The 58,204-nt window shown below is 36.8% G+C and overlaps 1 protein-coding gene across 1 annotated transcript; it reads left to right on the forward strand.

Moving 5' to 3' along the window:
* Positions 1-1,542: 1,542 nt before the first annotated feature.
* Positions 1,543-57,693, forward strand: sez6a (seizure related 6 homolog a). Its single transcript, XM_067399136.1, has 16 exons — positions 1,543-1,851; positions 30,896-31,492; positions 33,891-34,018; positions 39,620-39,812; positions 45,470-45,655; positions 45,900-46,068; positions 46,876-47,042; positions 47,520-47,714; positions 48,197-48,335; positions 52,109-52,305; positions 52,608-52,802; positions 53,810-54,001; positions 54,166-54,360; positions 55,479-55,514; positions 55,620-55,728; positions 55,812-57,693. The coding sequence occupies exons 1-16, from the start codon at positions 1,764-1,766 to the stop codon at positions 55,972-55,974; spliced, it is 2,949 nt and encodes a 982-aa protein (XP_067255237.1). The 5' UTR covers positions 1,543-1,763; the 3' UTR covers positions 55,975-57,693.
* The last annotated feature ends 511 nt before the right edge of the window (positions 57,694-58,204 follow it).

A 58,204-nucleotide genomic window follows, 5' to 3' on the forward strand; every position in this document is an offset into this window, starting at 1 on the left:
AATAATTAAAAATAAAATAATATGTAATTTTTTTTTTTTTTTTTTTTTTAAATATACGTATATGCAGTTTGATGATGGCCAGGCCGGATACTGTCATTGATAAGGACAAAGTAAATTTTTCACCTGATATGGGAGGCTATAGATTAACTTCTCAGTAATAATATCTAAACGGCTGTTTAGTCAGCAACCCATCCGAAATGAATTTAGTGCCCGTGAAGATGATGATGATCGCTTCATTACCTCAACACATTGGTCAGTCTATTTCACGGCCGTGATTTTCATTAGCTAAGCAGACAGAAGTGCTGCGCAGCTGAAATCTCTGACTGAGGGTGTAAGCAATGAGACACAAGCATAAAAAACAACAACTATCAGGCCAAATATACAGCACAGAATGTAAAAAAGAGCCTGGGGCCGGTTGCATAAACTGCCAAGACTAGTCTTACAAGTTAGTCATCAGTTTTTTTCTTTAAGTTTTTTTTTTTTTTTTTTTAAAGTCAGTTACATAAAAACGTAGATTGCTCTAATTTGATACTGAAAAGTAAGACTGATTGATTACCCCTAACTAACAGCTAGCTGGACATGGTCTTAACATAATGGCTATGTTTATGCAGCTGGCCCCTAATGTTTCTGCTACAGCTGCTACTTCTGTTTTTATTCCTGTTTTTGTTTGAGATGTACAGTAGCTTCAGGACATTTATTATTTGGACATTTAACCCCGACTTAATCGATCGATTTTTCTTTTAAGCCAAAAATCATTAGGATATTAAGTGAAGATCATGTTCCATGAAGATATTTTGTAAATATATTTTGTAAATATTTTGTAAATATATAAAAAATGTATCTTTGTGAGTGGATATGCATTGCTAAGGACTTCATCTAGACAACTTTAAAGGTGATTTTCTCAATATTTTGATTTTTTTTTTGCACCATCAGATTCCAGATTTTCAAATATCTCAGCCAAATATTGTCCTATCCAAACCATACATCAACGGAAAGCTTATTTATTCAGCTTTCAGATGATGCATAAATTTGACCCTTATGATTGGTTTTGTGGTCCAGGGTCACAAATATAATTAATTTGAAGTATATCTGGTTGTTTTATTTCATTTGCACTCTAGTCTGTATGAAACATTTGTTTATTTTATAATTTTTTGCATATTTTATAGTATTAAAATGTTCAGAGTTGTAAGAAAAACAAGTTATTAAAGCTGTTAAATGTTAAGTTTTGTAACTTAATTCTTTGATCAAATCTTCAGGAATTATTGCGATAGACCGTCACAATCCTGTTATGTTTTATCTGATCTGAAATGTAAAACCTTTAATATTGCTATTATTTTACCCACTGAAGCCCATTCACTCACTGTCCTTCCCCTCAACCTTTCAAATGTCTGTATTCCCCAGGGTTAAGTTTATATTAGAACTTGTTCTCATTACATTAGGACGATATGCATCTGATGTAATTCTCCTCTTCCTCTCCACACACAAAAGCTGCTGCTCTAAATAAGCCCAGTGCTACTGGATGAACGCCAGGCTGCTGTCCAAAGTGTCCAGGCGCACTGAGGTTGATTGGAGCTGTCCGCGGTCCTGAACATCCACCGCGCAATCCGCTTATAACAACAACAGCCCGTGAGTCGAGCTCTCTCTCTGCGCGAGTCACCGGGAAGTAGACCGTTTACGGACATTTTATTTGACATTCGAGTAATTCTCGCTGGATTGTTTAACACAAGGACAAATTATAGTGTGTTCTGAGGAGTCGTTTCAGCATGTGCGTAAGGATCGAGTTCCGAACGAACTGGCTCTTCTTTCTGCTGCTCATTCTGAGTCTTTCAGTGATTCACACGCGTTGTCAAGGTTAGTGTTTATTTTTAAGTACTACTAATGCTGCTGTATGTAATTAATAGAGTTAGATATTCATCTTGGGCACGGGATTAATTGAGCTTGTACCTGCTATATGGGGCTTTACTAGCAAATGATTTCTTAGTAAGCGCCACACCAATGCTAATTACAAATTACGCATAAATATTGAGACAATTTAGGAGGTTCGTTGATCACGTGATGTACTACTTCAACAGAAATCTGCACGAAACTGTCATAAATAACTTCATCTGTAGTGTTGAAAGAAAGTCAGGAGCTGTTCACGTTGATGTGATGTTGCGTTCAAAATAAGTAAATAAAAACAGGCGCAAAATTGGGTTCGAGATGACTAACTTTAAGTTACTTCTTGAAAGGGCGCGATATGCGACACAACGCCTAGAGAGTCCGTCTGCAAATAACATGAACCCCCTAAAGTAAGGCAAAACAAAATGTTGAGGTGGTCCTGTAAGTATAAGGGGGAATATTATTGTATTTTATAAACATTATAAGTTTAAACAATCACAAAAGTTACATTACACGTTGGTTTTTTACACACAAATATACATAAGTGCGAGTTCGTCTGTGGCAGTAACCATAGAAACAGTACGCTGCTCGAGCACGTCGATCGACGCGACTGTAGTATCGGACTGAATGTTAGCAAAACATGACGAGTACTCTCATTATCACATCATTAAAATATTGTTTTTGTTTTAAAAATTATTTTAAAAAAGTAGCCTATTTTAGACTATTGTCGCTCGTTGCCATAACATTTTTCGCATCGAAAATGAGATATATCGAATCTGTAGCCTCAATTTGCACCATTTCACAAGTCAAATATCGGTGCAGTGTTACAACGGGACAGAGTGATTGTGCTGTGGGTCCCTGCAGCAGAAGATAATAACACTAATCCTGAAGATTAGATTGCCACCGTCCTGAACAAACCTGTTTATGAAACCAGCAGAGTTGTGTTGTTTTTACGAGACTCTATCTCAGCTTATTCAGGTCATTTTAACAGTTATGGATAGACTGCAGATGGCACAGAGGTTTTTTAGAATAAAACTGCTTCATAAGTCAGTGTATTGTTGCTGTTTATATTTCATTTAGAGACAGCATGTTTAGCAGCCATATGTTGTGCTGTGATAATGAGATATATACCGCCTGTACTATACTGTGGGCTCATGCTTGCTTTATAAGTACAAATTCTGCAATGAGATTTTAATGAGACAATTGGAATTGCACAAATGGACTTAAACATGAATAAAATATGCACTCTTTTAAATTATACATTATAATTTATGCAAGCTTTTTAAACTCATTGAATTAAAGCAGATGACAGTGATAGTATTTCAACATAAACAAAAAAACTGAGGTGGTTGATAGTCTAATTACAAAAATAAATAAATGGAAATATAATGTCATTGACTTTTTATTACTGCTTTGCTTTTGTTTGTAAAGGCTAGAAACTTCTACATCCTCTACCATTAAATTCACTGAGACATTTTTAAAGAAACTGACGTTTCTGTTTACAAATGTAGCATTAAATGAATCTTCCGGTGACTTGCAGGCATGCACGTTACATAATGTAATTTTCTGCTTGGTCTTATATGTGGGTTTTTCCCTCATTATAGTACATTTTTGTGTTTTTTTTTTTTTTAATCATGGTGAATTTTGTTGCACATTTTGAAATTAATTCGCTATAAGACAGTGAGCTGTTACTAAACTGCATGTTTTTATGCTTTGCATATCATATTCCTCCATCAGCGTGCTTTTTAATGTTATGATTGCAAATTATAAATTGAGTTATGGTTTCATGATTTGAAAATACATTTTAGGTGCTAAATAGTTAATGTCATTGTGACTCTTTGAGCCGTGAATGGAAGTTTCATAAGTATTTGAGAGTGAATGAGTCATTTAGGCAGCTGGAGGGAAATGTATTTCTATGCAGGCAGAAGTATGTGAAGTCATTTTGAAGTGTGCACTGGGTCTTTTCAAAGGTCTATTTCTGAATTCATTTTGCTGCAGCTTTCTTATCAGATCCTTTCATAATTCCTTGCGAGACTCATCATCGCGTATTCTGGCTATTCAAAAACAGAAGCATGGAAACAGTCTGAGGGTTTCAATTTCTGCCTTTCATACCCCTGATTTCAGGGGAGGGTTTGAAATTGTTCAACACCTGTTTTTTGGATTGCTGGTGATTAGCTTGATCAAGGGCTATTCAGAAGCTGCTAGTTGACATAATTAGTCTGGTGCTTTGTCAGTTTATGGGTTGTAAATGAGAGTCATTATGGCAGAATGCTCTCTGAGGCCATGTTCAGACTGCCAGCAAAAATCAGAATTTTTGCATATCAAGATTTTATCCAGATGGGTTTTTGAAAGTATGGACAAAAAGTAAAAAAAATAAAAAACACATGAAATCAGATTTTTTTTTCAAATCTGATTCAAACCACATATGGAGGCGATTCCAATCAGATTTTCACAGTGTGTCTCTGGACGCTTTGGCTGCTCAACCGCATTTCAAACTTTTGCGTCTTTTGCATCACTCTTCAATTCAATTCAATTCACATTTATTTGTATAGTGCTTTTCACGATACATATCATTTCAAAGCAGCTTTACAGAGAATGCATGTTAACATTACAATTTAAAGAATGCAGTTAGCAATTAATGTAATAATTTAGGCAATTAATTTACAATCACTGTTAGCAGTTTAACTGATGGTAAAAACAATGAGCTCCTGGAAAAATGAATTACATTAACAATAATTAGGATATAAATTGGGCAATGTGCATGTTGATCCAGATGATTGCGTCTTCTGAAGTCCTCACAGGAGTTGGCGCCGTGTCTTCATAGGTGTTGGTAATCTCTTAACACGACACACGCCGATAATGTCAAAACTGGTGACGGAAATTTTCAAATGTCCAAAGATTTCGTCATTTTCCTGTATGACAGAGGAGTTCTGCAGGCACCATTTCTCCTGAATCCATTTTGAAAGCCTTGTCACATGGGTACACCTATGTCGTTATCAAAGCAACCCATGCAGATAGGTTGGCAGTGCTGGGTAGTAACTGATTACATGAAATCTGGATTATGTTACTTGTAACATAAAGTACTTGTAAATAGATTATATTAAATTTGTAAAATGCTTGTAATTAGACTACAGTTACCTTTTTTTATTGATTACATGATTACATATTGGTCTCACAATAGCAGTAAATTATTAATAATTCATTAATTCTCCCTACTACTGTTTTATCCTTTAAAATTTACTTTTTAAAAAAGCCTACTGCTTATACAGTACAGTCCAAAAGTTTGGAACCACTAAGATTTTTAATGTTTTTAAAAGAAGTTTCGTCTGCTCACCAAGGCTACATTTATTTAATTAAAAATACAGTAAAAAACAGTAATATTGTGAAATATTATTACAATTTAAAATAACTGTGTACTATTTAAATATATTTGACAAAGTAATTTATTCCTGTGATGCAATGCTGAATTTTCAGCATCATTACTCCAGTCTTCAGTGTCACATGATCCTTCAGAAATCATTCTAATATGCTGATCTGCTGCTCAATTAACATTTATGATTTATATTTTCAATGTTGAAAACAGTTGTGTACTTTTTTTTCAGGATTCCTTGATGAATAGAAAGTTCAAAAGAACAGCATGTATCTGAAATACAAAGCTTCTGTAGCATTATACACTACCGTTCAAAAGTTTGGGGTCTGTAAGAATTTTTATTTTAATTTTTTTTAAAGAAATTAAAGGAATGAATACTTTTATTCAGCAAGGATGCATTAAATCAATCAAAAGTGGCAGTAAAGTCATTTATAATGTTACAAAAGATTAGATTTCAGATAAACACTGTTCTTTTGAACTTTCTATTCATCAAATAATCCTGAAAAAAAATATTGTACACAAATATTTTGTACAATTGTACACATTAAATGTTTCTTGAGCAGCAGATCAGCATATTAGAATGATTTCTGAAGGATCATGTGACACTGGAAACTGGAGTAATGATGCTGAAAATTCAGCTTTGCCATCACAGGAATAAATTACTTTGTGAAATATATTCAAATAGAAAACAGTTATTTTAGATTGTAATAATATTTCACAATATTACTGTTTTTACTGTATTTTTAATTAAATAAATGTAGCCTTGGTGAGCAGACGAAACTTCTTTTAAAAACATTAAAAATCTTAGTGGTTCCAAACTTTTGGACTGTACTGTATATTCAGAAGGTCTTCCAGGTTTGTGGAATTCGCCCTTCACCATGAGTTTGATTGACAGCTGATCTAACCAATCATAACACTGAGTCCGCCATTTTGTACAACAAACAAACCAGACAGGAGAGTTAGTAGATTAACATCAGTCGACTTCAACTTGAAAAATGGTGTGTATTGATGTCTTTCCGCGGTTGAAACAACATACTTTCTGATGTTCATTCAGGTTTTTGTCATGCTGTAACTAGTAGGAAGAGATGAACTGCTTGAACTGAGGCACTACAGTGATATGTCATGCCACATTAAAGATGGTATTTAAATTTCAGACTTTGTTTCATATCAAAAGTAACCTGCTCTGTCTTGTCTGTCGGCATGTCAGTGTAGATTATCCTATTCAAATCAATGCGATAAACGAGTTACTGTAGGTAAAGTAATCTAAAAGTAGTCAGATTATATTACCTAAAATGTATAATGTAACAGATTACGTTACTAACTACAGTTTTTGTCTTGTAATTTGGAATCAGTAACTGATTACAATTTGTAAATAATCTACCCAGCACTGTAGGTTGGTTATGTCTGGACACACAAATCATATTTGATCACATATTTGATTAATAGTGTGAACAGTCTTCCTGAAAAGATGTTATTTGAAGAAAAAAAAATAGTATTTGCCTGCAGTTTGAACATAACCTAATATCCTCATGCTGTCTGAACTCTGCAGGTGGTGCTAACCGTCCCTTTGCTGTCTCTCACAGAAACGGAAAGATCTTAGTCTTTTGGGCTCTTCTGAGAGAACTTTGTTCTCTGTTGATGGTTTATGTACTTCACGTGTTCCTAATTTACACAGAAGAAGAGCAGAAATCTAGTAGTAGGGGCTAACACAGCCATCCTAACCAAAATCGTGGCTGATATTACTTGCGATTCATCCATCAAATAGAAATGGGAGGTTAGGTTGGATGAATTGCTTTGTGGTATACAGCTTTGAACCAAAAGCAATGGCAGGCCGTTCTGCGATGGCCTTTTATCATAAAGAAATGCAGCAGATTATAGAGGACAGAAAGTATAATGTGTCTGGAACCATTTATTGTAGCGTTTTATCTGTGTGACCGTGCAAAACTCTTAAAGTATGCCACACACATTTCCTTTTGTGTCAAAAAGGCATTTAAAACCCTTTATTCAATCAGCATGCTGTGATGGTTCTTGTATTGATTTCAAGTGTTTTTATTTCAGCCTAAAGGGCGGCGACATCGACTTCCTGGGCATCAATACTCGCTGATCCTCTTGAAAGCGCAAAGCTGATGCTCTTAACATGCCAGGCACCTGCAGCCACACAACCATAAAATTGGTATATTTAAGAGGAAGATTACAAGTTGACATTTTGACTTTTAAAATGCCACAAGTCCGTTGGCCTCCTAATCCCCCTCTTGTTATGTGTGACATTTCATTATTTAGTATCCTGATGGCTTCCTCTGCCTCCGATTCAGAATGCAGAACAGGGTACATCTTAAAATACACTAAGGATATTTTTTACGAAGGCTATAATGGTCTATTCTTGCCTTCTTCATTAAAAGGAAGAAGTACTGCATTTTGAAGCATTCTTAGTTTTAGTTTAAAATAAGTATACTAATAGCACACTTGAATAAACTTATTTTTTTTGTAAGGGGTTTCAGCAGTTCAGAACCGATTCTTTCATTTAGGAGACAATAACTTTATTTGTTATTATTTCACTTTGACCTTTAAAACTTTGCAGACCTTTTAAATTCAACTACATTACACACTGCATGAAAGGTGATTTTCGAAAAAGCATGATAGGGGCACCTTAAGTGATTTGAAATTGGGGGTCAAGTGTCTCGAGTTTGTGTTTTTTTAAAGGTGCCGTAGAACATGTTTTCACAAGATGTAATATAAGTCTAAGGTGTCCCCTGAATGTGTCTGTGAAGTTTCAGCTCAAAATACCCCATCGATTTTTTTTAATGCATTTTTTAACTGCCTATTTTGGGGCATCATTAAATATGCGCCGATATAGGCTGCGGCCCCTTTAAATTCTCGTGCTCCACGCCCCCGAGCTCGCGCTTGCCTTAAACAGCATAAACAAAGTTCACACAGCTAATATAACCCTCAAAATGGATCTTTACAAAGTGTTCGTCATGCAGCATGTCTAATCGTGTAAGTATGGAATTTATTTGGATGTTTACATTTGATTCTGAATGAGTTTGAGGCTGTGCTCCGTGGCTAAAGCTAACATTACACACTGTTGGAGAGATTTATAAAGAATGAAGTTGTGTTTATGAATTATACAGACTGCAAGTCTTTAAAAAATGAAAATAACGACAGTCTTGTCTCCATGAATACAGTAAGAAACAATGGTAACTTTAACCACATTTAACAGTACATTAGCAACATGCTAACGAAACATTTAGAAAGACAATTTACAAATATCACTAAAAATATCATGATATCATGGATCATGTCAGTTATTATCGCTCCATCTGCCATTTTTCGCTGTTGTCCTTGCTTGCTTACCTAGTCTGATGATTCAGCTGTGCACATCCAGACGTTCTGCCCTTGTCTAATGCTTTGAACATGGGCTGGCATATGCAAATATTGGGGGCGTACACCCCAACTGTTACGTAACAGTCGGTGTTATGTTGAAATTGGCCTGTTCGTCGGAGGTCTTTTAAACAAATGACATTTTAAGACTCACTGTATGTCATTTCCATGTACTGAACTCTTGTTATTTAACTATGCCAAGGTAAATTCAATTTTTAATTCTAGGGCACCTTTAAAAATGTAATTGCATTTATTCTGATATCTCCTTTTAATATGAACATTTTGTGATATTACTGAGTGTTTGTTAATATTCTAAGCAGATATCTATGCTGTAATATGCTGTATATGAAATATTTTTGCCTTTTTGTTCATTCTTAGAGATGTTGACAACTGCCCAGTGTCTTTACATAAAGTGACAGGGAAAGGTGTCTGAAGATCCCTTGAGCTCATTTGTCAAATAAGAGGCTCTGTGTTTTGGCAGGATCAGAGCAGAGGACACTGGTCTCTCAAAGTCTCCAGGACAAATGGAGGTTTTGTGGCGTCTTTTTGTTGCAGCGTTCAGATGTCACTTGAAACGGCTGCTGCGATCGATGCCCAGAGCATCTGAATTCTGTCATGCTGTAATAAATGCACTGTTGATGTTCTTCAATTTGAGACTTTTCTCCCTGCATTCCTCCTTCATAGGCAGAAACAAAGATAGCTGATTGCATTTTTTTCTTGTTATCAGTTTAAGTGCCTCATACTTGAATTACTTTCAGATCTGAGGAATATGTAAGCCAGTTGGACTGGTAAAAACCAATAGATCCTGACTCTTGGAGACTGCTTAAGCCAGCCAATCAGGGCAGAGCTTGCATTTTTGTGTGCAATATGTGTCAGATAATCAGTAAATGGACTGTTGGTTGTACTATGTAGATATCTAGATAAAGCTGTGTGAGTTTAAGCCTTCAAATCACTTTTTGATCATGCTATACTGACTTTTTCTGGCCTCATCTCTCAGGTTTGACACCCTTCCTTTGGCTCTGAAGGTTCTGACACTGAATACAATAAAAAAGGACTTACCAGTCAAAATCTCAAGGGGCGTTTAAGATGTTAGGAGATATCTGTGCTGAAAGTAATTACGCCCATTTAATTGCAGCAATTAGTGCAGTTAATGAGGAACTCTGCTAAAGTTATGTGTATTTCAGCTGTAGCTGCAGTTTGTGAAGTTGTTTAGGTGTTGTGCTGTTTACCTTTGCGGTGATTTGACAAGGTGACAAAGCCACGGTTGGAATTTGAAGCTCTTCTGTTGCTATGGGAGACGTATCTCTGGATCTGGCATGCCGACAGAACTGTTTGCACCATCCCGTCCTCTCTCATCCGAAACAGAGAAGAAAGATCTGTGTTTTTAGAGGAGAATAGCTCAGTACAGACATATACACACTATTGAAACAGACAGTCCCACAAACAAACATTCATTTGCAACACAGGCCCTCCATACATTAAACATGAAAGACGAAATCTCTTCCATGGTGAGTTTTGGACATCATTTTTAAAGGTAATATAGAGGATTTTTTCGTTGACTGAGAAACCAAAGACTGTTACTGAGTTTTTGAAATGAGCGCATGCATAAGAACAGCCCCCCTCCATTTCAAAGGTGAATGCGTAAACGATTGGCTGATGTTTTTAAGGCCCTATCTTGTGCACAGATGATGTATATTAATATTATTCCTTTCCGTGCACCTTATAGTCTTTTATCAGTTAGTAAAGACAATTTCAAGTAATATTGCAAAAATGTATAAAACAAAACATCCTCTTTAGCACCTTCAGAGCAGAATTTTTGGAAATAGTTTTTTCCCCATGTTATTAAAGTGTTTGAAGCATATGAAGTTAATGATAATTTTTTTAATTTAATTTGTCTAAATTAATGCTTTTCAGCGGTTTGAAATCTCAACTTACACTAAACATACATGAAAATGTCTGAATGCTAACAGAGAGCTTTCGTGTATTATAAATCTATGTGTGCTGGAATTCTGAAAGATGCATGACACCGATATATGGTTTCACCCTTTTTGTGAAAAGCTTTTGTTTTTCTATTCACTGTGCAGTTTCATTTAGCTCTTGGTGTGAGCAAACCTTAAAGGTGCCGTAGAACGTGTTTTCAAAAGATGTAATATAAGTCTAAGGTGTCCCCTGAATGTGTCTGTGAAGTTTCAGCTCAAAATAACCCATCGATTTTTTTTTAATTCATTTTTTTAATTGCCTATTTTGGGGGATCATTAAATATGAGCAGATTCAGGCTGCGGCCCCTTTAAATTCTCGTGCTGTCGTATAAAGAATGAAGCTGTGTTTATGAATTATACAGACTGCAAGTGTTTAAAGGTGCCCTCGATTGAAAAATTGAATTTATCTTGGCATAGTTTCATTAGCAACATGCTAACGAAACATTTAGAAAGACAATTTACAAATATCACTAAAAATATCATGATATCATGGATCATGTCAGTTATTATTGCTCCATCTGCCATTTTTCGCTGTTGTTCTTGCTTGCTTACCTAGTCTGATGATTCACCTGTGCACATCCAGACGTTACTGGCTGCCCTTGTCAAATGCCTTTCATAATGTTGGGAACATGGGCTGGCATATGCAATTATTGGGGGCGTACACCCCGACTGTTACGTAACGTTATGTTGAGATTCGCCTGTTCTACGGAGGTCTTTTAAACAAATGAGATTTATATAAGAAGGAGGAAACAATGGAGTTTGAGACTCACTGTATGTCATTTCCATGTACTGAACTCTTGTTATTTGACTATGCCAAGATAAATTCAATTTTTAATTCTAGGGCATCTCTAAATTCCGTAAACTCGCAAGAAACATGGATGACAAATTGATTGACAGTTTAGAGTTCACACAGTTCATTCATCTTGCATAACCACTAACACAAATGAGATCAAATAGCTAAAGTGGCTCCTGGTCTGCTCTGTCAGAGGGTGAATTGGTCATTAGAGGTGTAAGGTTAATGCATCAGGACTCCAACAGGGGACTGCGGTCGTGGGTCTGCTCACACTTCTCCTAGGTCTGACTGATTATACACACAAGAGAAGCTGATTAGAGAACGGAGCCACAGTTAGTGCTGCCAATCACAGCTGGGGTTCCTCACACTGCGACACCAGGAAAAAGACTCGGAGAGAGACAGACAGGAAGACATACAGTAGATCTATTCAAAACCTAGTGAGTTGTCTTGCTGTAATAAAGACTATTGGAACACATAGGCTAAAAGTCTTAAAAGAGACTTACAGCTGATTTCATTCGTTTCTGTTAGCATTTGCCGTTTGCTATAAGGTGATACTCTAATAGCATACACAAATTATTATCATTTTTAATTAGACTGGATTTTTAAGAGCTCATATTATTGAGTGAAATATGTATATTTCTATTCAACATTTATCCACCATTTTAAAGGGGCTATATGTAGAATTCAGAAACCCTTGTTTGTAGCGACACCGGTATAAAATACCTATGCAGTGATTAACAAACATCCAGACCAACGCTGCTGAGAGCAACATTTTAAGGTGCCATCGAACGTTTTTTTACAAGATGTAATATAAGTCTAAGGTGTCCCTTGAATGTGTCTGTGAAGTTTCAACTCAAAATACCCCATAGATTTTTTTTAAAAAAAATTTTAACTGCCTATTTGGGGGCATCATTAGAAATGCGCCGATTCAGGCTGCTGCCCCTTTAATTGCTCGCACTCTCTGCCCCCAGAGCTCTCGACTCTATCATTGCATAAACAAAGTTCACACAGCTAATATAACCCTCAAAATGGATCTTTACAAAGTGTTCGTCATGCAGCATGTCTAATTGCTGAAGTATAGTATTTATTTGGATGTTTACATTTGATTCTGAATGAGTTTGATAGTGCTCTGTGGCTAAAGCTAACATTACACACTGTTGGAGAGATTTATAAAGAATGAAGTTGTGTTTATGTATTATACAGACTGCAAGTGTTTAAAAATGAAAATAACGACGGCTCTTGTCTCCGTGAATACAGTAAGAAACGATGGTAACTTTAAGCACATTTAACAGTACATTAGCAACATGCTAAGGAAACATTTAGAAAGACAATTTACAAATATCACTAAAAATATAATGTTATCATGGATCATGTCAGTTATTATTGCTCCATCTGCCATTTTTCGCTATTGTTCTTGCTTGCTTACCAAGTCTGATGATTCGGCTGTGCACATCCAGACTTTAATACTGGCTGCCCTTGTCTAATGCCTTTCATAATGTTGGGAACATGGGCTGGCATATGCAAATATTGGGGGCGTACACCCCGACTGTTACGTAACAGTCGGTGTTATGTTGAGATTCACCTGTTCTTCGGAGGTCTTTTAAACAAATCAAATTTACACAAGGAGGAGGAAACAATGGAGTTTGAGACTCACTGTTTGTCATTTTCATGTACTGAACTCTTGTTATTTAACTATGCCGAGGTAAATTCAATTTTCAATTCGATGGCACCTTTAATATAAATATGTAAATATGTGCTCCGTGCAGTGGTGAGAAAGCAGCAGTTAAGAAAGCTTCTGATCATAGCGATATGGATATGTTTGCACCCGCTCTGCAATTCACCGTCATCATGTCAACAGATGAGGTCATTAAAATTACTGATAGTTTTATTATAAAGTATTTGAGACATCGTGAGACTATGATTGAATTAATCCCTTTTCTTTGCATGACACATTGACATTACACTACAGAATAGTTATTTCTGCATTATCCTGAACATTGTATAAGTATTCGTTTCATGTGTCAAAGAATGGAAGAATGGAAGAAAGGCTCTCGGGAGCGTGCGTAAATGTCACATCCCTTTGATTTTCCTGACATGCTTTCATAAACTGTCCCAATTCAGAGGCTGCATCCTTCGAAGGACTCAGACTTACTTCAAAGGCCGCAAAGGTCGGACCGAGCATTGTTAAATGGAACGGTCTAACCTAAGGAGGAATGTTTTCTCGCCTAGACACTGTGATAGCTGACGCAATCTGCCTTTGAAGGATGTAGCCTCTGAAGACACGTCACTCATATTGTTTTGAATGGGAGAAAGTACAACGCGCAATATGGCGGAATAAGTCCCTCCTTCTAAATAAGAGCCAATCTTCGATTGGTAAAGTCATGGCATCACTGCAGGGTCATTAGAAGCTCCGGGTCGTATAGATAGAAACAGTCAGACGCGCGCCCCCGAAATGAGACACAAGAGACGCCCATTTAGGATTGCGAATGTGCACTAGCTTGATCCATCATGAAAAATACAGTTTTTTGTCATGATTCGAGCATTTAGAAACAAAACTTATGAGACAGTTGTTGTTAGATTGTTAGATCAAATATGAAATTTAATCAAAAGCTTGGCAAACAGCTTTGGAGATTTTGATGTTTCCCCATTCAAAGTAATAGGAGCTGCACTTGAGGCGTTTCAAAGATGGCCGCCGAGTGAAATGACTTGTCCTAAAGGGAATTTGGTTATACAGTAGTCAACCTAGGAAATCGGAGAAAGTCTCGTTACTTAAGTTTAGGGCTGCACGATTAATCGCATGCTATTCTCACGCGCATTTCGTCAGTAAAGCCGGTTCCCTGATTACTGCTAAACCGCCATCACCTGCTTTCAAATGAAGCGGCATTTAATAGACAGAGCCGTAGATCACTGAAAAGCCACGCAATATCGCGTTCATATCGCAGATGAATCGCCTGCGATAATGAACGCGATATTGCGTGGCTTGTCTGTGAACTACGGCTCTGTCTAATAAAAGGCGCTCAGTTTAAAAACAGGTGATGGCGATTTAGCGGTAATCAGGGAACCGGCTTTACTGACGAAATGCGCGTGAGAATAGCATGTGATTAATCGTGCAGCCCTACTTAAGTTTCATTAAATCCTGTTCACACACTGGCAATAAAAAAGCGATTAATAAATTAAAATTCTTACATATAGCCCCTTTAAATAAATGCTTTCAATTAACTTGTTGCAGACAAACTTAATTTCTCAAGGTAGTTATTGAGTTATCTTGAAATGTTTGTGCTATTATACCAGATGTGTTATTGTTCAGGTTAGTTGCTGTAAGCATATTGACTTTAACTAATTTGTGGAGCAAGATTGTCTTCATAGTAATAGTAGTCATAGTAACTACACTAAAAGAGAAAAATGACTACAGAGGAAGACATTTTCAATGTCAGTTGTAGTGCATTTAGTTATTATGAAATGCATTTTTTGAAAAGTATTTGAATTGTGTTTTGCCAAGTTTATTTATATAAATGATATGCATTCTATATAATTATATATTACAAAAAAAACTGTGATTTTGTGTTTGCATATGTATTTTATGACAGTACCGGTATTTAGCAGAAAGTTAGATCATGTTTTTGTGTGCAAATAGCTTGCTTGTGCATCTGTTTTTCAGAGGAAAGTGCAAGTTCAAGCCTTGAATATCTTACACAACAAGGCCAAATCAACTTGCTTGCTTCTGTTTTTCATTCTCATGAGCTGAACAAGTGTTTTTCATGAAAGGATATTTACTTCACTCGAGTCCATCTGACCTTGAAAGAAACAAAGTTTTCTCGATTTTCCAAGTTCAGGGATTGTTGTGAAATGTACATTCTGAAAGCTACACTCACGTCAATTCCAGACATTCTGAGAGATCTTTAGAGGTCTGTGGTTGCTTGTGAAACAATCCATGGTGTTAAGAAGTCAGTTTCATACAGTGCACGTCTTGCTGCTCTGTTGCCCTGTGTCTGTGTTTTTCCAGTCAGAGGCCTGCAATATCTATCACCCTGTTACATATTCATACACTTAAAAAATCCTCTGTGTTGACCTAGACAGACAGCCTGGGAAAAACCTGTATATTCATTACTCATCATTCATTGCATAAATTGAAAATATCCAGTGGGACGTATCTAAAAGTTGTTTCCATGGTAATTTTCTGGAGAAGTAGCACCCAGTGGGAGCTTCGAAATAAACCGTGCAAAACTTGAGAAGTTAACAAGACACAAGGGGAATACAGTCTACACCATTAGCATCACGCCTTTCTCGCTCTTCCTTTCTTTCTGTCAATCCATGACTTGCTCTCTCAGATGTTTCACATAAAACTCCTTAGGATAAATAAAATGAATTTGTTTGCATAGAGAATGTAAAATTAATATGGATCACTTACATAATTTGGTTTAAAAGTTTATACTGCATTTTCAGATTTCTGATTGCAGCACATTTTAAAAAAAATTTTTGATTTCTTCTGTAACTCATATGAGGTTTTATGGTCTTTTTTTCGGGAAGGAAACCTGAGAAAAATGCCATTTGATACATTAAAGAGGGGGTGTAATGCTATTTCATGCATTCTGAATTATTTACACTGTTAAATTCTAACGCTAAACATGGCCAAAGTTTTAAAACACAAGTTGGACGTATGACGAATATTTCTGTGCCAAATATACAACTTCCGGTTGTGGACATGTTTTGCCAAAAATTTTTTCGAGTATGGCTCTTTATCTCGTAACAAAGGGTGGAATTCCTTGTATAGGCACTTCTCCCTGATAAGCGTGCGCACACATCACCCAGAGCAAGAGCACGCCCATCAACGCGCTTTGTTCGTGATACGGAAGCTGAGAGATTTTTCAACAATGGCTGTGTCCCAATTCAGGGGCTGCACCCTTCGAAGGCTGCATACATCATTGGTCTCATTTAAGAAAAATAACCGTTAGATTGCAAAGTATTTTACGCCTCACAATGAATATCAGTTAATTTTGTTACGGTTACTTTTCCTAAATATGACATCCTTTATGACGTATGCAGCCTTCAAATGCGACCTCCGGAGGACACAGCCTCCGAAATGAGATGCAGTGTTTTTGGTTGTGAGGGAAAGATTACCTTTTTCAGCTTCCCAAACAACCCAGCGTTAAGGGAACAGTGGATGAAGTTTTTCCGGGGCAGCAACAGAGTTCTGCACGTATGTTTGTTTGTTCCTGAAATTTCGGTAATGAATGCTTTGTATTTGATTTCCATCAGATGTCTGTGTTTTGTTGGCAATCGACACGCAAGTGCATATAATGTAAACAACATAAACGTTTTTGTTCCCTTTTTATTTATAATGATGTCACAATGCGCAGACAATCTCTACGCAAAAGCTGCATGTGCTCGTGACACTTTAGCTCCGCCCACGGCAGGCACGTCTCCAGGAGCTTGGCTTTTTTCGGAAAGACTCGGTACAGAGTATCTTTTATAAATATGATAAAACTAAAGACTTTTCGGATATATATAGGATACAATACTACTCTATTGGTACTCAAGATTAACATGAGATAAGCAGAATCTGTGTGTGATACACCCCCTTTAAGGAGATATAACATTTTTCTTTCATATACCCCTAACCCTAATGTACTCTAAAATTATGGTGCATGGGGACTCCATTTACTTCTATTGTTTTTATACTAATCTAATAATATTTTATATTCCCTATTCCAACCCTAATCCTTACAGAAACCATATTGCATTTTGACATTTTCATTATTATTACAAATTATTATTATTTTTTTTTATTTCAATTATTATTTTTTTTATTAAGCTATTTTTCAAAGCAAAACCTGACCCAGAATGTGCAGAACAGAGAGATAAACAAAACTATATATATATAGATATATATAAAAGTATGCATAAAATATAATTATGTACCTAATGTAGGCTTGTATGTATAAGGATATTAACTTCAGACATTTCCTTTCTTGATGTTATGCTCTGGGTTGATGGGAGATGGGCAGATATTGAGCAAAGGCTTCTGGGAGACTACTGAGCTCATCACAGAGCATCTAATCAGTCCCCCTTTCTCTAAGTTTTTAGCAACCTTGACCTTTTGTTTGCAATAAAATCTGCCTGTCAATCACAGGTGTCTATCAGGACTGTTGTCTCAGAAGAGAGAGGCAGACAGAAAGAAAGAGAGCAGAATACCAGGATTTACCTCAGACTTTTATTCTAACATTGCATTTCATATCTCCAGATGTAAATCCCAGCTGATCAGGAGTTTGCTTTTTGACTGACTGATAGAAAGTTCACAGATGCATTCATGTATGAATTACTTTTACATTAACCTCTATATGATTGTAAAACTAATTCAACTAATATGCATTTATTTATATACATATTTATTTATTTCACAATTTGTTTTGTTGCGACCTTATACTAATCGGCTTTAAATTGCTTTTTCACATCAATCTACACTGTTCACCCCATAATGCAAAGCAAAAAGTTTTGCACATATGCATTTGGGGATTTTCTGTCATTGTTCTCTGCAGATCCTCTGACGCTCTTGTCAGGTTGGATGGGGACTGTCGGTGGACAGCCATTTTCAGGATTCTCCAGAGATGTTCTATTGGGCGCTTGCTGATTCAGAGAGTTGTCTTGCACTGCCTTAGCTGTAGGGTCATTGTCCTTTTGGAAGGTGGACCTTCATGCCCAGTCTAAGGTTCTGAATGCTCTGGACCAGGTTTTCATTAAGGATATCTCTATAATTTGCTTCTACCCAGCCGAGTGCCCCAGTCCCTGCCGCTGAAAACCCCCCCACTGCATGATGCTGCCACCACCACGCTTTACTGTTGGGATGGTATTATGCAGGTGATGAGCAGTGCCTGCTTTCCTCCATACATGATGCTTGGAACCGAGGTTAATCGGATCAGGGAAATCTTGTTTCTTACATTCTGAGTCTAAGAGTCCTTCAGGCAATTTTTGCCAATTCCAAGTGGGTTTTCATGTGTCTTCACTGAGGAGAGGCTTGAGTCTGGCCACTCAGCCATAAAGCCCAGATCAGTGGAGTGTTGCTGTGAGGTTTGTCCTTCTAAGTCTCTCCCATCTCCATATATGATCATGGAGCTCAAGCCATTAGCTTCTTGATCACCACTATAACCAAGGCCCTTCTCCATTGATTGCTTGGTTTGTCCAGAACTTCTTCCATTATGGATTATGGAGGCTACATGCTTCAGTGAACCTTCAAAGCAGAAGAATTTTTTTGTTGTCTTCCCCAGATCTGTCTCAATCGTGTCTCTGAGCTCTAGGCAGTTCCTTTGACCTCATGGCTTGGGTTTTACTCTGATATGCATTTTCAGCTGTTAGACCTTATATTAAGAGGTGTGTACCTTTCCGAATCATGTCCATTCAATTAAATTTGCCACTGCTTATCTCCAATCGAAGTGTAGAAACATCTCAAAGATGATCTAGATGATCCTGAGCTAAATTTCAAGTGTCCCAGTAAATTTTATGCAATGTAATCCTATATATGATAGAAAACACTGTTCATAATCACTGTACACATCCATCTCTCCTTACTGACAGCCCACAGACTGCATGTTAATTTACTCCAAGAAATGTAAGAAATAAAAAAGGCATATGCGAGCGCACAGATAAACCAAAGTCTGTTTACTTTACCTCTGTTTGTTTGCTTTTATGCCTTGTGTTGTTGTCTCTTCTCTTCCGTGGCTTTATTTTTCTCTGACAAGCTGTCATTTCCTCGCAGGCCTTTGTTCTTTCAAATAGCATGAATTATGCTTTCTCTTTTTCTCTCTCTCTCTCTCCTGTCACTCTGATCAAGTGTTTTCTGAAGAGTATGGTGCAGAATGAAAGCGTCTTAGTGAGGCTGCCTGTGAGATTTCATTTCACAATTCATCTGAGTATTCACACATACGTCTCTGTGTTAGAAATATAAATAAAGAAATCTGTGTATAACTTTTCTTTCCTCCTGTACTGAAAAAACTATTGATCACAAGAAACCTAGATTTTTAAAAAAAAAATTAAGATATATGAGAGCTGTTATGGATAAATGAGTAGTTATTTATTCAGATACTGTGTTTGTATAAAGAGAGTCCCTTTAAAGGCGTGGTCACACTAGACTTTGAGCATGTACAATTCAAAGCAATGGACAACATATGTCCTTTATTAAAAACATAAATTTAACTTTTAACGAATAATAATAAATCCAAAATCCAAAGATACAGAAGTTACTGAGATGTATTGATCTTCTATTGGTCATGAATATATATATTTTTTTTTGTACTGCAGAAAATTTGGCATGAATTTGCATTTCCGGGCTCCCACATTTGCATGAGTATGAATGGATAATGCTGTAAAATAACATATTTAAAATCAGTAAAAATATTTCTTCTTTAGCTCAAATCACCCTTAAAGCTATAATTTAATATATTAATGTACATTTTAGACATTTTTTTAATATTGTTAAATAGTGTATATATGTATGTATATATATATATATATATATATATATATATATATATATATATATATATATATATATATATATATATATATATAATTTAATTTAATTTAATATGGTTTCATAATATTTATAATATATAATCTTTGCAGAATGTCAGTGGTGATTATTTTTTAGTTTTATTACCCACAATGCTTTGCTGTTCAATCTAACTGCAATAAAAGTGGGAAAATTATGGTTTTCATCATAAGAGGAGAAAAAGAGAGAAAGGTAAATGGGGAGAGAGATACAGAAAGGGAGAGGTGAATAACAAATCAAACCATTATTTATAGAGTGTTGTGCAGACTATTTCTGATCTTATAACAATGTTCCTCTGGATTTACAACATTCCTCAGGAGGCGGATGGCCAAAAAAGATCATTAGTATTTCCTTGGGCATGTTCTCTCCCTCCTTCTGTGCAAACTGTCATGGGATAGCCTCCTGAAAAATCAGCCTCACTAAACCTACAGGAGACTGGTGCAGTTTGAAGACACAGAGCTTTTCATCTTAGTGAGTTTTCTTTTGATAACGAACATGCAGTGATGCTGCATTAATCATAGAACTGGATTTGAAAGGATGCAACGCTTAATTCAAACTCTGCTTAGATGAAATCCAGAGAGAGCAGAGATGCCTCAGAAGACAGGAAAGGGTTTTGTTGTTTATCTCTTTGATGAAATAAGTTATTTGTCATCAATAAGCCCTATAAGTTTGTTTTCTGTAGGTCTGTGTTCCAGTCCTCAGTGTCCCTCTGCAGTGTTCACTGTTCCCTACACACTTAGCAAGGGATATTTGTAGAAGTTCACTTCACTTGACAGAATGTGTTCATTTGGAATGGCCTGTAATGTCTTCATGACATAATATACCAACATAAACAATAATATCATTATATATACACCAGTGGCGTGCAGCGGTGTTCTGAAATGAGGCACATTTTTTATTTATTTATGAATCAATGTAAATTCATGTATTACTCTTAACGTTGACGCATCTTTCTTGTTAAATGAACATTACTTTGCATTACATCAAAAAAGAAAAAAAGAAACCAAATACAATTCTATTTTGTAATTTTACATTAAAGGTGCCCTTGATTCAAAAATGTAATTTACCTTGGCATAGTTGAATAACAAGAGTTCAGTACATGGAAAAGACATACAGTGAGTATCAAACACCATTCTGTCTTATATAAATCTCATTTGTTTAAAAGACCTCCAAAGAACAGGCGAAGCTCAACATAACACCGACTGTTACGTAACAGTCGAGGTCTACGCCCCAATATTTGCATATGCCAGCCCATGATGTTCCAAACATTATAAAAGGCATTACACAAGGGCAGCCAGTTAACGTTTGGAGCTGCACACAGCTGAATCATCAGACTAGGTAAGCAAGAACAACAGTGAAAAATGGCAGATGGAGCGATAATAACTGACATAATCCATGATAACATGATATTTTACTGATATTTGTAAATTGTCTTTCTAAAAGTTTCGTTAGCATGTTGCTAATGTACTGTTAAATGTGGTTAAAGTTACCATCGTTTATTACTGTATTCACAGAGACAAGAGCTGTTGCTGTTTTCATTTTTTAAACACTTGCAGTCTGTATAATTCATAAACACAACTTCATTCTTTGTAAATCTCTCCAACAGTGTAGCATTAGCCGTTAGCCACGGAGGACAGCCTCAAATTCACTCAGAATAAAACTTTAACATCCAAATAAATACTTTACTCACATAATTCGAAGCATGCATGCAGCATGCATGACGAACATCTTGTAAAGATCCATTTGAGGGTTATATTAGCTGTGTGAACTTTGTAAATGCGCTGTAATATAGTCAACAGCTGGTGTGGCAGGGAGCGCGCGATTTAAGGGGGCGGCGCAGAGTGTAAATCAGTGCATTGTTAATGATGCCCCAAAATAGGCAGTTAAAAAATTAATTTAAAAAAATCTATGGGGTATTTTGAGCTGAAACTTCACAGACACATTCACGAGACACTTTAGACTTATATTACATCTTGTGAAAGAACGTTCTTGGGCACCTTTAACAATGTATTGTTCTATTTAGCAAAACCAAGCCAATCTCATCAAGCTAGTGTTTTAAGCATTTCTACATTCATTCCAAAATAATAACTAAAGGCCATAATAATTTAAACAATATATTTTATTTGTGTATTGATGTTTTTCTTTTTGATTGTCATCTTAGGATATTTTGGATCATCAGTCATGCTCCGTAAACACCGTCTGTCACAGACACGAATTGTATTTTTAATTTCACCAAGCTGATTGCCCAAAAAAAAAAAAAAAAAAAAACGCTGTCATCATGCTTTCAGTCCATTTCAAGTTTGATTTTGACATGACATAAAGCAGTGATATCTAACTGGGTGATCTGTTTACTTACTTTTCAATAAGTTTTCCCATTGACGGCATCATTTGTTCATTCAAACGGACACGCGGAAGGCGCACGTAAACAGGAGGCGGGATTTATCGCACAAACCAATCATATCCAATCATAACCAATTACATCCAATCATAGCATGATGGAGACATTGCCTCCTCTCACGTGACTTTCCCCCATTCATTCTCAATTACCCCCCACAAAACCCACCGCACGCCGGAGTTCTCATGATTTTCTATGGTTTCTTATGAGAGCAAAGGGAGGCATGACTCCTGCTGAAACTTTACCTGCGGGAGTCGCTGTTTGGCAGTGTTCCTTTAGAAATACACGTGACTTGTGCTCTTTTTAATGTCATAATTTGCAATATTTGTGTTGTTTTATATGTAATATGGTTTATTTTCTCATCCTATTTTTTTGAGGAGGCACTGCCTCCCTTGCCTCCTCGGAGGAAATGCCCATGATATATTCACGCACACACACACAACACACACACATATATATATATATAATCTTTAAACGCCCGGATATAGTGATAAATGTCTGTTGCTATATAATGTTTCATGTGAAAAGAAACGTGATTTGGTTAATGTGCAGTAAGAGCATACCATGTGTATCTTATTTCACTTTCCTTTGACAGGTATCATTCACTCTATGAAATAATACAGGCAGCAGAATCAGTAAGACAATATTATTAACAAGCATTATATACCAGCCTTCATTTTCATGTCCAGAAAACAGCCCATTTTTAACAGGTTTCAGCAAGACAGAATTGCAGTGACCTCTTCTCCATGTGGGTGGAAAGCTGTCTGCACGTCCACGCTTTAAAATATTCCACAAGCTGCCAACAATTAAATCATGAGCTTTCAGGTATAACGACACTTTTTTCCGCCCAGCTAAGCTATGTGTCAGAGAAGAGCTGCTAATGTATGAGCTCGGTAAATGATACATGCTGTTCACTAACACCTACACAAGTACGCTTTACTTTGTTTGTTGCTGAGCATAAGTCAACTTTTACTGATTTATTATAGAATTTAAACTTAAAAAGTTCTCCACCTAGTACTATTTACTTTAATGAAGTTAGTGATCTTATTTAACAGTGATAAAAAGGACTGTTTTGCTATCAAAGTGAGGACATTCCATAGGCGTAATGGTTTTCATACTGTACAAACTGTACATTCTGTCTCCCTACACTACCCCCACCCCTAAACCTACCCATCACAGAAAACATTCTGCATTTTTACATTTTTAATAAAACATTGTTTAGTATGTTTTTAAAGCTATTTTAAATATTTCATGTTTCCGTCATAATACCAGTGTAATACCCATGTCATTATACAAATTTGTGTCCTCATAAATCACAAAAATGTGCGCACACACACACACATATATATATATATATATATATATATATATATATATATATATATAGTATACTGCCTATAATTGTTTTAAATAGTATGTGAGATGGTATGCATTAAGCAGCAATGAATGTTTTAAACAGATTATGCTAAACTGCACCTCTCATTAAATTGCATACTTAATTCAGCAGGTGAAATAAATCTTTAGTTCATTTTAATTTATAAAAGTAATATATAAATATAAAAAATAATAGTTAATAAATAGAATCCTTAATGATTAAGTTGTCAAAGACTCATTTTAGCTTTACTTCATTTTAAATTATTAGTATAAAAATGTCAACATTTTTGACAAATAATTTTGATAAGTCTTCCATAAGTTAAAAAGCGCACTTGATATTATTCCCAATTGGAAATGGAAGGTCAAGTTGGGTGTGGTGAGCTTGTGCGATTGATTCGATATTGTTGGCTCAGTAGTTTGTTTTCTGTCCACTAAAGAAATACTTACACAGATTTACACAGATACTTACAGATTTCTAATTCACGGCATGCTTTGTGTCAGACTGTATAAGGAAAATAAATGTTGAATTTAAGTGTTATTTTGTGTTTTTGCACAAGATTAACATAAGTTAGTGTTTAATGTTGTGTTATGTTGGGATTTACAGGGGGTTCTGTTATGTTAGTTTTGTAGGTTACCATTGTGTTGAAGAGTAGAGCCTGTGGTTAGGTTGAGGATGGGCTGCAAAACTTTTAAGACCACAAACTGTATGTTGTTTGATTATATACATGCAAGTATAAAAAGACATTCTCTTTTATAGTTATAATAGCATGTTATTTGCTATCTAACATTTAACCATGAAGATCTGAATGTGATGTTTATGTAAATGAACTGTATGTAATTAACATTATGATGAGTGGGGCGAGGCTGTTAATGAGAGACACCTGTGCACCACACTGGCTTGCTCCACTTCCACGGCTCTTGGCCTCGCCTCACCCCACTTGTCACATAAAATTTAAGTCCTTGTTCTACTAACTTTAAAAAAAATTTTATTTACTTAAATGTTTTGAAGTAACAAGTTTCCTCAATTGTTTTGAGTTTTCTGAACTCATCGTGTTTTACAGCACACTCTCATTACACAAATGAGTACACTTCAACAGAATGAATTCAGAAATTGCTAAGGCTGAGATGGTTCTTTATTTTAGTTAAAGGTGCACAAAGGTTTGATAAAAGAGTGGAGATAGGAATAACTGCATGACTTCTTATCTGTAAAGGTCCATTTCAGATCTCAGGGTCACTGTCTGTCCTGGGACCAAAACAATCACAAACATACTCTATCTTTTTAAGATCCGAGAGCTTCATCCATCAGTGTCAGCTCTAATATTGCGTTTCCTGCTGATGTCCATTGGGCAGGTAGGACCTTTGTTTTGGCCGTTTATGTTTTTAGACATGTTGACTCGCAGCACGCTGCACTCTGACACATGCCTGCCAAAGCGAATAAAAGCAATTTCAGACTATTTAAAACCCTCAGCCTTCTCTACGTCTCACTGGCTGGAAAAAACATGCTGGATGCTGCAGAGAGTAGCACAGCCTAACTTTAGTCTTGTCACAAAACAGAAAGAAATGCCTAAATTCAAACTGTTTATCATATAAAGCGATCGAGTCTCTTTAGAAAATTTAGACTAAACCACTCAATTCATATGGATTAGTTTTATGATCTCTTTATGAACTTTTTGAAGCGTCAAAGCGCCATTGCGTAGCTGTCAACGGAGGGACAGAAATCACTCAGATTTTATTAAAAGTATCTTCATTTGTGTTCCGAAGATGAACGAAAGTCTTAGGGGTTTGGAACCATATAATGGTGAGTAATTGATAACAGAATTTTTATTTTTGGATGTACTTATTTGCAAAAGTGCACTGGGATTAGTCTTTCCATGTCACAGTCTATAAAACACGGTTGAATTACCTCTTTAGAGATTAATGACTGTCTACAGCCTCTGGTTTAATCTGACTGGATGGTCTGACATTGTGTGGCTTTGTGAAGCAGCTGTTTATTGCCATTGGAATGATCTGATCACACTTCCATTACAGAAAGTGTCATCTTGATAAATGGGATTCACTCTGGAGTGACATGTGCTCTGTTTGTTCTCAATAAGAGAGAAATTGTGAGGTCAGTGCTTGATTTACAGCTATTTTAACACTTCATATCAGGAAAGTGATTTGAGGATGAAAGGATGCTTTTGTGAGCAGTTGGCCTCTAAACAGTTTATGCACCCAGATTTAATCTGTGATTTATGTTTTTGGAGAACATAATAGTTATATTTTTATATGTTTACAATACAATATATTTTTATGTTTACATTTTAATTTTAGTTTAAGTTTCAGCAGTTTTCTTATGTGCTTTTATGTTGTTGTTTTTATTGTTTTTAAATATTTATATATAGCTTTAATTTATTTTTATTTCAGTTTAGTTAAGACATTTTTTAAGTAAAAAAAGTTAAAACATTCAGTTTTAGTTTTTAGTCATCATAGTACTTAATTTATTTCAGATAGTTGCAAATGCATTTTTTTCATCTAATACTTACATTTTATGTTATTATAAAATATAAACTATTTTTAATAGTTTTAGTTTAAAGGTGCCCTCGAATGAAAAATTTTATTTATATTGGCAAAGTTGAATAACAAGAGTTCAGTACATGGAAAAGACATACAGTGAGTTTCAAACTCCATTGTTTCCTCCTTCTTATATAAATCTCATTTGTTTAAAAGACTTCCGGAAAACACTCGGATCTCAACATAACACCGACTGTTACGTAACAGTCGGGATCATTAATATGTATGACCCCAATATTTGCATAATGCCAGCTCGTTCAACGCATTAGACAAGGAAAGGCAGTATTAACGTCTGGATCTGTGCACAGACAAGGTAAGCAAGCAAGAACAACAGCGAAAAATGGCAGATGGAGCGATAATAACTGACATGATCCATGATATCATGATATTTTTAGTGATATTTGTAAATTGTCTTTCTAAATGTTTCATTAGCATGTTTGCTAATATACTGTTAAATGTGGTTAAAGTTACCATCGTTTCTTACTGTATTCACGGAGACAAGAGGCGTTGCTATTTTCATTTTTAAACACGTGCAGTCTGTATAATTTAATAAACACAATTTCATTCTTTATAAATCTCTCCAACAGTGTGTAATGTTAGCTTTAGCCACAGAGCATAGCCTCAAACTCACACAAAATCAAACGTAACCATCTAAATAAATACTTTACTCACATAATTTGAAGCATGCATACAGCATGCATGACGAACATCTTGTAAAAATCCATTTGAGGGTTATATTAGCTGTGTAAACTTTGTTTATGCGATGTATATAGTCGAGAGCTGGTGGGGCAGAGGGAACGCATCTCTTAAAGGGGCCGTGCTGAAAAAATCAGTGCATAGTTAATGATGCCCCAAAATAGGCAGCTAAAAAAATTAATTAAAAAAAATCTATGGGGTATTTTGAGCTGAAACTTCACAGACACATTCAGGGGACACCTAGGACTTATATTACATCTTGTAAAAAAACAATCTAGGGCACCTTTAAGACAACAACTAGTTATATAGAATGTATATAGAATGGCATGTGGTGTAGTTACACTCACATTGCCTTCAACGTTCACAGACGGAGCATGTTTACGTCATATACAATGCAACTTTTTGTATGGAAGAAAACAGGAAGAAAAGCACTTTCGCTAAGATACTGCCTAACAAATGTATCATTTATGCTGTGCAGCGATTTTCACTTGCACGTATCAGAGGATTATTAATCGCTGACGTTAATGGAGGAATTTGCATCTTTATTCACAAACTACAATTTCTGTTCATCAATAAGTTGAGAACCAGACCCTTTCTAAACCCAAATACACCCTAATTAATTACATTAATTGAAAAGTGTACTATCCAAGTAGATGTTTGCCATCGTCTTGATGACAGAAGCACACGCTAAAGTAGTAGCTGTTCCTTGCTCCTGCATAGTTTGCGCTCACACTACATGCGTACCGCGCCCAAGCCCAACTGAACCGTGCTCTGGCCCACCTCTTCCAAGCGAGCCAGGGACGGCCTGGTATGCCTGGTACGGAGCGTTCACACTAGTCAAACGAACTGGGCTTTGGGGGTCAAACACGCTCGGTCACGGTTCAGAGCGCCTAGTGTACAAATGGAGGACAATTGTCAGCAGGCTCTCCTGCCATGCGTTCAGCTTCACAGTGAAAAACAAAATAGAAAAAAAAGGACTTCAGTCTCAATACTCCATTTTTGTGGCATGTTTGTGGCTGCCAAGTTTAAGTTAAAGAAGCACGCAGCATCCGGTATGTGATGTTTGCTCTCTCTCATTGGCTACTGCGGGTCAGAGATGATCAAGAGTCATAAATATCATACTTGTTTGATATTTACGATTTGAGATCGGGGATGCTCCATCTCGATCAGGAGCAGTTAAATAATCATAATGACACCACACAATAGAGAAAAAATCTTTGCGACTAGCCTCGAATCGGGCCACGCCCCCGATCGTTCAAGGGTGCAAATCGGCTTAAAATCTTCAAGTGTGTGGACAGCCTTTAGTGGGTCACCCAGCTGGGCCAAGCTGGTGTTCAGCAATAGCCGGACTCCATTTGTGATACTAGATAAAGATTTAAACAAGTACAGAAACCAAAAAGACAAAGAAACATCCAGAGATGCGCCCAATGGAGATTTCATTTCAGCTTTCTGGTCTCTAACATAATTTTCCACCAACAAAACAATTACAATCCACAACTTATTATCCTCATTCAGCCTTCCACCAATGTTCATTGGATTACATCCAATAATAAAGCAGAGCTGTAGCTCCCACTGAGAGTTTGACTGTGCGCTGGTCTCCAGAAGCCGTCTACAAATCTCTGATCCCTTTAGGATCCGTCCCCCATTTACAGTCTGTGTCGGTGATGTTCTTTTTATCTCTTACTGTCTTCATTGTGTCGCCAAGCTACATCCTGTTAGAACACGCTGTCATCCAGTTCCCTAATTAGGGAGTAAAACATACACTCACGATCTCATGCTGTTTGAACGCAGAAATAACAGTAAGTCTCAGAGGTATCTGCTCTTCTGGGGTTCACAGTCTGCTTAGGATTTGTTTTGAAGCCGTTCATGAGATGTATAGGATGTTCTATGATAATAAACAGTGATGATTGTCTCTGTTTGCCACAAAGTATTTTAAAAATAAAAATGTGTCATCATTTACTCACCTTCATGTTGTTCCAAACCCCATATGATTTTCTTTCTTCATGTGGAACAATAAAAGGAGGATTTTGAGATTTGAGAGCTAGGCTTGAAAATCAAAAAAAAAAAAAAAAATGAGTTGGGAATGACATGAGGGTGAATAAATGATAACAGAAGTTAATTTTTTTGAGTGAACTATCCCTTTACGGGTACCTTTAAGACAGCGATGTTCTAAAAACTGAAACGTTTTTTCTTTGCGTTTTTCGCGTACAGACAGCATCGTTGTCAAAATGATCCTTGTTCATATGGAACTGTGAAAATGATTGTATTATGCTGCCAGGCCAGTAGTTGGCGATGTCACTTCATAAAGAAATACTACGCACCTATTTGAACACATAATACGCATGTGCATGACATCATCGTTTTCATTGTTTACATGGAGACAATAACAGTATCGTTTTCAAAAACTTGCACTTTGAAAAGTTTGGGTTTACAGGCCCCCAAAACGCCGTTGCCGTGTAAATGAACGGTCAAAACGCATAAAATGTTTTCCATTTTTACTTGAAAATTGTGTTGTGTAAACGGCCCCTAAACACAGCTGAATCAAGGTATCAGTGTATGTGTTTGTATTAGAGGGAGACTGTACATCTGCGGTTGAATTTTCCTCAAGCCAGACATTGTTAACGTCCCAGTGGAGAGCTGCCTTAATCCTGTAGGAATGATTATAAAAAGACATGATCTGACAGCAGTTCAGTGCAGCGTTACCCTTACACGTCTCAATAATGGAAGCACTTCTTGACAGATAAAACACAACTCCAGATGTTGTTTTCAGCACAGCGATGTCGCACGAACAGGTTTTTTTTTTTTTTTTGTTGTTGTTTTTTTGATCGGTAGCAGGAAAATAAAAGGATTTCCTTCACACCTCATTGAAATATTACAAATATCTCAATAAGACAAGTAGAGAGATGCCAACATGTGCAGTGATTGGAAATGTTCGATAGCTTTTTTGTAGACTTGACTTCAATGTATGTTCCTATACTGAAATTGACTTTCAACAATAAACCTTTCCTGAGAAATATTCATTGGTGGAAAACTGTGGCAATTACAATTATATTACAATTAGACTTTACAGCCAGTGATTACTAAGCATTTTCAATGTATGGAAAAGAATATATTTGACATTTTGATAATAACTAACTTTTATATCCCACAGAAAAAAAAGGTCATTTGGGTTCTCAATTTAGGGTTCTCATGCTACATTTTGTTTGAATTTTGGAAGTTCAAAATGAGGAAACAAATGCAGTTTGAATGGCATGACGCATTTAATAACCAAAGATTGATTAACAACAGTCTCTTGACATTCCCATAATGACTGATTAAACTGGACTTTTTATATTTTCATTAGACATGCTTTTAAGAATATTTGTGTCTGAATGACATTTAAATGACTCACTTCCTCTTAGAGGCAAATTAAGTCTGTCTTTCTGATTACAGTTTCTGATCATAAACATTTGTTGAGACTTTCAAACCTGAAGTGCCGGCTGTTATTATACAGCTCTCTCTCTGATCCCTTCTGAGAGCTCTTCTGTCTAGTGAGGTGTGTTAATCTTGAGATGAAAGACGTTCTGTAATTGCCTCACACTTTCTTTTCCCTGAAAGATGCTGCTGTTCTTCAGTACTAAAGATCACAGCAATATTGAACCTCTTGTGTCACTCTTAAACTATAAAATATTTACTTTGCAGGGAAGCACTGCATTAATATGCTCAAAAATAGAATAATCAAACATTGTCACAACTTTATGTACAATTACTTAAAAGCATCTGGAGAGCATCAGGCATTAAATGATTGTGGTATAAGCAATATATATATAAAAACAAATGAAAAAAATAGTCTACAAAACAAATATATTAACAAATCTTTCAAATTTTCCAGGGCCATTGGGGGTCTGTGGAGCCCTGTTTAAAAAGGCTTACTAATTTTCAATCTGTTTGGACTTTTCAGAAGATGGAACCATACAAACTGGGCGAGGAGGAGAGTCAGAATCAGAGAAAGAGTTTGACCCTTTCACCAGTAAACAGGAGCCACCAACTGACATCCAGCAGCTCACAACAGATGCAGTACCAATCCTTCCCAACCTAAGACTGCTTAAACTCCACTCAGCTCTGTTGACCAAGAGCTTTGAGGGAGATCAGCAGTTTTTTAAAGAGGCACCACACACCGTGCCAACTGTCTCTACCTCTACATCTAACACTGAACATTCACTTCTGGTGCCTCAGGAGGATTCAGCAGTCTTCTCTGACCTTGCAACCACATTGACCATGACTGCGCCAACATCTGTTGAGCAAAGAAAACCCAGCAAAATCCGTAGTAGAACATCAGAGAAGATAGCAGTCGCCTCTCAACCTCTCACAAACCCCACCGTTCCAACCAGCACTCCCACAAGCACCAGTCAAATAACAACTCTCACCACAACAACAAAGAAAGCCTCTGACAAGAAAACTACTTTGCCACCACTGTTTCTGTCAACTTCACCTAAGAAAGAACCACAAAGGCCAGAAGGGAAAACCACATCAGGATACTCGTCTGAGACATATTCAGGTACATTTATGATTGATGGAGATGGATGGATGGATGGATGGATGGATGGATGGATGGATGGATGGATGTGGATCAGATGGATGGATGGATGGATGAATATATATAGACGGATGGATGCATATATATATATATATATATATATATAGATATATATATATATATATATATATATATATATATATATTAGTGGTGGGCATAGATTAATTTTTTTGATCTAGATTAATCTCACTGTGATCTTGGAATTAATCTAGATTAATCTAGATTAAAATGGCTCATTTGAATTCTGCCAAAGACATTCAGAATATGTGTGCTACCCAAATAATGACTAAAAGTAATCCGCCATTTTGTCCGACAAAGCAGTCAGGAGTTAGAAGATTAACCTTGGTTGAGTTAAACTTGAAAAATTGTGTATATTGACATCTTTCCGCGTTTGAAACAACATTGATTCTCATTCATGTTTATTTGATGCTATAATGGACTCGTAGTAAGAGATGATCGGTTTATGAGCCTCTTGAGCTGAGGCGCTACAGCAGGTGGGGCAACAAAACGGCAACAAAACGTTTTTTATTGTTTGAATTTCTTAAAAACTACACAGTTTTAAAGCTGGGACTTTGTTTAATATCATAAGTAACCTGCTCTGTCTTGTCTGTCGACGTGTTGTCAGTGTCCTCTTTGCTCCGTGATGCATTTATCACTATGTGTGGCGTGACAGCGTCACGGCTTGTCGGACAAAGCAACAGTAACTAAGAGGGGCGGGTCTTTGCGAAGGGTCAATTCGGCTAGGTAAACATCCACGCTACAATATCAAGGTGAAAGTCATCATAGCTTGCATAGTATAGACCCAGCTCCCAACCCAACTTTGAGAATAGATTAACGGCGATTTTTTTTATCGCCCGATAAGAGTCTCACGTTAACGCAGCACGTTAACGCCGATAACGGCCCACCACTAATATACATATATATATATAGATGGATGAAAGGACGGATGAATGCAATATTTGGACGAATGGAATGGAAAGAAATATATATACAGTGGGTACGGAAAGTATTCAGACCCCCTTGAATTTTTCACTCTTTGTTATATTGCAGCCATTTGCTAAAATCATTTAAGTTCATTTTTTTCCTCATTAATGTACACATCACCCCATATCACTCTCCAGTTCTGTCAGGTTGGATGGTAAATGTTGGTGGACAGCCATTTTTAGGTCTCTCCAGAGATGCTCGATTGGGTTTAAGTCAGGGCTCTGGCTGGGCCATTCAAGAACAGTCATGGAGTTGTTGTGAAGCCACTCCTTCGCTATTTTAGCTGTGTGCTTAGGGTCATTGTCTTGTTGGAAGGTAAACCTTCGGCCCAGTCTGAGGTCTTGAGCACTCTGGAGAAGGTTTTCGTCCAGGATATCCCTTTACTTGGCCGCATTCATCTTTCCCTCGATTGCAACCAGTCGTCCTGTCCCTGCAGCTGAAAAACACCCGCACAGCATGATGCTGCCACCACCATGCTTCACTGTTGGGACTGTATTGGACAGGTGATGAGCAGTGCCTGGTTTTCTCCACACATACCGCTTAGAATTAAGGCCAAAAAGTTCTATCTTGGTCTCATCATTCCAGAGAATCTTATTTCTCACCATCTTGACGTCCTTCAGGTGTTTTTTAGCCAACTCCATGTGGGCTTTCATGTGTTTTGCACTGAGGAGAGCCTCTAGGAAGGGTTCTGGTCGTCCCAAACTTCTTCCATTTAAGGATTATGGAGGCCACTGTGCTCTTAGGAACCTTAAGTGCAGCAGAATTTTTTTTGTAACCTTGGCCAGATCTGTGCCTTGCCACAATTCTGTCTCTGAGCTCTTCAGGCAGTTCCTTTGACCTCATGATTCTCATTTGCTCTGACATGCACTGTGAGCTGTAAGGTCTTATATAGACAGGTGTGTGGCTTTTCTAATCAAGTCCAATCAGTATAATCAAACACAGCTGGACTCAAATGAAGGTGTAGAACCATCTCAAGGATGATCATAAGAAATGGAAAGCACCTGAGTTAAATATATGAGTGTCACAGCAAATGCTGAATACTTAGGACCATGTGATATTTCAGCTTTTTCTTTTTTAATAAATCTGCAAAAATGTCAACAATTCTATGTTTTTCTGTCAATATGGGGTGCTGTGTGTACATTAATGAGGAAAAAAAATGAACTTAAATGATTTTAGCAAATGGGCGCAATATAACAAAGAATGAAAAATGTAAGGGGTCTGAATCCTTTCCGTACCCACTGTATATGATACACAGAGGCACAGGAGTCAGAGCTAATGAAGGATTAGTGCACAGCCAACCAAACATAAGACAGCTGTAAAAGGGGCAATTGTTTAAAATTATGCTCTTTCTCTCACTCTGTCTTTCTTTTTCCAGCTCACTGCGATATGAACTTCACAGAGGCTGAGGGTTATATAGAGCTCCCTCTGGATGTCTCATTTGATTCCCACATGCGTTGCACCTGCCTGGTTACGGTATATCTGGGTTATGGTGTTGAGATTCAGGTCAGTACTTTTTCATCCAAAGCTTTTATCATATGCAGATTAGGAGAAGAGTCTCTCACACACATCTTTGTCTCTCAAGGGCAACAGAGTGTCATTTCCATCTCCTCTTCACTTAACATTGAAATTTCATAAGTATACACACAGAGATTAAAAAGTCCCAGCCTGTCACTGCAGGCTCAGTAAGACAAGATATTTCTCTTCTGCATATCTACATGGTTATGAGATAAATATTTGACTTCTTAAATTGCAAGGATGGTTAGAGTGGCCTGACAACTGCAAACAGGGCACTGCAATCACAATAAAAATTGCTATAGATAGTGCTTGAATGTGTGGAAAAAATATAATAATATAATAATAAAATAATAAATATATAATAATACAATAAAATTGAGAATAAAAAAGTTAAAAAATAACACAGTTAAATTATTTAATAAAAGAAAAAACATTAAGTGCAAAATACTTGATAAATGTTTGTCATTATGAACACCAGAGGAAAACTATGTGTTTTTCTAAATAGTTCTTGGTAGAAAGCACTAGTTAAAAAAAGGATTTAGCAAATATCTTACTTCATTACGCAAGCCAAGAGAGAAACAAACCATTCATTTTGAGCAAATGAAGCACCACAGACGCTGCGTTTCATGCAATCAGGTGGAACTTGTTATCGTTTCTGTCAGCCGTCCAACTCGATACGGCTCAATCGACACAGCACTGAGATTTCTCAGACCTCTAATTTTGGATTGATCAGAACAGAGAGAAGCACATTTAAAAACTGATTGTGAGGAGACAGAACATTGCACGTAAAAGTTTTAGAGACACGCAGACAGATGCTGCCAACTCTCTCTCAGGCATTATTAAAGGCCTCCAGTCTGAAGTTGTGAAAGTTTCCGTATGGAGTTCCAGGAGGATAGTCATGTTCGTGTATCAGTGTGTTTGACTGCAGCAGAGCTGCTCTGTCATATGAAACATAATTTCCTTTTAAAAGCCCCTACAGTAGATTGGATCTGTTGGTTTTCTTTAAGGAACAGGACGAGGGCGACTGTGCTGAATCTGAACGCTTACTTGACTTTTTTGACATTTTTCATGTGATGTTTCATCAGTTGAAGATAATTATCAGAATGTTTTTGAAGTTTTTGTTTTTGAGGATATTATATTGAGTATAAAAATGAATTGTTTGCTAGATGTGTCCAACAAACTTAGTAAGTTCTGATCATTTGTTTGCTTTTTGATTTCCTGCAAAAACAAGACTTCTTAAAAATAATTGCTCTTTCCTGACATTTGTCATTCTCCAGGTGGCCAATTTAAAGCCAGTGGTTTTGCCCTGAGGGGGATTCTAAGGGCACTCTGGCTGCATGTTTGTTTGAATACTGATGTATTTTTCTGCAGATTCCTCAAAGTTTTAGAATTTTGTTTTGGATAGTGACTGTTTAGAGGTTAGAATGTCTATAACTGTAGGTGTTCTGATGCTGTAGTGTGACAGATAGAAAGAATAGGCCTTTTGTAACATGGGTGGTATAGCCTAGTGGTTAAAGGTGCTCTAAGCGATCCTGGGTGGAGTAACTTCCTGTTGACATTCGAAGTGTTGTCAAACAAAACAGAGGCTAGCTAGACCCTCCCTCCTCCTCCTCTTCCTCTTCCTCCTCCCCTCCCATCCGTGCTTCCTGAAACGGTCATGAAGGCGCAGTTAAAATGGAAGTAGCTTGTGCATTGGCTGGAGCATGTTTATTATGTTTCGTGGTCCAGACTGCACCAGTTTGTTTTTGGAGCTTGTGGCGACTACAGAGACCGCGTTTTTTTACAGTGTGTTCAGGGGACAGGCAGCTAGAGGATAGTGAGGAGATGTTTGCTGTATGTGACAAAAAGTGTTTTGGCCTAAGAACTCATGACATCACTTAGAGCACCTTTAAAGATCTGGACAGCTAACTAAAAGGTTGTTGGTTCCAACCGCAGAAGAGGTGAAATACATTATACTCATTATAACCATATTTGACAAAAAAGAGATGCAATTTCATTGTCAAATGATGACATAATTTCAGAAAGAAGTACATTTAAATCAAGTCTTGCAGATCTAGCAATTGGCCTTAACCATATGTAACAACAAAAAAAATCCATTAATTTATTTATTTGTATAAAGTACTACTCACAGAAATCATGTGTATCATTAACAACTTGCTTCCATATGAGCAAACGGTCATTAACTACACGAGTGACTCTGATGAACAACATAAGTAGTAAGCCATTTATGTGTTTAATTTACTGGAAAAAAATATGGCATTCATTCAAGAACTGTTTGGACTACTGGTTAGGTTGTATGGTTTTAATTCATTAAAAAGAACCTACTCATAAGAGTCATTCTTTTGGGAATCCCAAAAGGTTGGAAGAGTAGTCCAACTTCCAGGAATTCGATTACACCTATGTTTTGTGCTGTATTTGAAGTGGTGCGTTGTCTCTGAATAGTAGGAAACCCTGTCAGTATCATATTTTTTAGAGGTTTTCTGCCTGCTTCAGTGGAAGAATGCATATGCAAGAACCGTTAATGGAACTAAATTTAATTACATATGGAAAAAGCCAACAGAGGTGCATTTTCACCTGTTTTATGTGTTCTGTTATATTGCTATGAATTATGTGACAACAGTTTATAGCTTCCATCAACCATTATGGTTGCATTTGATTCACAGCCATTTTGCTGTGATAGGCCATGCTGGAAACAGATCCTAAAGTACACTAGTCAGCTTCCCTCAAAATCCATTATACTGTATGTACTCTTTCACAGACTGTTTAGCAGTTTGTGATCTAATCAATGTTTGTGTGCTGATAAATGAGTGGACAACTGGAGATTTAAGGTCAATTTACACTGCACCAACTGACCCCGACCGATGGCAACAATCGCCAGATTACAGTGCATCACTTCTGAGACATTCCACAACCTGACAAACGCAGATCGAAGTGTTTGTTGCCGTTTGTCTGGTTTCTATCGGTGCGGTGTGAATTGGCCTTTAGTTGAGCTGTAATTAGAGGTAACTTGTATTCACACTGCCATCTCTCCAGGGTCCAGAGCTCTGTCGGCTAGACCCTCATTAACTTTCCATAAACTGGTCTGCTGGAGTCTACAAAGGTCCTGTGAAAGGCCACAAATCATTAAGATTCTCAACACCATTTCATTTTAATTGCTTGTCGACCTGTTGACCATGACACCGCTCATATTATTCCATACACACTGCCCTGCTAACTCTACCCAGCTTAGGGGTCAGGGAGCCTCAACCAAACATCTGATGACACAATTTTAGACTCAGTTTATGGAAATGAAGGCCTTTGTACTTGTTCGGTTGGGTTTTGAGTTTAAGAAGCACAAATTATGGCAGAGCACATTAGCTAATATTCACAGAAAGGACTGAGCTGCTTGAACCCAAGGAGAGTTTCAGGGTCTTGCTGCCACATCTGAAATGAGTTTTTCAGTCAAGGTCTCAGTTGGAGAGATTGCTGTCAGCTAATAATATTTTCACCTCTGAAAGGTGTCATAAAAAGTAGGGAGATATAAAGCAAAAGAGTGTCAGGGACGGTTATTCCTCTCTGTGCCTGAGAGACACATCACAAGGGAAAGGGAAAAGCAAAGGCTTTGGAAATACATTATGAAGCTGAATTTATTATGCATGTATTCAAATCTATGCAAATTTGTTACAGGTATCAGCTCCTTCACCCTCTGTCAAATGATCATTTTTTCGCTTCATTTGTACACATAAATGAAGAAGGTCTGTGTAAACGTTTTGTCTGAAGCCACCCAGTGCCAGTATCTACCACATAAGCGAATGATGGGATAAAGTCGTATGTCTCTTTAAATGGATTTTCTGTGTTGTGTTTCAACACAGTGGCAACCAGAAAATAATTACAGTTTGTCACTGGTGTCAAAATTACCTGCAATTCGTCCCCATTATGATTGAAAACCAAGTTTCACCTTTAAAAAATACTCGAACCGATTGATTTTTTTCTTTCGGTTCTCAAACATGTATTCTTCTGGTAATGCGAAACTACTACTAAAGTACAGCAGCAACGCCAGCACGAAACATCAGTGTGATCTGATTCCAGAATGAATGACTCCCCAGTCCCCTGAGCCGGTTTCTTTTTAGTGAATCAGAACAGTTTTTTCCGGTTCCAGGATGAAAGATTCATATGAGCCGATTCTTTTCAGAGAATCAAAACAATACAGCACGACCAGTGTGGTCCGATTCCTGAATAATTTTTGAATGAATGAATAAAACATTTTTGTTTATTTAGTATTTTTATTTAATCTGTACTTAAAGATGAAAAGTTTTTGAAAATTATTTTAAAGGGTTAGTTCACCCAAAAATTCTGTCATTTATTACTCACCCTCATGCCGTTCCAGACCCGTAAGACCTTCGTTAATCTTCAGAACACAAATTAAGATATTTTAGTTGAAATCTGATGGCTCAGTGAGACCTGTATAGCCAGCTATGACATTTCTTCTCTCAAGATCCATTAATGTACTTAAAACATATTTAAAACAGTTCATGTGACTACAGTGGTTCAATATTAATATTATAAAGCGACAAGAATATTTTTGGTGCACCAAAAAAAACAAAATAACGGCTTCAATTTCAAAACACTGCTTCAGGAAGCTTCGGAGCATAATGAATCAGCGTGTCGAATCAGCTGTTCGGAGCGCCGAAGTCACATGATTTCATGACACTGATTCATTATGCTCCAAAGCTTCCTGAAGCAGTGTTTTGAAATCGGCCATCACTTTATAAGTCGTTATTTTGGGGTTTTTTTGCGCACCAAAAATATTCTTGTCACTTTATAATATTAATATCGAACCACTGTACTCACATGGACTGATTTAAATATGTTTTTAGTACATTTATGGATCTTGAGAGAGGAAATGTCATTGCTCCCTATGCAGGCCTCATGGAGCCATGGAGATTTCAACAAAAATATCTTAATTTGTGTTCCGAAGATTAACGAAGGTCTTACGGGTATGGAACGGCATGAGGGTGAGTAATTAATGACAGAATTTTCATTTTTGGGTGAACTAACCCTTTAACAATGTTTTCAAATAATTTATTTCTGTTTAGCCCATCTGTTCTGTTGATATCTTAAACGATGCCACCTTTTTTCCAACAAACTACAGAGGGAAGTAAATGCATTTGTTTTTTCCCCGGATATCTATTACTCCAAATACTGTGTATCTGAAATACAAATACTCATTAAGTATTAAGTGAATGAATGTTTACAAACCGACAAGAAAACTGTTTCACCTGTGCAGCTCCTGTGCTAATCTCACAGCTGTTTGTAAACATATCAGTGTGTGTATCGGTATCAGTATTAGCTCTGATACGACTGGACAGCTCAACACTTCACACCAGCACAGAGCTGCACACAACACTGGTCAATATGCTTATCTCAGGGACACACGCACAGAAACCGATCAGAGGATCCTGATATACACTTCTAAATTCGGGACCCACTGAAGTGCTTCCAAAAGACACTTTCAGTTGAGCTGATTCTAGAAGGTATCTACATAGATACAATCATGTAAGTGTGGAATATCAAGGCATAGATTTTGATCTGATTCTGCTCTTGATGCAGGTGCTGAACGCGAGTTTGGATGATGGAATGGAGGCGGTTCTGGAGGATCTGGGTGGACCTGTGACCTCCATCCTGGCCAACAACTCAGTGTTATCCAGAGGTCTGGTGATACGGAGCTCTAGTAACCAGATCTCAGTGCGGTTCAGCAGTGAATGGCCCGCTCGCCCTGGCTTATTACTTCTGCGGTATAGAGGTACCATCTCACTAGTGTGAAACCTTCCTTATTTTTAAGCTAATAGTGTTAAAGGGGATCTATAATGCTTCTTTTACAAGATGTAATATAAGTTTCCCCAGGATGTGTCTGTGAAGTTTAAGCTTAAAATACCCCACAGATCATTCATTATAGCTTGTCAAATTTGCCCCTATTTGGATGTGAGCAAAAACACATCCCTTTAAATGCAAATGAGCTGCTGCTCCCGGCCCGCTTTCCAAAAGAGGGCGGAGCTTAAATAGCTCATGCCTTGGTTGCTCAACAACAACAAAGCTGGATAATCTCACGCACCCAAAATAACGATTGTCATTAACGGTGTTCAAGCCTTACATTGTTCAAACCAGAGTCAGTCACTGATGGAGAGACTCAGGAAGAAGTTACAACTTTTAGACTGCAACTGGATGTTTCTGAATGTTTAGTGAATAAATGTATGTAGTTGCTGCGGAGTTGATTCAACTCATTGACTAGCATGTGCCGTCATGTTAATCTTTTGTGCAAATCCAGCATTGAATTGACCCTCGTTTGTGAAGCAGTCTGACATAAAGTGATAACAACACTCAACTACAACAACTCTTCCTCTTCTCTAAAGAAGCCCAACATGGCCTCGCCCCCTTTGTTGCGTGTTCCCGAGGGCAGGATTTATGTAAAATTTGGGGAAGCTTGTTGTAGTCCCTACACTGTAAAAAAAAATCCCAGTAAAATTTACGGTAAAAAAACGGCAGCTGTGGTTGCCAGAACTTTACCGTAAAAAATACAGTAGCAACGTAAAAAAAATCTGTTAAATTTACGGTAAAATAACCTATTTCATTAACTGATATAATGCTAATTTACCAACCTAATGAAGTACTAATATCTGTTTTGTACCTTTATAATACACTGACAGTCACCAAACACAGTGGTGATGAGTCACATGATGAATCAAAGTTCATCACAAGCAGCTTTTCCTCAAGCTGAGGAGGACAACACTAACATATAGAAGGTGCACAAAGTGTCATTCGCACACACACTAAACACCATCATGGTAACATGCATGAAATTTTAAAAATGCAATAAACATTAATTTAACAACATTAGATGTAACATAAAACCCTAATGTACATAACTTATTAGAAAAAAATGAGAAAAACTAATAAGTTATTTCAACGAAAATATATAAAATGTGAAGTGTCACGCAGGGAATTGTGGGAATGTCAACTTACGGTTTTTCACTGTAAATTTTACAATGATTTGTTATTTTTCACTTCCAAAAACTGTGAATTTAACAGTATTTTACCGTAAAATTACATTAAATATACCGTTAGATCTATTACAGTTATTCACCGTATATAGTACGGAACCTTTCTGTAAACCAATTGACAGTTTTTCACCGCAGCATTTTTACAGTCTTTTACTGTTAAAATCGCGGCCATTTTTTACAGTGTACCAGCCACTTTGTAGTCTTTAAAAAGCGATTTCTGTAAAAGAAAATATCTCCCTTTTCATTGAACTTTGAGCGTCGTAACTTTGCAGATGTTGTCTGTTCAAACAGCAACATTACACACTAACTAAAGTTAAAAAACTGAAATCATAATCAAGGTAACCTTTAATTTATTGCCTTTATATTAGGTGAAAATATTAATTTGCTACAGGTTTGTGCACAAAACAATAACTTGGTTTATAGTATAATGTCATGGAAATAAGTCCCAGGAATAAAACACATCTCTCATGCTGGAGTCCTTCATGGGTTTGATACTGATGGTACTCCTCAGTGTAAACATGTTGAGGTTGTTTTCCAGAGGAGAGAGACAGCGACTGTCTGTTTGGATGTGTGTGTCTGTATGGGCAAAGAAATGTCCTAATGTACTAGACATTCATTTTCAGGCAGACAGCTCCTTCAGAGAGACAGTATTGTTATATGGGCAGCACTCAGAGACATCACTGTCAGCGGGACATCTTTCATGGAAGCAGCCCAGCTAGAGATACAAAGGTCTTATGTACTTTTGAACACTGCATAGCTAATAATAATCCTTGTGTCCTTGTTGAATAAAAGTATTAATTTCTTTTTTCTTTAAAAAAAAAAACCAGACTATATATAATCTATCGAACCATTTTCATTGTCATTTTGATACCCAGCATCTTCGAGGTTTGGCAGGCACCACCGATGGAGTTGCTGGCCAAAAGCCTGTTGAGTTTAAATGCATTTAAAAGCACACGTGAACTCCGCTCCTGCTGCTAAACAGAGATCAATAGCGTTTCTCCTAGAGAGAGATTAAATGAGAGAGAGCTATAATGCATCTCTATGCTCTATTGATATTTATGCGCTGGGGTTAAATGCTCTGTTCAGATGGTCAAGGGCTCAATAAAGGCAGAGAGATGCAGCTCAGAGGCCATGAAGAGCACTCGCAAAAGTGGTTAAATTAATGAACCATTCGGTATATGATGACCTCCCCATGATATGATGCTCTTTGGCCAGTATTTTGCACACAACATCTTGCAGAATGTGTGCTTGCTGTTGAAATAGTACTGGGATATTTAAATCAAGTCATTTTCAGTGCAGACACCCCTGTTTCTCTGCAAATTAGACTTGTTTTAGATATTATTGTTGTTAAGATATTATTATATGCTTATACTAAGCAGATCTTTGTGATATTTGTTATTTTTTTAATAAATGCATAAGAAAAAAATATTATTATATTATTTCATATTATATTTATTTGATATTCAGACTCTAAGACACTAAAGATTTCCAAGCAAAAGTAATATTTTTTTGATGATATACTTTTGTACATATTCAAATCATGATCTATTATGTTTCTTTGTGTAGACTCCGATAGCTGACCCTGAACGCTTTTGTTCTGCCATTTTAATTCCCTTTCCATTGTATGGAAACGTCTGTCAGTGGCTCTCTTTCCGCTGATAGACAGATTGGATTAGTGTTAGATAAAGCCCTGGCATCTGTTGGTCATAACCCTTAAGCAACGAATCTGCCCTGCTGTGCTTGAACTGAGTCATTATTAATAATAACTAAACAACTGGGCATTATAGAACATTAATTGCCATGGAAACAGAGACAGCAGGGTCTGTTATTCACAGCTGGCGAGATCGGCTGGACATCAAATGTTGCTTCCGCACATTTAACCAGCACCTGAACGGTTTAGTGACAGATGAAAGAAGTCTGGGTCAGGATTAAGCATTACTTTCTGTCTGTTTGCTGACCTTAATGTTCCTGTAGCTCAGTTGCTGTAAGTTGCTTCAGATAAAAATACCATTAAATGTAAGTGCTAAAGTAGAGGTCAAACGTCACAGAACTGATACTCACAGTGTGACAGCAATGTTTTTCTGTGTCTGCCTGTTTCTAGCAAACAATTTCAGCCACCTTCAGCTAAAAGTATATGGGGCAGTTAATTATACAGGCAGTACTTGGTGAAAGACCTCTTTTTAAAATGGATTATTCCTGTGATGCAAAACTGAATTTTCTCCAGTCTTCAGAGTCACATGATCTTTCAGAAATCATATGCTGATTTGCTGCTTAAAAACATTTCTTATTATTATCAGTGTTGAAAGCAGTTGTGCTGCTTAATTTTTTTGTGGAAACTGAAGAATAGAAATTTGTAATGTCTTTACCTTCACTTTTGATCAATTTAATGTGTCCTTAATGAATAAAAGTATTAATTCATAAAAGTATTACAATAAAAGTATTAAAGGGTTACTTCAGGATTTAGCATTAAGCTTTGTATTAGTAGAATACCACTAGTATTTTCGAATTAGCGTGCTTTCCCCCTTCATATCAGCCCGAGATGAGAGATTTATGCATTTTTATTCTGTAAAAAAGCCTCCGATGACGCAAAAATCGTCATTTTGCGTCATCGGAGGCTTTTTTGGCCAGAGGGTTAAAACTACAGCCAGTAATAGCAAGTAGTTCCGCATTTTTTCACCACACCCATACATATGCACGTTTGAGGTTACTCACGGACATAGATCAGGCCAGGCTGTTCGTCCTCTGGGAAAGTGAATATAGATGTTATCGCGGTGTCCTTCAGAATGGTTCTCTTCATTGCAAAGATATTTGGTTCGTAGTCCTTGTGCTTGAAATGGAGACTACATATTCTGCGTTTTTTTTAGGTTTTCTATAACGGTGTCATCTCCAAACTTCGGGTGTTTGTCCTTTCCTGGTTTTGGGTGTACATCCAGGTACAAAGCAATTTAGCACCATTTTGCTGTAAATGTATGATCTAACTCACGATTTATTTGTTTGAATTTTCCTGAATGCCGCCTGTAACCGCTAGGCGTGGTTTGGGCGTGGCCTCGCAAGGGCAGCAAAACAAGTGCATTATGGGAGTTGTTGTCTTTCATCCACATTAGTCAAAAATACATTTTCTACCTTTTCTCAGTCTAGAAAGCTCCAAATTCAAAAATAATTTCACATTTCTACTACATAAATGACCAATTTTAAATACACATTCATCTTTCCAGGGGTGAAGTACCCCTTTAAACACACATAGTGATGAAATGTGTATCTTAAATGCACTGTAAATTGCTTCAGTTAAAAATGCATTTAAAGGCACAATTTGTAAATTTTCACCTCTAGAGGTCGCTTATTCAAAACAAATGTGTAGCTTGATGACGCCTTGATTTCGCGGAATCATGGGAGGTGGTGTCTTCACGTCTACAGCCGGTGAAAAAAGAATTGGGATGGACTCATGCAGAAATTGTGTTCATGAATGAGATTACACAGTCGCCAATACCGATTCTTCGGGTCAAGCGTATGTGGGGTAACGCAGCGCTGTTTATCTTATAACATACATTTGTGTGTTGAAAGTTGTTATAATGCTACTCTGCATGTGCTCGGCAGCTGCTATGAGACACTTGTTACACATTGCAGTAAGCTAGATCGATATTAGGCATGGTAAAACATGGTACTCGTGGTAAATCAGGAAAACAAGAGGTAAACAATAAGACTTACTGTATTAAGCTATATAACAATGATTAGCTTTTTGTTAATGAATGTATCCTTCCAAACTGTTGCTCGCCTGTCTAATAAAACACATAATATATTAAAGCGTCTTTGGTGTTTTCATGGTTTCTACAAAACAAAAATCGAGGGTAACGCGGGTATGATGTCATTGATAGGCGACACGCGGACACGGTCCGTGTCGTGGTTAAAATTGCTCATTTCTCTGGATTTAAACATTCTTAGAGTACATTCTTGGGGTAATGTAAGTACACAAGTCAACAAAATATATAACATTGTTCTAGTGTTTTTTGGATATTTAATCCAAAAATCTTACATATTGCGCCTTTAAATGTTAAAAGTTAAATTTTCAGTAAAAAATGTTTTATGGTTTTGAATGGTTTACCAAATAAAAGTATTCATAAATGGGTCTCATGTGATACACATACATGTTTTATTTTTCAGTATATATATATATATATATATATATATATAGAGAGAGAGAGAGAGAGAGAGAGAGAGAGAGAGAGAGAGAGAGAGAGAGAGAAACTTAATTCGCCTCAACTTAGCCAATTTTGCCTTAACAATTTTTTTTTTTTTGATGATGATGATGATGATATACTTTGTGCTTATTTAAATCATGATCAATTAAGTTTCTTTCTCTGACACAGTCATCTGCTTGTATTTCTGTTTCTCTTTCTCTCTTCAGCCTTTGCTCTGAGTTGTGCATCCCCGCTGGCCCCTGATAATGGTGAAGTATCAGTCACTGGTCTTCAGGTTGGGGGCGTGGCCTATTTCTCCTGTCTGAATGGCTATCAGCTCCAGGGCCCCGCCTCCCTCACATGCCGAAATGCCACCACTCCCTACTGGAGTGGCAGAGAGCCCAGGTGTCAAGGTACGGGAGGACAAACTAACATTACGCCTGCATGTACTGCCTCAAAATTTCTCCACATAAAATATGACGACTTGTGTTTTATTTCATTTAAATGCACCCATGTTATGCCTTTTCATTAGTCTCATTAATTCTTGGCAGTCTTTTGGAAATCTGTGCCATGCATAATGAAAATGTAGGGAACTGAATGCAGCAAATTCACAGCAGTTTCTCTCTCTCTCTCTTTCTTTTTGTCTTTCATGCCTAGTTGCTTGTGGGGGGACGATGAGAAATGCCACTCGGGGTCGTATTGTCTCTCCGGGGTTTCCTGGAAACTACAGCAACAATCTAACGTGTCACTGGGTACTGGAGGCCCCTGAGGGCCACCGGCTGCACGTTCACTTTGAGAAAGTGGCACTGGCTGAGGACGATGACAGGCATGCGCTTTGTGTATTTTTACTTAAAATATTTTTTCTAAATATTCCCCAAAATTTCTTTAAAAGTAATGACCTTATTTGGACAAAACTCTTTGATTAAAATGATTTTATTTTATTCTAAAAATGTGAAAAGTTGTATTTTAATGAGCTGTTGCCAGCTGAAACCAGATTTATATACACCACTGTTGTTTGGTTGAAATAAGATAATACTTTTATTCAGCAAAGACATGTTCAATTTATCAAAAGTGACAGTAAAGACATTAATTATGTTAAAAAAGATGTTTCAAATAAATACTGTTCTTTTGAACTTTATTTAAGTAAGAACACTGAAAAGATGTCATGATTTCCACAAAAATATTAAGCAGCACAACTGTTTTCAACATTGATAATAGCAATAAATGTTTCTTGAGCAGCAAATCAGCATATTTCTGAAGGATCATGTGACACTGTAGACTGGAGTAACGATGCTGAAAATTCAGTTTTGCCATAACAGGAATAAATTACATTTTAAAATATATTAAAGTAGAAACCTCTTAATTTAAATAGTATAATATTTCACAATATTACTGTTTTTACTGTGTTTAGATCAGATAAATTCAGCCATTATAAGAGACTTCTTTAAAAAACGTTAAAAAATCTTTCCAACCCCAAACTTTACGGTAGTAAATATACAAAGATTAAAAGGTGAAAATGTCCCAATATCCTCAGGCATGATCAAAATGATGTAATCCATTTTTATAAAAATGTAATTAAAAAAAAACTGTATTTACTATTTAGTGATGCAGACTTTCTTTTGTTTGTTTTTAGGCTCCTCATAAAGGATGGGAGTAACATTGACTCTCCGCCCCTCTATGACTCGTATGCAGTGGAGTATCTGCCCATTGAGGGTGTCACCAGCACCAGCAGGCATCTGTTTGTTGAATTCACCAGTGATGAGATGGGCACATGCACTGGCGCTGCCATCCGATATGAAGGTACAAGTATTCTTCTGTATTTCCTGGACATGAGCCATTCATGTATTCCAGTCATTTAAAAAAAAAGCTTGTTCTTTTCTGCCCCTCATTAGTTCTGATCTCTATAAGACCTGAACAAATTTGTTACAGCAACTGAAGAAGAGCAGAAAGAGCCAGATACAACAGATGTAACCTAGAAACAACAGATTTCTGGGTATATTTATAGAGTAACAGGTTAACCATCACCAAGGACTAAAGATAATGAACATTGCACTGAAATATCTCTATAAATACTATATTGCTAGGGAATGCAAGTGCCTTGATTGCAATGTAGTCACTTTGGATAAAAGCTCTGCCAATTGCATAAATGTAAACATACATGTTTTAATGTCAATGAGATGAACAAAAAATGTGAACACTATTTTATTGTTGTGTTTATTATACTGTATAAAGAGATTGATACTGTATTAAAGTTATATTTTTCTGCATGTTTTTCAGCATTTGCTCAGGGCAGCTGTTATGAGCCATTTGTGAAGTATGGAAATTTCTCCACGAGTGATCCTGCGTTTGGAGTTGGTTCTGTGGTGGAGTTCACCTGTGAGCCGGGTTACACACTGGAGCAGGGCGCTGTTATTTTAGAGTGCGTAAATGATGAAAATCCACAATGGAATGAGACGGAACCAGCATGCCGAGGTGATTTTGTGTCTATGATAGCTTGTTCGATTGAACTTTAGTTTATTTTAGTAAATTTCTTCAATTTCAGTCAAAGTCAATTTAGTTCTTAAAAGGATAGTTTACCCAAAAAATGAAAAATGTATTTACTCTATTATGTTGTTCCAAACTTTTTGTTAAAATACATTAATCACTTTTCATTTACATGTACAAAATCCCTACGATTATACATTTATGATAGAATATACTGTATATTGGTTCAATTTTTAAAAAATAAAACAAATCCTTTAGAAAACATAAAAAGCAAAAACACACTCAATGCACATTCTTTATTCATCATTTTATAGATGTAGAGTTAAAAAACCTGGTTGAATTTTATGTAGAGGTACATTACCATCTACAACCAAAGTTATTTAAACGCATCTGATTTCATAATTATGACTTCTCAATTCGCAAATACTAACTTCCCAGGAAGACTTCAACGCACCATTTGTGTTTTACAGCGGTGTGCAGTGGAGAAATAACAGATTCAGCAGGTGTGGTGCTTTCTCCAAACTGGCCTGAAGCATATGACAAGGGTCAGGATTGTATCTGGGGCCTACATGTGGAAGAGGACAAGAGATTTATGCTGGATGTCCAGGTGTGAGTATCTGAACCTTGCGTGTGTGTGAACAGAAGAGATAGATGGTTATGTTTTAGGAATGGCTTTGTGTAGTTATGTGTGTGTTGCTTTTTTCCTCTAATGAGAATTCTTTCACTTCTCTATTAGCATTTGGTACAGTTCACCACCTTCCAATTACAGAGGAACAGTGTGTGTAATGACAGCTGATTAATTGATTTAGCACAGACAGAGAGGCCACCCACGGACTCATTAACACAGAGCACTAATGGGCCAGCATGCAGGTGCCAGGCTGAACACCTGGACAGGGATCACACCTGCACATGATACTTCAAGGCAGTGGAGCTTCTTCAATAATTTTGTGGAGGCAATCATTTTCGATAAAGCTTTAACAATCCACAGATATTGGTGGGTTTGGGGTTGGGAGTTTGGGGTGTGTGGGTGGGTATTAGGATTGCATGGGTTGGTTTTTGCAAAGTTTAGGTAAGTTTTAAGTGTTATTGTTGGGTTTTAGGATGAAATCGTTTGGGTTTTGGGGTGGTTTATGGTTGTGTGGGTGGGTAGTAGGATGGTATCAGATAGTATTTGTAAGGTATAGGTAAGTTTGAAGAAATATGGTTGGGTTTTAGGCTGCTTTTGGTTGGGGTTTGTGGTGTTAGGGTAGTATGAATAATTTTTTAGTGGAATAGGTGGGTTTTGGAGAGATATGGACAGGTTTTGTGATTGTATTACCTTGAATTAGGTTGGTGTGAATTCGTGGTTTAGGTTAGAGTGATATGGGTGGATTTTGTGGTGGTATGAAATGGATTTGAGTGGTATAGGTAGTTTTGGAGTGATATGGTTTGATTTTGTGGAGCTATTGGTGGTTTTTGTGGTGGTACAAGTGGGGATTAGAGTGATATGAATTGGTTTTGGGTGGTATAGGTGGATTTGGAGTGACATCAATGGGTTTTGTGGAGTTATTGATGGTTTTTGTGGTGGTATGAGTTGGTTTTGGGTGGTATAGGTGGATTTGGAGTGACATCAATGGGTTTTTTGGAGTTATTGATGATTTTTGTGGCGGTATGTATTGGTTTTGGGTGGTATATGTAGGTTTGGAGTGATATCAATGGGTTTTGTGGAGTTATTGGTGGTTATTGTGGTGATACGAGTGGAGATTCGGGTGGTATGAATTGGTTTTGGGTGGTATAGGTGGATTTGGAGTGACATCAATGGGTTTTGTGGAGTTATTGATGGTTTTTGTGGTGGCATGAATTGGTTTTGGGTGGTATAGGTGGATTTGGAGTGACATCAATGGGTTTTGTGGAGTTATTGATGGTTTTTGTGGTGGTATGAATTGGTTTTGGGTGTATAGGTAGGTTTGGAGTGATATCATTGGGTTTTGTGGAGTTATTGGTGGTTATTGTGGTGATACGAGTGGAGATTCGGTTGGTATGAATTGGTTTTGGGTGGTATAGATGGATTTGGAGTGACATCTATGGGTTTTGTGGAGTTATTGATGGTTTTTGTGGTGGTATGAATTGGTTTTGGGTGGTATAGGTGGACTTGGAGTGGCATCAATGGGTTTTGTGGAGTTGTTGATGGTTTTTGTGGTAGTATGAATTGGTTTTTGGGTGGTATAGGTGGATTTAGAGTGACATCAATGGGTTTTGTGGCGTTATTGGTGGTTATTGTGGTGATACAAGTGGAGATTCAGGTGGTATGAATTGGTTTTGGGTGGTATAGGTGGATTTGGAGTGACATCAATGGGTTTTGTGGAGTTATTGATGGTTTTTGTGGTAGTATGAATTGGTTTTTGGGTGGTATAGGTGGATTTAGAGTGACATCAATGGGTTTTGTGGCGTTATTGGTGGTTATTGTGGTGATACAAGTGGAGATTCAGGTGGTATGAATTGGTTTTGGGTGGTATAGGTGGATTTGGAGTGACATCAATGGGTTTTGTGGAGTTATTGATGGTTTTTGTGGTAGTATGAATTGGTTTTTGGGTGGTATAGGTGGATTTAGAGTGACATCAATGGGTTTTGTGGCGTCATTGGTGGTTATTGTGGTGATACAAGTGGAGATTCAGGTGGTATGAATTGGTTTTGGGTGGTATAGGTGGATTTGGAGTGACATCAGTGGGTTTTGTGGAGTTATTGATGGTTTTTGTTGTGGTATGAATTGGTTTTGGGTGGTATAGGTGGATTTGGAGTGACATCAATGGGTTTTTTGGAGTTATTGGTGGTTATTGTGATGATACGAGTGGAGATTCAGGTGGTATGAATTGGTTTTGGGTGGTATAGGTGGATTTGGAGTAACATCGATGGGTTTTGTGGAGTTATTGATGGTTTTTGTGGTTTTACAAGTGGGGATTAGGATGGCATGAATTGGTTTTGGATCGTATAGGAAGGCTTAGAGTGATATGGGTAGGTTTTGTGGACTTATGGTTTTTGGGGCAGTATAGATAGGTTTGGGATGGTATGGTTAGGTTTTAGGATGTATTGGGATAGCGGAAGTTTCTGTCTTTGTCTTTGGTGGGTTTGGCATGATGTCAAGATGGCTGTGGAATTTTAAAACCAACCTACTTAATTTTATTTATTATTATTATATAATAATAATAAGAAAATTAAAAGTAAAATTAACTTTATTGCTCTGACATTCTCTCCTTTGTACAAAGAGACCATTAGTCCACCAGTCATCAAGTCTTTCTGATTCAGAGTGTGACACTATCTCAGCACACAGAGCCTCTGTGTTCCAACATGCATCATTAGCTCAGCTTTACTGGCTTCTGCTCAACAAATTCTTCCAAACTTACTCTCTAAACACACACGCAGACCCATGTTAATAGTCTTAACAATGGGCCTGTTTGGTGGAAGAAGGGAAAAAATATCTCATTCCATCTTAGCTGATCATCAGGATGTGCAAATCCTTCATAATTTTTACTCTGTATTATACCCATTTTTTTTTTATTATTGTTGTTGTTGTTTTTTTTTTTTTTTGTCAGGTTATGAATATTAACACAGCTCATCTGTGACCTTCCCAAACAACAGAACCCGAAGGGCTGACAGCTGCGTGACGGCCCTGAGGGTTCTGCCTCTATGCTTTCAAACATTACACTAAATAAATCTCATTTCTTTGCGAAATGTCACTTCCCCGCTGAAGAGGTAAATGCAGCCTCCCGATAGATGAAGGAATCTAAACATTGGCCTTTATTGCCATTTAGCATGACAGAATGGAAAACATGATTGATTCTCAGAGAGGATACTGTTGTGTAAAATCTGCCTGGGCTGCGTAATTTGTTTTTCCTTTGCATTACTCATGTTGGTTCAGAAATGAAGATGAATTGCAGAATGACTTCAACAAACCATCTGGGAAAAAATGTGGCTGGTCAAGTGACAGCTTCTTATGTTAGGATGGCAGCATTCTTCTTAATTAAAGGGATAGTTCACCAAAAATTTATTTTCTGTCATCATTTACTGTCCTTTTGCTTTAAACATGTATATTTTTTGTTTTGTGGAATACAAACATATAGCAAATAAATAGAATATCTAGCATTCGATTTAATGTAATCAGATTAAGTTTTTCAACAGTATATGTTCTTTAACAGATGATAATTTATTAAATTATATTATTTCATATTATATATTAGATTTAGATTATTATATTAGAATTATATTATTAATATAAAAATATATGAATTAATTTTATGTTATTAATATAAAATATGGTGGGGGGTTTACAAAACAATGAGTGAGAATCATCACAAACAGACCTGAGCTACATTAATGGTGTGCATTTATGTGTGTTGTTTTATTAGTCTTCGTCTGGGGAAGAATGACCTGCTGACCTTTTATGATGGTGATGACCTCACAGCCAACATCCTGGGCCAATACAGTGGTTTCCTCCCTCGATTCAGACTCTACACCTCTACGGCTGATGTGACCATCCAGTTTCAATCTGATCCAGCATCCAATGTCTATGGATACAACAATGGCTTTGTAGTACATTTCTTTGGTAAGTAGCATTATGAAAACGTTTTTTTTACAGTGATATTAGTGCAAAATTAGCTTTTAAGGGAACACTGATCAAATGAAAAAAGTCATTAATCTGTCTTCAGCCAGTGCTTGTATTCTCCTATATGATTGGAACGTGATGGCCCCCTAGTGTTTGAACAATAGAGGTGCCCACCACTGACAAAGCCAGATTGTCAACGGTTTTCTCACAGCAGTCTCATTTACATGTAAAGCTTAATGGTAAAAATAGAAAAATCCCAAGACTGTATGCCTCTTTTCTCTTTTCTACCAACCAAATACTAGAAGTGCCACGTAACGACACATGCGCAGAGCTGCCAGAAATCCTTAATGGCTGGAAGAGCACATCTCATCCTGACATGACCCATGGAACCGTTATTACCTACCAGTGTTACCCAGGCTTCCATCTGCAGGGCTCAGAGATCCTGATGTGCCAGTGGGATCTGACATGGAGTGGAGATGTACCCTTCTGTGAGAAAAGTAAGAGCTAACATCACACTTAAAAGTCACACCAGGACATTAGTGCTTAAGTGGCGCTGGGAAAACTTAATTAACCTGTTGATAATGACTGCATAGGTTTAAAGCTAGGTCAGCTGCCACCTGCTGGTGAATTAAGGTTAGTTCATATAGTAAGCACCCTATCATTATAGATGCAGAGTCAGTTAATTGAAAATGCAAAGTTTTTAGAAACACTAACTGGCAGGTACCTGTGCTGTGTGGGTTTAGCAATGGTGATTTGTTGGTTTGTTCGTATTTATTTGTTCATACTTAGATTGATTTTCTTTTTTAAGAGAAAACAGTGAAAACTTGTAATTGAGAAATTTATATTTATTATATTTTAAATAATTCCTTATTTAAATATCCCTTATTTAAAAATGATTAATTAAAAATTATTACTATTATACTATTATTATTATTATTATTATATAACATTGTTTTAAATATTATTGTTTTAACCACTTAAAAAATGCTTGAATTTAGAATTGTATAGTGTGTGTGTGTGTGTGTGTGTGTGTATATATATATATATATATATATATATATATATATATATATATATATATATATATATATATATATATATATATATATATATATTTCTAATTATGATTTATTTTTATTTATAATACATGATTATAATTATTATATTTAAATTTCATGCAATAGAAATGGTTTTGCGCAAAACATTTCAGTTCCAATATTCAGTTTCAGTTCCAATATACTTCTCTTCTCTCTCTCTCTCTCTTTTAAATTTAAACTTTTAAATTTGTTTATTTGTAACAGGGACAGTGCACATTAATATACTTTTCAGTAAATGCACCAGTTAGCCAAGGGCTATTTTTCATCTGTAGTCCCAGTAGTTTTCTTATTTTCTTATTGACTTATCTTCATAATTCTTTTTTCTTTTTCTTTTTTTTTCGTGTCACAGTTTTGTGTTGTGATTTTTAATTTTTTTTCATGTGTTTTTATTTGTGATATTTGCCTAGTTATGTCATGTGTGGATCCGGGATTAGTGGACAACAGCCGCAGACTGGTGACCGGCTCTCGTTACGCAGTGGGATCGTCTGTGGAGTACATCTGCAACAAAGGATACTCACTTTCTGGCCCTGGAGTGCTCACTTGCTACAGCAGAGAAACTGCAGACCCAAAGTGGAGCGAAAAATTGCCAAAATGTGTCCGTAAGTGGATGAAGACAACATTTGCATTCAGCATCACAAGAAATGCAACCTGAACTGACTTCAGTTCTTACACTCTACTGCCATCTGGTGGACTTCAAGGATTACTGCGTTCCAGTACATACAATGGATTCCAGCATACTGATCTGTGTTTTTTTTTTTTTTAGCTGAGAGATATGAACCCTGCAGTAACCCTGGCGCCCCGTCCACGGCCATCCAGAGTTCAGAGAAAGCTTTCTTCCAGGCAGGAGAGACTCTGAGCTTCAACTGTCGTGCAGGTTATGTGCTTCAGGGTGAAGCCACTATCCACTGCATCCCAGGACATCCCTCTCAATGGAGCAGTGCGCCCCCTATGTGCACAGGTAGGAACTGCACTCTTAAATGAATTGTTTAAATTAAATGCACAGAAAAGAAAAGCTCTGTACAGGCAAGTGTAGTTTTTAAAGAATTAAAAATATTTACAATTTATCTATTAAATTAATTGTTCAACAATGAAAGGGTTAGTTCAAACAAAAAACGAAAATTATCCCATAATTTACTCAAGCCATGTTAGGTGTATATGACTATCGTCTTTCAGCCGAACACAATCTGAGTTATATTAAATAGTATCCTGGATCTTCCCAGCTTTATATTGGGAGTGAAACGTAACTTGGATTTTGAAGCCCAAAAAAGCACATCCATCATAAGGGGGTTGATAAAGGCCTTCTGAAGCAAAGCAATGTGTTTTTGTAAGAAAAATATCCATATTTATAACATTACAAACTTTAATTACTAGCTTCCAGTAACAGCAGTACGCAAGTCTAGTTCAGACTGAAGAGTGACCTCTGACCCGGACACATGATGTACTGACGAACGCAGAAGCTCACCTAAGCTTACGCTACTCCTACATCCTACTTCGTGTCGGGTCAGAGGTCGCTCTTCCACCGGAACTCAACTTGCACACATTCCTTACCAGAAGCTAGTGAGTATAGCTTATAAATGTATAAATATGGAAATTTTTCTTTCAAAAACACATCACTTCGCTTCAGAAGGCCTTTATCAACCCCCCGGAGCAGTATGGATTACTTTTATGATGGATGGATGGATGGATGGATGCGTTTTTTTGGGGTTTCAAAATCTCGGTTACCATTCACTCCTATTATAAAGCTTGTAAGAGCCAGGAAATTTTTTAATATAACTCCAATTGTGTTGAAAGAAGAAAGTCATATACACCTAGGATGGCATGAAGGTGAGTAAATTATGGGATAATTTTCATTTTTGGGTGAACTAACCCTTTAAGTAATTTTTTTGTATTTTTAAATTGAAATCATTAGTTTAATTGGCTGCTGTTGAATAGAAGCATTTAGGAAAATGGACCTTAATAATCTCACCTTTAATTTAAGTATAATACAATAATATAATATGGGGTCTTTAGTGTAAGTGACATACATCTTATATGAAATTGCTGTAAGTGTAAGAAGTTGTTACTGGTGTTTTTCAGCTTCTTCAAGAAACATTGAGGAACACAGGCTGAAAGGTGATACTATTTTAGCATTATTAAAACACTTTAATCACCAAAGATTTAACCATCTTAATTCATCATCATATTATTATTTTTTTATAAATATATATCCACATTTAGCTGCCGATTCAGAGTTTGATGTGGAGGGCGTCAACATTGCCATCGCAGTTCTGATTCCCGTTGCAGTGGTGCTGATGCTCCTCCTGGTCTTTTTCCTCTGCATTTCAATGTAAGTTCCTATGGCAGAGAAAAAGACTTGGTGCTTATTGTTTTGAAGGTTTGTTTTTCACTAATAAGGTTGTGTCTCTGCAGAGCTCAAAACAAGACCCTTCAGCTCCCCGGGTCGTCTTCTCCACCGTATGACAACATGACAGAAGAATCTGCGTTTGACAACCCCGTGTATGAGACGGGAGTAAGTATGGATGCCATGAACCTCAGAGACGTGGGCTCTCACAACACCATCGTCCTGTCCTGATCAACCCTGCCTGCCATTCTGTCATTCCACCTGTCATCTGTGACCTGATCCGCAGAACAAATAAAACAGATTCGAACAGTTAGATGGCTAAACAGACAAACAGTGACATATCCTTTTCATTTAAAGGCCATTATTTATAATGCAGCAGTATCAGTACCATATAATGGCGCTACGAAAGGATTTAGGACCAGATATATCATAAAACTATCTTCATAATTTAATGAGCTTAGTTTTGCATTTACAACATGTTTCTTAGTGGATCTTAATGAATGTTTTTTTTCTTTGAAAATTTTCAAAAAAAATGCTGCTGTATTTTCATAACATGCAAATGAAAGGGTAAGAATAAATACATTTCAGTGGAAAATGAAAGAATCTGCGTCCCTTGAAAAAAATGAAAACGCTAATTTTAGATGTAAAAAATAAACATTTAGGCTTGAGGCCATGGGTCATGGGTAGCTAGAACTCAGCAGATGGTGTGTGTGTGTGTGTGTGTGTGTGTGTGTCTCAGTTTACCCTCTGTTCTCATACTGAATGTTATAATACTGGTGTGTAACTCATATTTACCAAAAATGCATTTCCTAATCATACAGCATCCAGGATGATGTCATTCACTGTTATCTGCTGAATGTGAAAAGCTCAGACCAAAATCCATTTGAATGATCACACAATTAATAGTGTTTAGTTAAATTATATTGCCTTTACTTGCATGGATTTTTTCATGGGTCTCACAGGACTCATTGTGTTTTATTTCCACATCATTCATCATTTTTGTGTTTCATGTTTTCATAAGTTTCCTCTCTTTTTATTCAAATAAGAATACTAATGAAGCTCATGTATTTACTTGTGCATTATACATACATAAACATATTTGAGTTCAAACATTTTAAGAAATTAACACCTCTATTCAGCAAGGATGCGTTAAATTGATCAAATGTGACAGTAAAGACATTTATAATTTCAAATAAATTCTTTTTTTAACTTTATATTCATCGAAAACTCCAAAAAAATGCATAAGGGTTTCCAAAAAATTAAATAAACAGCACAGTTGTTTTCAACAATGATAATACTGTTACATTGAAATTTATATGTACAGAAAATTTGTATAGAATAATAAATAAAAAATTTGGTAATAAAAAGAAATTTTTCTGAAGCAGCAGATCAGCATATTAGAATTATTTCTGAATGATCATGTGACACTGAAGACTGGAGTAATGATGCTGAAAATTCAGCTTTGGATCAATAAATTGCATTTTAAAATATATTCAAACAGAAAACAGATATTTTAAATGATAGCAATATTTCACAATATGAACGTTTTTACTGTATTTTTGATCAAATAAATGCAGACTTGTTGAACATTAAAGATTTCTTTCACAACATTAAAAAATCTTATCGACCCTAAACTTTTGAATGGTACCTGGTTGCCTTAATATTTTGAGTTCATTGAAATTAAAAATTTGAGTTAATACAATGAAGGCAATTGGTTTAATCAACAGAAACTCAAAATATTATGTGATCTGAGCATTAATTATCTAAGTTGATTTGACAAAAGAAAAATGTTCTGATAACAAATCATGAAAATATTTTTTACAGTGTATTATAGTATTATGACTTCCAAAGCTTTTTATTTTTTATTGAAATGCGTTTATCTTGAGTATAACTTGGATTCAGCTCTGAATGAAGACAAAAAGACAAAGAGAAACCCCTTTTCTGAAATCTTATTTGTTTATCTTTTCAGGATGCAAGGCAATACGAGGTGTGTATGTAAAATCCATCAGTCTTTTATTTGGCATCTCCTATTTTTTTTTTCCGCTGGGCTCCTGTAAACGTTTTTTTCCCCTCTCTAAGACTTCTGCCAGCACATTAAAGATGGTGGACAATAGGGTGTCATTTCTGTAGCACATAAGAGCCTGAGGTTTGTGTTGTACTTTTTTATTTGTCTGGTAAAACATCCCAAGGCTCACACCTTGAGGTTGGACTATTTCAGAGTGCACCAAGAGGGTTCTTGGTTTCGCATTGAGGAACCACAGAGATGGAAACTGTTTTCTCCCACATGCAGCAAACCTATGAAACTCAGTTGGGAGAGTGTCAGTGGGGCTTCAGTTGCACTGGTGATGGTGATGAAGCCATTTCTCTATGTATAACATGCTGTCGCTGCATGGGGGCTTATTTGCAGAACACTTTGTAAATAAACTGTACAAAAATATAGTATGCTGTTGTGTGTTTATTG

Source organism: Chanodichthys erythropterus, chromosome 10 (genome assembly GCF_024489055.1).
Source record: "Chanodichthys erythropterus isolate Z2021 chromosome 10, ASM2448905v1, whole genome shotgun sequence".
Lineage (NCBI taxonomy): Eukaryota > Metazoa > Chordata > Actinopteri > Cypriniformes > Xenocyprididae > Chanodichthys > Chanodichthys erythropterus.

Excerpts from the sequence above, each read along its gene's own strand:
- sez6a (XM_067399136.1), top strand. The coding sequence starts at position 1,764 with ATGTGCGTAAGGATCGAGTTCCGAACGAACTGGCTCTTCTTTCTGCTG. Across the intron at positions 1,852-30,895 it reads GATTCACACGCGTTGTCAAG|AAGATGGAACCATACAAACT; the intron begins GTTAGTGTTTAT and ends TGGACTTTTCAG. Across the intron at positions 55,729-55,811 it reads TTTTTCCTCTGCATTTCAAT|AGCTCAAAACAAGACCCTTC; the intron begins GTAAGTTCCTAT and ends GTGTCTCTGCAG.